General features: G+C 39.4%; 3 protein-coding genes and 1 long non-coding RNA gene across 4 annotated transcripts; 2 read left to right on the top strand and 2 right to left on the bottom strand.

Annotated features, from left to right (window-relative positions):
• The first annotated feature begins 16,128 nt into the window (after positions 1 to 16,128).
• LOC121763012 (GTP cyclohydrolase 1-like) lies at positions 16,129 to 18,685 on the top strand. Its single transcript, XM_042159054.1, has 2 exons — positions 16,129 to 16,654; positions 17,201 to 18,685. Exons 1-2 carry the CDS (start codon positions 16,468 to 16,470, stop codon positions 18,355 to 18,357), a joined length of 1,344 nt encoding a protein of 447 aa, XP_042014988.1. The 5' UTR covers positions 16,129 to 16,467; the 3' UTR covers positions 18,358 to 18,685.
• Positions 18,686 to 18,746: 61 nt separating this feature from the next.
• LOC121763020 (chloroplast envelope quinone oxidoreductase homolog) lies at positions 18,747 to 21,625 on the bottom strand. Its single transcript, XM_042159067.1, has 4 exons — positions 21,423 to 21,625; positions 20,605 to 20,749; positions 19,840 to 19,931; positions 18,747 to 19,660 (listed from the first exon to the last, which is right to left on the bottom strand). Exons 1-4 carry the CDS (start codon positions 21,486 to 21,488, stop codon positions 18,974 to 18,976), a joined length of 990 nt encoding a protein of 329 aa, XP_042015001.1. The 5' UTR covers positions 21,489 to 21,625; the 3' UTR covers positions 18,747 to 18,973.
• A 14,631-nt stretch (positions 21,626 to 36,256) lies between these two features.
• On the top strand, positions 36,257 to 38,529 carry LOC121763021 (chloroplast envelope quinone oxidoreductase homolog). Its single transcript, XM_042159068.1, has 4 exons — positions 36,257 to 36,406; positions 36,837 to 36,978; positions 37,497 to 37,588; positions 37,767 to 38,529. The coding sequence occupies exons 1-4, from the start codon at positions 36,341 to 36,343 to the stop codon at positions 38,451 to 38,453; spliced, it is 987 nt and encodes a 328-aa protein (XP_042015002.1). The 5' UTR covers positions 36,257 to 36,340; the 3' UTR covers positions 38,454 to 38,529.
• Positions 38,530 to 41,621: 3,092 nt separating this feature from the next.
• Positions 41,622 to 43,253, bottom strand: LOC121763047. The gene is made up of 2 exons (XR_006042335.1): positions 42,242 to 43,253; positions 41,622 to 42,075 (listed from the first exon to the last, which is right to left on the bottom strand). It is a non-coding gene; the product is annotated as an uncharacterized LOC121763047 (long non-coding RNA).
• Between the last annotated feature and the right edge of the window lie 28,836 nt (positions 43,254 to 72,089).

Genomic DNA, 72,089 nt, shown 5'->3' on the forward strand with positions numbered 1-72,089 from the left:
CAATGAAAACCGGCCGGCTTGAACAATCGAGCGCAACGAGAGTATGGTGCGCAACGCCATATACAGAGCCAACAAAGAAATCTAAAAGTTCCAGGGGTATTACCTCCAGGAAGAGCGGTCGGCGGGGAGCGGCCGGAGCGAGGTCGACATCATCAGTTCCGCTTTGTCGACCTACCAATCCATGAACTACAAGCCGTTCAAGTACCTCAACATTTGGCAGGAGACGGCGGTCGCATCCGAAGTATAGGGGAGGTGTAACATCCTCCCCTAACGGCTCCTCCAAACGGTCAAGGTCGGTATCCCTATCCAACGCCGGCTCCGAAGACGTGGCTAGCCAACTTGCCGGAGCTAACTTGAGTAGCCCCGACGCCGGCCCGAGCGGTTCCCAACGTCGACCGCAAGGAAGGAAGAAGGCGGCGGCCAACCGCCGTCGCGCCGCGACTCCATCCGCCCCCGATCCCGAACCCGCTCCCGCTCCCTATGTGCCACCTCAACCCCCCACCAACTCGTTGTGGGGGATTTTTGCCCAACTCAATTTGGCCGAAAGGTCAAATATGACCCCCGAGCAACTTCGATCGCATGTGGCGATGATACGGGGTCTCCAAAGATCGTTGGGGGTATTGTCGGATGATGACTAGTCTTCCCCGGATGTAATTTTTACGCTTAAATTATGTAATTTTTATTTTTAGTAGTTTAATTATGTAATTTTCATTTTTTAGGATTTTAATTATGTAATTTTTATTTTTTAGGATTTTAATTATGTAATTTTTATTTTTTAGGAATTTAATTATGTAATTTTTAGTTTTATTGTAATTTGTAATATTATTCCGGGTATTTTTAATGAATTTTAATTTTGTGGAAATATTTTTATTTAAATTGAATAGAATGGTGGGACCCTTGTGCTCGTCCTTGCGGAAGAGCACGGATGTGGGTGTTGTGCTCTTAGCTAAGAACAGGCAGAAAAAGGGGTCGGGCCCACATCCTTGCTCGTTGTCAAGAGCACGGATGTGGATACTCTTAAATTAATCTACAATCATGTGATCAGGGGCGGATGCAGAAAAAATTTTCTGTAAAGGCTCCACTGTATATAAATTTTGTATTATACTTATTATATTATAACTATGAAAAACAATAATCATGCAAAAAAAAAATCAATAACTATAAAAAGCATAAATATTTTATATCTGAAACTAAACCAATGCATAAATTAAAATATTACAACGCAATAGCTATAGACACAGATAAATAGCATGGAAAACAAATTCAAGCTATTTTAACTCAGAATGGTTCAAACTCAAAGTTCAGAAAACAAAAATTCTCCACTCCAAATAATCTTAAACTCAAATGAAGTAGGCAAAATTCAATTGTTATCGCAAAATCCTATATATATTAATTCAACAATACTAACTGTGTTTTGTTCATATTTCCAATTTCTCAACGCAACGAATTGTTAAAAAAATTAAGATTTTGCATTATTGAACCAAAAAGAAAAGAATAATAAGTAGCGAAAAACTTATCTTAGGCATTAATACGCTGCCAAATAGACCAAGTTATTGAGTTTTTTTTTAGAAAATTAAGTTATGAATTTAATCAATGCAATTCTATTTTGAAACAATAAAAGGGTCTTGGCACGCTTATTAAAGTACAAGTACTCCGCACTTTTGTGAGTATTTATAATATAATAATATTATGTTAGTAACATTTTCTAAGTCGTCTTCTTCCTGAGCAGCTTGACGACAGCCATGGTTTATTATTTGGGCAAATTTCCCGTAAAGTCATAAACTTCCAATATAGTTTGGTTTTTCCGGTAAACTTTAATTGTTGCATGAAAAGTCATGAACTCTTCCGAATTGTGTAAATTTTTCATCCGACCCGACCAGATAGATTTCCGACACAAACTTATCCTACGTGACGTGTCAGAGGCGTGACTTGGCAAATGACAAATTTAGAGTTCAATTCGAATTGTGGAATTAATGGTACTTTTATGCTGAATTCGATTTGTATGCTGAATTCGATTTGTATGTTTTCATTTGTTCTACTTGTATGTAGGGATGTCAATCGGGTCGGCTCGTCGGGTTATGGGTCAATCGGGAGCGGGCTAATCGGGTTGTGATTTCTTTCGGGTTATAAAAGTTCAACCCTAACCCTAAAAGGTCGGGTTTCGGGCTAGCTCATCGGGTTAATCGAGTTGCTACCGATAAGATTAACAAGTGATCAATGCAATAAATAATGATGAAACTTAGCTATATTCATAAAATGTAAAATATTTAATTATGATAAATTTGAGATATATGCTTAAACTCAATCATAAACATAATCAAATACTAATATTTGAGACATTTCGTGAAATTTTAATGCACGTTTTAGAAATTTAAATATTTTTTAGTGAATTTGAAGTTTATAATTTATTTATCAATTATTATATTTATAAAAATTCAATATATAATTTGTATATTCAATATAAAATTGATAGTTAATTTTTTAGATATCTATATTATAAAATTAATCAATGAAGTGTCGAATTAGGAGTAAAAAAATAGAATAATAGAAATTTTATCGGGTTTTCGGGCCAGCCCATCGGGTTTTCGGGTCTGGCCCTAACGGGTTGCGGGTTAATCGGGTGTAGGCTAATAGGGTTTTGATTTTATCGGGCTAGAAATTTCCGGCCCTAACCCTATAAATTTAGCGGGCTATTCCGGTAAAGTTCATGACTTCTCATGCATCATTTAAAGTTTACGGGAAAAACCAAACTATTTTAAAAGTTCATAACTTTACAAACAATTTACCCATATTATTTTGTTCTGTAACCTTTTTTAATTTCAGCCCCTCTATTCATTTAGTTTATAGTAATATGATCTTCAAAAGCACTGACATAATAAGGGCTTAAGACAATTTTTTAATTAAAAAAAATAGTAGTATAAAAAATAATAAATATCGTTTTTGGGTAATGGCTTAAGCCCTACCCTCTCCTTGTGTGTGTCCGCCTCTGCATGAGATGGTATATACAATTATTCTAAGTTAGAAAAGGTTAATATACAAAATTGGAAGGAAAAATTATACAAATGTCAGATGTATAATCATGTAAAAACTAAATAACAATTCACATAATCAGGATTCATAAATCGTAACTCTGGTCCATGTATATACTACTACCAATTTCTTGGTTATATCTGTCAACAGGGAAAGATTACAGAGAATCATCTACTCCGGGAAAGTAGCACAATTAGCATGTAATTGATATGTGATTGATTCTACTAGGAATAGATTAATTCTCTACCATATTTACATCATTCTCTCTACCTAAAAGAGAATGGACGTTCTGTACATTACATACACAGAAATAAAAAGTATGATACCTTCCTCCTAATATCTTCTCCTCTCTAAATCCCTTCATTTTGATATGGCATCAGAGCGGGTTCCATACTCCATGGGACTCAGAAACAAAGTCATCATCGCCCCTAACCATTCTCGGCCTTTAGCCTAATCTCCTCTAAACCAAAACCTGCAAATCAGCAACCCAAACCATGTCAGACTCAGAACCAAACACTCCAAAAAAACCCCAAACCGAGGGCAGCCAATCTGCTGCCTTTCCACCCGAATTCGCTGCACAACTTGCGGCTTTCATGAAACAAAATTTCAACATGCCACTAGAAACCAAACCACCGAAAATGACCCAACCAGGTCAACCAGACTATCCCGAGAATTTCAAGGAGGTCTCCGTGAAAACCAAACTGAACGAATATAATTATCCCCTATGGGTGACCCTCATGAAGCGAGCAATCAGGGGAAAAGGTTTGACTTCTCACATAATCGGAGTTTCAAACACCCCCGATTGAAGATCCCGGTTACGCAAAATGGCAACAACGGGATGATACAATGTTCAATTGGATTATCAACAACCTCGAGACAAGCCTGGTCAATGAGGTGTCCCGGTATGAAACAACAAGAGACTTATGGGACGGACTTGCCATCACATACGGGAGCGGCTCAGACCCCGTCCAGATATGGGATCTGCACCAACAAGCATACGACATGAGACAAGGTACAATGACATTGGAGCAATTATGGAACAAATTCCAGGATTTGTGGATCATGATTGACACCCGAGACCCAAATCCAATGAGTTATCCGACAGAGATCGAAAAGTACAATCAAAGAGAGCAAAGATTTTGGGTGTACCAATTCTTGCGACCCCTAGATCACAAGTATGATGCGGTAAAAAAGGAGATAATCAACAAAGATCCTCTTCCCACAGTAAAACAAGCATACGGAATAATTCGAAGGGAAGCTATCAATTCAGGAGTCCTCAAACCTGAAACAAACGAGTCAACGACGAGAGGCATCGGCGCTGGATTAGCCGCCATAAACCGGCCACCGCCGCCAGGCTACTCCTCAAACATAGCAAGCCGCAACCGAACAAGAGACGAGGACAAAAGCCGGCTCGTTTGCTCCTACTGTGGAGGGAAGAAACACACCAAGGAGGGGTGTTTTCTCCTAATCGGGTACCTCGAATGGTCGGACGAGATGAAAAAGGCCAGAGCAGCAAGGGCGGCTAACCGAAATCAAAATCGAAGCGGTGGCGGAAGAGCAGCGGTGGCGGTGACAGGAGGAGGCTGGCCGAATGCTACCATCACCGGACAACACCAAAATAATGGAGTACCGGCGGGCAGCAGCACCATGCAGACGGTCTCGGCGGGAGTGACGATCGGAAACGAAGCGCAGCAAGGGGAGGTCGGATCGGGACTGATGGCGGCTAGATTTCCAGGAGGTAAAGGGGGGTTTTGTTATCAAAACCCCTCAAAATTTCTTAACACCTATTATCCACCACAAAATTTCCCTTTAATTGAAAACCGACCCCAAACCTGTGCAGAATTAGGATTCCGACCCCCATACGTCATTTATGTGTCGATCTGACCCGGAATTCCTGAAAATTTGCAAAAGGGACCCCATAAACAATTACAACCGTGTTTTTCAGCCCCAAGTAATAAAAGTCCCTATACCGAGCCTAATATTGAGTGTAGAAATTGTTAGGGTTTTGTATACTAGAAATCACCTTTCGAGTGATTGGATACTGTAAAACTCTACTTGTTATTTTCCAATGAATAAAACAGATTATTTTTGTCATAATGTTGTTATGTTTTACATTTAATGGTTGTTTATTGCATATTTAAATGTATAAGAACGTAACACAGTCTAAGTCTTTGTTTTAGTAGACCGGTTGTAGGCGTCGTCCAATTTAAGGTAACACGGTCAGTTCTAAACAAAGAAAAATAAGAATTTCACAACCTAGATAGGCCTAGACTACCTATCGCGAAAGGTTGCAATGTTAGTCCGATTATTTCTAAGCCTTATTGAAATAAGATGACGTTGGTGTGGTATAGCACTGAATGGATCTAACAGGAAGACGAGTCTTTATGCTATCTACTGAAAGACGAGGTCTTGATAATTAATTTCTTAATCAATGTACGTTAGCATTGAGCATGCGATATTGAGTATCCACTACTTTGACTTACCAAAGGTGCGGGTTTTTCGTAACCCAGGTATATTGGGTAGTGGTGATCATTATCTAGAGGTGCTAGGATTGCTATTATGTTGAAATGTGCGCGAGGAGAGTCTCGTTTGATAACATCCACAAGAGGAGCTCGAAACAAGGTTTTATTATTCAGAACCTAGCTAGTTGGAGTTTAATTACTCTATGAATAATAAATAAGGGTTTCTTGCTAAGTCCACTCTTGGAGAATAAAATATGTTAATTAATTAAGTCCATAACAGACAATAATTAATTAATGGATGTTTCTATCTTAAGCTCCAACTAATAAATTGAACGCGAATAAAGGAAACTCGGAATACTTGTAATTTCAGATTTGGAAAGGCAGTGCAATATTACTTCTGTAGTGGCTGCTTGTAATATTCCAATATAAGCTTATATTAAATTGTGGGTTCAATTTAATTAGTAAAAAGCTAATTGGGTGAGGCCTGATCCAAATTCTTCCTTAGATCCCTAACTATGCCCAAAATGTGATTTATATAAATAGGAGAATAAAGGAGACAGAAAAAACACATTTTTCCACTCACAAATTTTCGTCCACTCCTTTGAGAGAGAGAAATCGAAAATTGCGGGACCCGATGAGCCACGACACCGAGACGGACTTAGCGGCTGGCCGAGAGCTGAGGCGCCTGTGCGCGTCTCGCTGGCTGAGAGCTGCCGAGACACCGACGCGCCGGTGGTCTAGCTAGGCGGCCGAGAGCATGTGCGCACTCGTGCGCTGCTGGCCGAGACGCTTCATGCGTCGTGATCCGACGACGAACTCGTCGGATTTTCGTTATTTCGTTCGTGCGAACCTCGTGCGATGAGATAACGATGAAGGATTATTTTAATGATTATTTGATTATTTTATTAAAAGATATCATTAAAATATTATTATTTAATGGAAATAAAATCTTTTTGGGAGATTTGTCTAGATTTTAGGAATATTTTTATTATTATCTATGTCTATGGAAATAAATAATATTATTTTATTCCTAGATGATATAGATGAGAATAATTTAATAGTTTCCTAATATTTATCTAGATTTAAGGAATATTTTTATTATTATCTATATCTATGGAAATAAATAATGATTATTTTATTCCTAGATGATATGGATGAGAATAATTTAATAGTTTCCTAAAATTTATATATCTAAGATCCTAATAAGGATAGATATGTATGAATACATTAAATAATAAAATATCTCTTCCTAATCTTGAACAAGGAAATAATTTGAATTTATTTTTCATGTCTTATTAAGGATTAAATAATTTATTTATTTTAGATATACCTTATAGTAGACATGAATGAGAATAAAATTCTAGATCAACAATTTCCTACAGGAAGATAACAACATTAATCTGAAGATTTAATTATCCAGTAGATTAAATACCAACAGAATTTAATTAAGCCTTAAACTGCCTCAAGGGTAAGGATAATTAAAGTAAAACCATAACCCAAAATATCTAAGCTATAATTACGAACTCAACGTTTGTATATGGTCTCCATCAATTGGTCTGCAATTTATGAAGCATTTTTCTAATATTATCGCCACCTGCTCTGTGGGGACAATAATACTAAGAAAATAGCAAGTTCATGAGGGCGGACTTCTCAAATATAAATAGTATGAACTAGAATGTAGTTTCCAATATTATCGCCACCTGCTCTGTGGGGACAATAATACTAAGAAACTGCGAGATTCAGAAGTTCACACAGGATTTATGAGATAGCTTGATCTTGTTAGCAGCACATGAGCATTGTTATGGGAGTGTGTTGTAGAAATGAGACTCTGTAATGCTAAAGAGATGGTCTTGCTTAGGAAACATTAGGCGGCCATGCCACTCTGTGGTCTCTGGACTATTCGTCGGTTTTGTGACCAGTAAAATTGTAAGATTTTAATGCGTACTTCCTCTGGAGGGTACAAAATTTTAATTTTACAGTTGTAAGATTTTGAAAAGTTTTATGGTTAATCTAATCAAACTTCTTACATAAGTTTATGACAATAGTAAAATACTCTGTTTTGTAGTGCAAATCAAATCGTCAATATGTCGTTTAATCCTCTTTACGCAATTCTCAAAGAAAATAAACTCGAGGGCCAAAATTACATAGAATGGAAATAAAATTTGGACATCGTTCTCACAGCAGATGAGTACATCTTTGTGCTCACCACCCCGTGACCTCCAGTGCCGCCGGCTAACGCTGCGGCAGGAGTCAGAGATGGCTAAGTGCAACATGTTGGCTTCTATGTCTTCGGTACTCAAGCATCAGCATTCAGCCATGGAAACAGCCGCCGAGATTATGCAGAATCTCAAAAATCTTTTTGGTACTCAGAATCGAACGGCTAAATCTCAAGCCTTTCGGAGTATCATGTTGAAGACAATGAAGGAAGGCTCATCTGTGAGGGATCACGTCCTCCAGATGATGGGCCACCTCAACCAAATTGAGGTCTTGGGAGGGACCATCGATCCCGAGTCCCATGTGACTATCATCCTTCAAAGTCTTCCCCCTAGCTTCCAACAGTTCAAGCTCAACTTCGAGATGAACAAAAGGAATTACACCTTGGCAGAGCTGTTGACTGAACTTCAGTCGGCAGAGGACCTTATGGTCCAGGCTAAGGCGGCCATGATGATTTCGGCGCCTCGTTCCTCTGGCTTAAAGCCTAGCAAAGGAAAAAGGCAGGCACCGAACTCAGGACCGGCCAAGATAGCTAAGGGAAAGAAGAAGAAGAGGGCTAACAAGAAGCCCACGGGGAAGTGTTTCAAGTGTGGAGAGAAAGGGCATTGGAAGCCAGACTGTCCTAAACGGGGCAAGGCTATAGGTATGCACCAAGCTCTAGTAGTCGAGTCTTGTTTGACTTCGACATCAATCTGCACTTGGGTTATTGACACAGGAGCCACTGATCATATTTGTTTTGATCCTGACTTAATGCAGGTGACAAGATGGCTACATGATCGCGAGATCGAAGTCCAGCTGGGCGACGCTACCAAAGTGGCAGCCGTTGCAGTGGGAGACATTTATTTGCATTTTAGTAGTGATAGATTTTTGATTTTGAAGAATGTTTTGTTGATACCTTCTTTTAGAAGAAATTTAATATCAGTTTCTAAATTGGTTTATGATGGATATTCGATTTCTTTTAATGACAACTGTGTTATTAAGAAAGATGGTTCTTATATTTGTCGTGGTATCATGGAAAACAATCTGTACACAATCACTTCTACACAGTTTAATAATCGCAAATCAGAACTCAATACAACATCGAAAATTTCAAAGAAACGAAAGGAACCTTCAAGTTCAATGAACGAAACGTACTTGTGGCACCTTAGACTTGGTCATGCCAATGAAAGGAGGATCCATTCTCTTGTTTAACAAGATCTTATCAAAGGTCTAGAGGAGGAACCTTTTCATAAGTGTGAGTCATGCTTAGAAGGCAAGATGACCAAGAGGCCTTTTAAGGCTAAGGGCAATAGGGCCAAGGAAGTACTTGAGCTCGTTCATTCCGATGTATGTGGACCAATGTCTACTGAGGCAAGAGGTGGTTTTCGATACTGCATCACATTTATTGATGACTTCTCGAAAATTGGATATGTCTATTTGATGCGTCACCAGTCAGAGTCTTTTGACAAGTTTAAAGACTTTAAGACTCTTGTGGAGAAGTATCATGGAAAGAATATCAAATGCCTACGATCTGATCGTGGAGGCGAATACCTCAGTGCCGAATTTTTGGACTACTTATCAGAGTCGGGAATTGAATCCCAACTGACTGCGCCGGGCACGCCCTAGCAAAACGGCGTGGCTGAAAGAAGGAATAGGACCTTGTTAAACATGGTCCGTTCGATGATGAGTTTTGCACGGTTACCTATTTCGTTTTGGGGACATGCCTTGCTTTCTGCAAGTCACATTTTAGACAATTTACCATCAAAATCCGTACCTAAAACGCCATATGAGTTGTGGACTGGGCGTAAGCCCAATCTAGCACATCTCAAGGTTTGGGGTTGCCCGGCTCATGTATTGGAAAAGGATCCAACTAAGCTAGGATCAAGGACGGAGGTATGTTTGTTTATAGGGTAACCTAGAGGGACGAAAGGCTATGAATTCTTTAGCCTCCGAGACAAGAAAGTCATTGTGAGTACTCACGCGACATTCTTAGAGGAAGACTAATGAATCATAAACCCAGCAGTGAAGTGGCTCTCGATGAGCTGACTTCTGTCACAAGTTGCATTAACCAAGAAAAAGTACCAAGTGTACAATCAATTCCCGAAACTTCAACTTCTACTTAAAATATTGTACTAGACCTGATATTTGCTTTGCTGTTGGCATAGTGGCAAGATATCAATCGAATCCGGGCCAAGGACATTGGACTGCCGTAAAGAACATACTCAAGTACCTTAAACGGACTATGGACTATGCTCTAGTTTACAATGCAGTCGAGCTCTGTCCTTTGGGATATACTGACTCAGACTTTCAAGCTGATCAGGACTCGAGAAAATCTAATTCAGGATATGTGTTCACCTTAGGAGGTGGAGCCGTAATTTGGAAAAGTGTGAAGCAGAAATGCATCGCTGACTCGACCATAGAAGCCGAGTATGTGGCCGCTTCGGAGGCTGCAAAAGAGGCAGTATGGTTCAAGAACTTCCTTATGGATTTAGGTGTGGTTTCGAATCTGCCCAAGAGCATCACCATTTATTGTGACAATTCTGGTGCTGTGGCAAACTCGAAAGAACCAAGAGCTCACAAAGCGAGCAAACACATAGAGCGGAAGTATCATATCATTAGAGATATAGTGCAGAGAGGAGACATACAAGTGGTCAAGATTGCGTCAGAGAACAACCTGGCAGATCCTTTTACAAAGGCTTTGGCGGTGAAACCGTTCGAATGCCATGTTGAAGGGATGAGAGTTCGACTCATTCAAGTCCTCAACTCGCTTTCAGTATAAGTGGGTGAAATTTAGACGTGTGCACTATTTTTTTGTATACTCAAAAGCTGTTTTGAGTATAAGTGGGAGATTGTTAGGGTTTTGTATACTAGAAATCACCTTTCGAGTGATTGGATACTGTAAAACTCTACTTGTTATTTTCCAATGAATAAAACAGATTATTTTTGTCATAATGTTGTTATGTTTTACATTTAATGGTTGTTTATTGCATATTTAAATGTATAAGAACGTAAAAAAGTCTAAGTCTTTGTTCTAGTAGATCAGTTGTGGGCGTCGTCCACTTTAAAGTAACACGATCAGTTCTGAACAAAGAAAAAGAAGAATTTCACAACCCAGATAGGCCTAGACTACCTATCGTGAAAGGTTGCAATGTCAGTCCGATTATTTCTAAGCCTTATTGAAATAAGATGATGTTGGTGTGGTATAGCACTGAATGGATCTAACAGTAAGACGAGTCTTTATGCTATCTACTGAAAGACGAGGTCTTGATAATAATTTCTTAATCAATGTACGTTAGCATTGAGTATACGATATTGAGTATCTACTACTTTGACTTACCAAAGGTGCGGGTTTTTCGTAACCAAACGATCCAGGTATATTGGGTAGTGGTGATCATTATTTAGCAGTGCTAGGATTGCTATTACGTTGAATCGTGCGTGAGGAGAGTCTCGTTTGATAACATCCACAAGAGGAGCTCGAAACAAGGTTTTATTATTCGGAACCTAGCTAGTTGGAGTTTGATTACTCTATGAATAATAAATAAGAGTTTCTTGCTAAGTCCACTCTTGGAGATTAAATATGTTGATTAATTAAGTCCATAGCAGACATTAATTAATTAATGGATGTTTCTATCTTAAGCGCGGGAAATGAATTGAACGCAAATAAAGGAACTCGGAATACTTGTAATTTCAGATTTGGAAAGGCAGTGCAATATAACTTCTGTAGTGGCTGCTTGTAATATTCCAATATAAGCTTATATTAAATTGTGGGTTCAATTTAATTAGTAAAAACCTAATTGGGTGAGGCCTGATCCAATTCTTCCTTAGATCCCTGACTGGGCCCAATTTGTGACTTAATATAAATAGGAGAATAAAGGAGACAGAAAACACTTTTTTTTTTCTACATAAAAATTTCGTCCCCCTAGAGAGAGAGTTAGAAATTTGTGCCTCCTCCGTGAGCAGTTTATGTCTTCCATTATTCGAGTCCTAGTACGTTGGTGAGATTTGCCCACACAAATATCAGCGTATAGTCCGGGACACCAGTCAGAAGATCTGAGGTCTTGTATTGAAGATCTTCACGTGGAGACGGAGCAAGCCATCATCGATTCTTGATTGAATCAACGAGGTAAATTGGCTAATTCCGTAGTAAGCATGTTTTAGGGATTTTATATGCTAAAGCATGTTTTAATTCAAGTTATGAGCATGATACATGTGATAATTGCGCTAATAGAATTTGTCTGAATAATCTGCTAAATAGATCAAATTCATGTGATCGAATTTTCACGCACGCTTCCGCTGCCAACCCCTTCAGAAATGCCTTCCAAGCATTAGCCGACCTGCCAAATATCCAAAATATTCCTGAAAATCAAGAAAAAATTAATCATTAGATATTTGATTGTGGATCTACCGATACCATGTCCTATGATGCCTCTGATTTTGCCAATATCTCCACCACAAAAAAAAAACCTATATACAGACTGCAAGTGGAGATTTAGCACACGTCCAAGGGGCTGGCTCAATTACTATTTCACCGGATTTAAAGCTGTCTAATTGCCTATATGTTCCTTCATTGTCTCACAAACTGATATCTGTTAGTCAAGTAACAAGAGAACTTAACTGCAACTTACTAATGCAACCACAATTTTGCATTTTACAGGATACGAAGACGAGGAGGATAATTAGGCGTGGCACTGAACACAAAGGACTATACTATGTAGACATGATGGCTAAACCCGGGGCTGCAATGTTGACTCACAAACTGACGGACAAGCAAACCTGGTTGTGGCATCGTCGGTTAGGGCATCCATCTCTAGGATATTTACGCCTACTTTTTCCGAAAATTTCTGCTTCTGATAGTTTAAATTGTGAGATTTGTTTTTTGGCCAAGAGCCACCGACACTCATTTAAGTTAAACAATACTCGTGTGAACAACCCTTTCTCTCTGATACACTCTGATATTTGGGGGCCTGCACCAGTCACTGGTGGGAATGGATTTAGATACTTCTTATTATTTGTGGATGACTGTACTAGAATGTCTTGGGTATATTTCTTGAAAAGCAAATCCGAAGTTTTTGAGAAATTTGTGATTTTTTACAACCTTATCCAAACACAATATAAGCAATGTATCCAAATCCTTAGATCCGACAATGGAAGGGAGTACATTAACACCAATATGCAAACCTTTTTTTCTGATAATGGTCTCGTTCACCAAACCACCTGTGCCTACACTCCTGAGCAGAATGGGGTAGCAGAACGAAAAAATAGGACTCTGGTTGAAATGACTAGGGCCCTCTTTATTGAGTCACGTACACCAAAATCTTTTTTGCCAGAAGCAATAGCCACCTCAGTCTATCTACAAAACCGACTTCCCACATACATCCTGAACTTCAAAACTCCTCTTGACACCCTATCCACCTTCTTGTCCCTCGAACCCAAAGTCTTTGGATGCACGGTCTTCGTCCACATTCCCAAACACGACCGATCAAAGTTTTTCCCATGTGCACTCAAATGTGTGTTCGTCGGGTACGGGGTCAACCAAAAAGGATACAGGTGTTATGACCCAAAAAACGCCATCTCTACACCACCATGAACTGTGACTTTGTTGAGGAAGAATACTTTTATCACCGACTTGAGAGTCAGGGGGAGACAGATACTAGCGACTCTCCAAGTTGCCTCAATCCCACTACTACTCCAAAGCCATCTCCATCCTCTGTTGTTCCCTTAATCAATCCATCAATAAACCCCCTGGACCCTGATAGTATCCCCGCCGAGGAGGACAGCAACACCATCGAGCCATCTGCAACGTCTCATAGTCAACAGCCCAATCTATCCTCACCGTCTTCCACTCCTGAGGTAAGTCCCAGTAATAATTCTCAAGTTAACGAGACTAACAGTGTGAGACAGGAAGATGGTGGAACTGAAAGTGAGGGGAGACCAGCGGAGGAAGTACAGATGAGGATCAAGCGGTGGATACAAACATAGGATTATACAAGCTGCCCTACAGACAGACGAGGGGAGTCCCACCCAAACAGTACTCTCCAGAATGACAGGGTCGTCGAAAGCCTAGATATCCTGCAGCCTATACTGTGACTGGGCAACTGACTGAGATGGCCAGGGCCTTTGAGGCAGCCCTGTATGAAGATAAGGACATACCGCGTTCGGTTGAAGAAGCTATGAGACACAAATACTGGAGAGCAGCAATGGAGAAGGAAATGGAAGCCCTGATAAAGAATCAGACATGGGAGAAACACGTCTTTCCTGAAGGGAAGAAACCGGTGGGATGTCGATGGGTGTTCACCATCAAGCGCAGGGCAGACGGATCGATCGAAAGATACAAAGCCAGATTGGTGGCTAAGGGATACACTCAGACGTATGGGATAGACTATGTTGAGACCTTCTCTCCGGTCGCCAAGATGAGTACTGTAAGGGTGCTGCTTTCCGTAGCCGCATGCAAGGACTGGCCACTGCATCAATTTGATGTGACCAACGCTTTCTTACATGGAGAACTGAAAAAAGATGAAGAAGTATACATGGAAGCTCCTCCGGGCTACTCTGGTCAAGAATGATGGTTTGGGAGGTTCTGTCAGGCCATGACTTTCGCTAGATTCAAACAGAGCAACTCTGACCACACATTGTTCTTAAAGAAGAGGGGGGATAAGATCACGTGCTTAATTATCTATGTTGATGATATGATTATCACCGGAGATGATAAGGAAGAAATCGAGAACCTGAAGAGAAGCCTGTTTCAAGAATTTGAGATGAAGGATCTAGGAGCAATGAAATACTTCCTAGGGATCGAAGTTTTGAGATCAAAGTATGACATTTTCCTTCGCCAGAAGAAGTACGTTCTAGACCTGTTGGCAGAGACTGGCCTACTTGAGTGTAAACCGGCAGAAACCCCAATCATACTAAATCATGGATTGAAGATTGAAGAAGGAGGCAAATTGACTGACAGGGGGAGATACCAGCGCCTGGTCGGAAAATTGATCTATCTTGCGCATACGATAGCCTATTCTGTTAGGGTAGTAAGCCAGTTCATGCATCAACCCCAAGAAAGTCACATGGAGGTAGCATTGAGGATTGTGCGCTATTTGAAGGGCACGACGGGATATGGGATCCTACTTGGAAAAAGAGAATATTTGGAGATCGACGGATACACAGATGACGATTGGGCAAGCAACCCAAAATGATAGAAGGTCCACAGCAGGGTACTTCACCTTCCTTGGAGGTAACTTGGTGACATGGAGAAGTAAAAAGCAGAAAGTGGTAGCTTTGTCAAGTGCGGAGGCCGAATTTCGTGGAGTAAAGAGCGGCATAACGGAAATCCTGTGGCTGCGAAGACTACTGTCAGAAATGAACTTTCCACCTGTACAAAGCAGCCGACTATACTGCGACAACAAGGCGGCAATCAGTATCTCCGAAAATCCAGTTCAACACGATCGAACCAACATATAGAGATCGATCGTCACTTCATCAAGGAGAAGCTCGATGAGGGAGTTATTGAGCTCCCGTTTGTCAAGTCAGAACATCAGCTGGCAGACATCTTGACCAAAGCAGTCAACACCAAACTCTTCAAGGAAGTTCTAGACAAGTTGAACATCGGAGATGCCGTTGCTCAACTTGAGGGGGAGTGTCAACAAGGAAAGATTACAGAGAATCATCTACTCGGGGGAAGTAGCATAATTAGCATGTAATTGATATATGATTGATTCTACTAGGAATAGATTAATTCTCTACCATATTTACATCCTTCTCTCTACCTATAAGAGAATGGACGTTCTGTACATTACATACATAGAAATAAAAAGTATGATACCTTCCTCCTAATATCTTCTCCTCTCTAAATCCCTTCATTTTGATAATATCCTACTACTATGTGAAAACACAATTACAATTTTGAAAAAAATACTAAACGCTAACAATTTCGTAATCAATCCTAAATTTAAACTATAATAGTAATAATTTTTGGTGGATTATCTTCTTCGAACAACAATCTTTCCCAAATCATAAAGAAATTTATTTAAAATTTTGAGTAAATATCAATTTTAGTGCTAAACATATGACCAAAATACGATTTTAGTAAAAAACATTTATTTTTTGAAAAAGGTCCTAACAAATGGAATCTTTGTCATAGTGGTCCTTTTTAAGGTTCCGTTAAAAAAAATTAACGGTTATGCTACTATGCAATTAATATTGACCGTTAGTTTTTTTATGGGACCGTCAAAAAAAAATTACTTCGGCGACATTTTCATTTGTTATGAATCCGTTTTTCAAAAAATGAATGTTTTAGACTAAATTAATATTTCGATCATATGTTAGAGGACAAAAATTGACTTTTCTGATCTAAAGATAAAATGTCATTCTTTTTTGTGTTAATGGGACAAAATTTTGTACTTATACTCTTAATTGAATCTTCTTCAATCAAGATCTGTAATTATGTGGAAACAACAATAACGAATTTTGGTGGATAATCTTCCCATTTTCCATACAAGCCATATAAACACTATAATTTCTTATCTCTACAACAGCCCTTCGTTTCTCCCTCTCTCTCATCATGGATTTATTGATAACGAGGTTTTAACACTTCGATATATTTGGTGTGGTCGCTTTTAACCTAAAAAAGTTTGGAACTTTTCCATTGGGAGGCAAAATGATTTGATGCCCGAATCCATACCATTGGTGGGTTCTGAATATCGTAGCATTAATTAGTGATTTGAATCTCCAAAAAGGCACCAAAAAAAACGAAAAGCAAAGAGAAAAAAAAGGTGATTTGATTTTGTTGTCGATGGGCGCTATAGATGGAGTGAATGCTAGGGGTTGTGTTGAGCTAGGGTTTGAGGAAGAGCCTGAGATTTTGGCAATTGAAGAAGCCGTGAGAGTTTTGTTGCAGGGCGTGTGTGATGATTCAAATCGTGAAGGTGTGAGGAAAACTCCTCTGCGCGTGGCTAAGGCTCTCAGGGAAGGGACTCGAGGTGATTTCCTTAATTCATTAGTTTTTGATGAAATGGAGTTAGTGTGATTTGATCAATTTGTGGTGTGTTTGGAGGTGGTGATATTTGATTAGGTTTCGATGTTGTTGAATCAAGAATAAAATGTTGTTTTCCAGTGCGAATATGCTTTTGAATTGATCAGCCTTGTGTTTCTTTGTGCTTTTAATTGTGCAACATTAGTTTGAAGAAGCTTAGGAATGCCGAGAAGAAGATAATAGGGACAGTTCACTGCACAAACAAGATGTTCACTTGTTTCATGTTGAGGATTATACGAGGGTGTTTTGTACACAAACATATGGATACCGTTGCGGTTGAGGAAAATTAGTTTTATTCGTCTTTTGAATTTGGCTGGATATACTCCCTACATTGTGTATGGCATTTTTCATTCAGTGTAGTCCGTTGCTAGCATTTGTTTCCGGTGTGTATGAAAGTTTTAGAACACTTGTGTTGGTTGTGTTTGTTGATTAAGGAAGAGGAATTGTAGCTTTATGCTCGTCATAACATTTTGATCCGTTGATGTTCGTCCAGGTTATAAGCAAAAGGTGAAGGACATTGTGAGTGGCGCGTTATTTCCTGAAGCCGGGTTGGAAAATAGGGCCGGTCATGCTGGTGGAACGGGTGGGCTTGTAGTAGTTCGAGATCTTGATCTCTTCTCACGTTGTGAGTCTTGCTTGCTTCCATTTCAGATCAAGTGTCATGTAGGCTATGTCCCATCTGGTCATAGAGTCGTAGGCCTTAGCAAGCTGTCTCGAGTTGCTGAAGTCTTTGCTAAACGCCTTCAAGATCCACAGCGATTAGCCAACGAGATTTGTGAGGCATTGCAGCATGGCTTCGGACCAACGGGAGTCGCTGTTGTCCTCCAATGTTCCCACATCAATTTTCCCAGTTCTGAGTCAGCCCTGTCCGATCCAAACCACAAGGGGTGGGTTAAAATGTTGGCCAAGTCGGGCACAGGAGTCTTTCACGATGATATGACGGATGTTTGGACTGATTTCCTCAGTCTTCTGAGATTCCGAGGGATAAACGTTGAGGATGCTCATTCAAGTGGATCAGACAACAAATCTTGGTGCCCGTCTCATGCTTGTTCCAAGACGGTGGTGCCTGATTCAGCAATGCTTTGTTCAGTAGCTTCGATTCTTTGTTCACTGGGCGAGGACGTCCCTCTAAGGAAAGAACTTCAAGAAACTCCTGCTCGCTTTGTCAAGTGGCTGATGAGCTTCAAAGATTCTCGTTTGGACTTGAAACTGAATGGATTCATCCAAAACAAGAGGGACTTCAGGTGCAACAGCGAGCACCTCCGTTGTGAGCTGAATCTCTCATTCTGGTCACAGTGTGAGCACCATCTGCTTCCCTTCCATGGCATTGTGCACGTAGGTTATTACAGCTCGAACGAGCTCAACCCTGTCCAGAGATCTGTCCTGCAATCGATAGTACATTTCCACGGGTTCAAGCTTCAGGTGCAGGAGAGGCTAACGAGGCAGATAGCAGAAACAGTTTCTTCGTTCTTGGGGGAAGATGTGATGGTAGTCGTGGAAGCTAGTCATACTTGTATGATTTCTCGAGGGATCGAGAAGTGTGGAAGCAGCACTGCCACCGTTGCTGTTCTTGGTCGATTCTCCATGGATGCCTCAGCAAGAGGCAAGTTTCTGGAGATCATCCCCGACACCGGGACTGGTGAAGGTTGATCTTTACTCCGGTGGTGAATGTTCCTTCCTGTCTGTGGTGAAGATGCTATTGAAGTTGCAATAAGAAGTGAGACTTTGTTGGGGCTAAATATTATCATGTCAAGTCTTTCATATTCATTTCATTGTCTTATTAGAAAGAGTTGGGGAAAGGGGAGCAGTGAGGATTAAACTGGAAACCTCTTCATTTTATATAGAAAAAAGTTGTAATAGTATTTCATTTCACTAAGGTGATAATAATTTCTTGTTTTGTATACAAGCTTGGGTTTAAATATATGTCTACTCTCTTGTGTTTATAGAAGATTGAATTGAGTGGAACAGCACTTGGGTATATAGATGTTTGTTGGATTAATGAGAGAGAGAAGTATATGATCATTGATTCCTCTATGAAATTTATTTTAAAATAAAGATGATAATAATATTGTATGAAAAGAGAGAGTACAGTCGTTTACAGATAAAAGATGACATTGATGAGCAAAAACTACAGCTAACATATTACAGAATATGTAGAACTGTACACAACAAATCACTATAGCAAACCTTACACACACACACATTCTTCAAGCAACAGATCGTTTACTTATTACCTTTGTCACAACACTGAGGATCACCTTCATCTCTACGGCTCGACGACGATCTTTCCAGTAGCGTGGCCTTCGATGCACTTCGCCCAGGCAGCTCCAGCGTCGCTCAATGGGTGCTTGCAGTCGATCACCACCTTCAGCCTCCCCTGCTTTACTAACTCCGCGAGGAACACCAAGTTCTCCCCCTTGACGGAAGCGAAGAATGGCACAAGTTTTTTCTTCGACATCGTGATCTTCTTCACGGCAAAGGTCCACATGGCGCTCGCCCCAGGCGAGAGGTCGAGAACCTTCCCGGTCCGGCTCAGGTTCGGCTCAAACACCGACCAGGGGACGGGAGGCGCGCATTGAATCACAGCGTCGTACTTCTTGCCCGACGGGCTCTTGAGGGCAGCACCCTCTGGGGTCTTGTAGTCGAGCACCTCGTCCGCCCCGAGGCTCCTCACAAAGTCGAGGTTGCGGGCTCCGCACGTGGCGGTGACGTGCGCGTTCGCCAGTTTCGCCAGCTGGACAGCCAAGTGGCCGACGCCACCGGAGGCGGCAGTGATGAGGATATTCTTCTGGGGGCCACTGCCGTCGAACTTGAGCCCTGCCGCTATGAGGATCCCGTGTGCAGTCGTGCCGGCAGCAGGGAGGCATGCTCCTTCAGCAGCTGATACTTCGGCAGGCCTAAGAACTGTTACATCCGCCTTAGCCACACAATATTCTGCTAAACCACCTCCCATCTGTTTTATCAAGATTCACAACCACAGTCAAAGAAAAAATCCAGAGAAAAAGATGCAAGATAGAACAACAATCACCTCCATAAATCTGCTAATTCTAGGTAGCTGTATATCTAAATGAAATTTGATCTCTGACTAGAAGGCTGAAGATCAAATGTAAGAGAAAAAACTCAAACACTTACACCGACATTCAAGCCAGCGATGACTTTATCACCAGGTTTGAAGTTTTCTACTCCGGGGCCGACCTCCACAACTTCTCCAGCTACATCGTTAGCTGTTTCGAGAAAAAAAATGAAGAAAGATTTGGAAACAGATATTATAACAAACAGCATACACAACGCAAGGTTGAGTGAATGGCCCAAAGCAAAGGTTCTAATAGCTTTTAAAAAAATACGTGTACATGGACTCTATATCTCCTATTCTCCTTGACCACGGTGTTAAATAATATTCTCTTGGGTCCCCATTAACCTTGGTCAATTATTTACGACCATAATCCAGCACACACAGAAGTAAATCTCCCATCAACAACTCAAATATGTTTTTTAGGTGCACAGCAGAGTTTGGAAAATCAACATTTCAAACAATCAAAGAAAAAGACTTAACATATCATTGAGGAACAACCGAACAATGATTTACATGCATGGGAAAGAGGGTCCGCAAACACAAGATGCAATTACTCCTCTACTAATTGGCTGAAATTTGTTAAGAACAAGTGAAACCTATAGCATGTTTTCCATTAGTAGCCATCCTTGGTTTTTTCACCCAACTTAATATTATCTGTCATTTAGATTACCGCAACAAATACTTATTGGAAGCTAATCCCAGCTAATGCAGCTCATGTTTAAGAGACGACTAATTATCGAGAAGATTGCGCAAGTCATAGTTAAAGCCAATTTTATACGTATCAGAACTCAACAAGGTGGAATTCGAACATGTAGTAAGCTTACCAGGAATAAAAGGAAACTTCTTAGGCATAAAGGGACGAAGCACGCCTTTCTGAATTTTCCAATCAAATGGATTTAATGCTGTGGCTTCCACCTTCAGCACGACTTCACCCTTACTCGGGCGGCTAGGAACTGGAACTTCAACTTGCTGCAATAACATAACCATTATGAATCAAGCTCAATTGGCATAGCCACAAAATTTACTTTCTATTAAATGTCTCTTTCTATTTTCAGGCATCAATAAAAAGTCTACTACTTAGTATAAAGGAGCAGGGTTCCAGCCTTATTAAATGGAGTATATTCTGGTCCAAACTTGTTCCTTAATACAAAAAGTAGATCAACATAAATTTACTTTCTATAAGTATTAAATGTCTATTTATGGAGATCTTATACAATTATGATTCCACTGGTCCAAACTTGTTCACAAAATAAATTTTGATCCTCCTAAATATTTCCCCAATTTCGAGCCTTAATAAATAAGTATATATTCTAGATCATCCAACCTTGGAAAGAGGCAACAACTCGATCATCAAATTAGTTAGCTTATTCATTTATTTCTATCATTTGGTTAATATTTATCTAAACAAGTGAACAGACTAGCTCTAAAGATATACGCAGAACCCCCAAAAATCAAGGAAAAAAGGCAAATCTACACAAACAACTGCGATCACGGATACAGAAATGAAAACTCAAAACTAATCACGGCCAATAAAACTATAAAAAAAACCTCCGTCAACGAAAATTGAGCTTCTCTAACTCCGAATGGAATCATAGTAGAAACGAGAGACACTAAAAAAAAAGAGGCGATCGGATGGAGTTACCTTCAAAGCAGCAGTTCCGCCGCCGTAACCGTTGTACTGGACCGCGCGCATGAGCTTTCCCGCCATACTTATTTTACAACGCACCGGAATTGGTGATGAAAATTTCTATTGAAATCTAATCTTCACCTCTCTGTGAGATATAAGTAGAATAATTTGACGATGGTTACTGATAGGAGCCAGATTTTTAAAATGTTTTTTTTTTGTTTTATTTGAAAACATCACTCTCCCCCTTATATAAATAAATGAAACTCTAGTTGACTATTATTGCAGTATTCGATAAACCTCTCATTATTTTAATGTTTATATTATTATGTGTCCTCTCTTTCTTCTTAATCAACATATTTTTTTCTCTTCAGTATTTTTTTTGTGACAAAAAGCTAATTTAGTCCTGGTACAAAGTAGATTTAAATTAAACTTATTATTTTAAAGTTGATTGTTAAATATTTTAGAGTAAAAAATGATAATTATCACAAATACTATTAATTGATTGCAATAAATTAATTAACTACGTTATGGCCGCTACTTTTGACGATTGAAAAGTAGGGTCGAATTCTCAATGAGATTTTTAGGATTTGATCGAAGTATCTAGAAGACAACAATATATAAAAGGATATTCTCCCTCCTTCCAAAAACAATGACTATTTTCTTAGGCAATATAAGCTTTTATATAATTTTATTTTATATATTTAATGAAAAAAACAAAACAAGATAGATGAATATAATATAAAAATAAAAATGTTTTCATTTTAAATATTTTTATTGAGACAAACTAAATACTCCTTCTGTTCCATAGTAATAGAGGTATTTTTTTTCCAGTACGTAGATTAAGAAAAAAATTGTGTAATGTATTAAATAATAAAATAATAAAGTAGGAGAGTTGAAAAAGTAGAAAAAATAAGAGATAAAGAAAAATAAGTGAGAAGAAATATATTGACTTTTACTAAAAAAATGACTCCATTATTATAAAACGTACTAAAATGATAAAATGGCTCCACTATTAATAAACCGGAGAGTAACTTTTAACTTTGTTAAATGCTACAGTTCCGGAAAGGATGATTTAGGAATAAATGGTTCTGTAAGGCCATCCACAATAGGAATAGCCCAGCAATAGCCCAGCCATAGCCTAGCCACTGCCACATCATCAGCACTAAAAATCCTCCTGTCACATCATCAAAACAAGCAAATAGCCCAGCCATAGCCTAGCCACATAATATCCACATCACTATTAACAAATATATACAAAATGAAATAATTAACAATCACACAATATACGAAATTTAATTTACGAGACATATACGGGAAAAATTTAATAATACTATTAAAATTTTAAAAAGTACAATAATTTAAAAAAATACATTAATTTAAAAAAATACAATAATAAAAAGGAGTGCCAATTCACTCCTCGTCTCCGTCGTCGCCGCCTCCGTCGCTGTCGCCACCATCGCCGCCGCCACCACTGCCGCCGCCGGTCTCCCTCCGTGCCGCCTCCAACTCGTCCTGCAGGCTCATGAGCAAGGTTTGAAGCCCGCTCTTCTCCACGGGATCCGTCGCCACCCGCCATTCGGCCATCGTCTTTATCAACTGAGAGCGCGTTTGGGCGCGAGCGAAGAATTTGAGATCCTCGGTGGATTGGCCAAGGGGGGATGCCGACTGGACCTCCTGGGAAGCCCCGGCGTTCCCCCTCGCCTCCCGCTGAGCGCGCTTGCGCCCAATCGGGCGAGGTCAGCCACCGACCGAACGCGGCGTGGGGAACTCCTGCGTCGTCTGTGGGAGGTCGTGGGAACCACCCCTGCTGCCGCTGAAATCGCCGGTGTAGTTCAGTCGTTGCTTCTTCGGCCAGCCAGAGTCGACACCTACTCGGAACTTCTCGGACTCGTTCAGCACAAGATAGCAGTTCCAGTAGGTGAAGTCCTTGTATACCCCCTTCAGTGGGAAGGCTTTCTCCGCTATTCTCCTGCAGTCCTCCTCTGTTTGGCCACTGCTCATTATGCGGAGTGCGTTGGTGTACAAACCCGAAAATCGGGAGACCGCAGCCCTGATTCGGTTCCAGGCCTTCCGGCAATCCTCCCCGTTGCGTGGCCTCCCCTCCGGGCAAAATCTCTTGTAGGCTGCTGCTATCTTGCCCCACATGTTGACGATCCTCTGCTCGTTCGAAACGAGAGGATCGTCGCAAACACTCACCCACGCCTTGTAGAGCGCGACGCTCTCCTCGTCCGTCCACCTCCTCCGTACCTCCTCCTCACCCGGCTGCGCCGACCCGCCGACCTTCTTCTTGCCCTTCTTCTTTGGGGCGCCACGCCCCCGCTCTGCCCCCCCTTGAACGAGAGTTTCCGGAGCTCCGATAGTATCAAACACCAAGTCATCTAAGGAGAAACTATCAAACCCCAAGGGCGTTTGGGTCGATGTGTGCGAAGAACCAGTCGAAAAATCAAAACTGGGGCAATAGACATCCCCCGTCGTCGCCGGGGACCCCCCAGAAGTCCACTGTGTAGCCGGTACGACCCCCGGATTCCCCTGTGTCGGCGGTACCCCCCCGGGCATCATCTGCATCCCGGGTGCCCATCCCGTTGGTGCCCACCCCGGTATCGCCGGAAACCCCCCCGGCGGACTCCCCCCGTTGGCATCCCGGAAAACATCTGCTGCCACGGGTACATGTTGTAGTACCCGGGCATCTGACCCCATCCACTTCCAACGGGGATCGACGGAGTTTGTGACCCGCTACTCCCGGAACTAGGCTCGTTGTTGAGATCCATTTCTCGTTGTTGATCTTTTACAGAAATTAAGATAGAGAGAGTACTCGTTAAAACAAGTTGTGCGAATGAAAATGACGAGCAAAGCGCGTATATATAGTGTTTATGAAAAAAAAAAAAAAATTCGCGCTAGGCAGTGCGCTGGGCGATCCGGGCGCTGCAATAGCGCCGAGCGGATCGCCCAGCGCACCGCCCAGCGCTGCACGGTTTCTCTCTCCATTCGTCCGCTGGGCGACTGCAATAGACCGCCCAGCGAACCGCCCAGCACCGGCGCTCGGCTGGGCGGTCGGCTGGGCGCTATTGTGGATGGTCTAAAGTCCTACATTCTAGAAAGACTAGCATGAATTAACAAAGACTAAGATTTATATTTCCTTATTTTTTATTCAATTTCGTCAAACATGTAGTACTATATTTTTGTACTACTATTGATTATTGATTGACATATCAATACTGATTCACCATCTTCGATGTTTTTCATCAGTCTTATATGTTTTACAAATATACACAATCGTTGGATTCTTACAAAAATCATACAGACGCGCATTCAACTCGTTCCAACATAAAAGGTAATTTCAATTTCTTAATAAATATCATTATTTTACATATGCCGAAGAATATTATTTAGTCATCTAAAAATCTCTATCTTCAATCATTTACACTAAATTCAAATTTATTTGTGTGAATGTCATATTAAATGGAGGATATGATTTTATTTTAATTATTAACACTAAATTCAAACTTAAAGAATATTTTTTATATTATGTTTTTGTAATAGTAAAATTTTGTTTTGTAGTGTAAATCTAAAAAATAAATATCTTTTACTGAAAAAATAAAAAAAAAAGATTGAAGCTAATTACTTATCTCATTTTAAATTGTAACGTAGCATTAAGATGGTCTTACCATATAAGAATACGGCCGCCCATTAATTTTGGGAAATTTTGAATTGAGTTGAATACCCTTTTCATATTTGAGGACTTTTTTGTTTTGCCGTAAAGATTTTTAATAGATGTATTGATGATTCTATTCATGCGTGCATACCAAGATCAATATAGTTGATGAACCAAATTCTCAATTCTTGTATTCAATTCTTATGTGCACGCATATGTAATTAATGACAGAGACCCTTTATATTTTCATTTATTTTCATATCTTCATTTATATTTGTATTTGTGTATGATTTCTAAGTATATTGGGTTTAAAATTATTTGATAAAATAATTACTCATATATTACCAATAAAGCCTACTGTTATGGAAAAAGTTTGAATGAACTTTTCTCTTTTCTTTGAAAGATATACTATATGACAAGTTAAGATAGGTTTAAGTTTTATAATTACTTTTAGAGCATATATACACCCTCTTTGTGTTCCAAGGTAACTGGGACATTCCTTTTAGGCAAGGAATTTAAGAAATTGATGTGTTAAATATTAAAGTCGAGAGAGTAAAGTAAGTGAGATAATAAAGTAAGTGAGATAAAAAAGAGTAAGAGTGTCCACAATGGAACAGCCACGCTTCAGCCACAAAAAAAAAAAACTTATCCGCTTGTTCATCACAGCCATGCCTCAGCAACATAAAACTTGTCCAGCCACGTCCAGCCATGTCTCACATTTTTATAATTGTTGATATATTTTTATTAGACTAGAACAAACTTAATTCTATAAAAATAAATAGAAAAAATATAATTCATTAAAAAAAAATTAAAACCAAATCTTCGTTTTATTATAAATTTTGGAAAATTAAACAACGAGAATTACATATAAAACACCGGCGGCTCACTCGGTGTCATCCCTACAATCTGCCTCAACACCTACATCCCCAACAGCCTCCACCTCGTCGTCGAAGATGGGCAACCCCAGCTGGCCCTTCAACTAATTTATGAGAGCCTCGTACGTCCGCCAGATCCTCGGGTTGGTTTCGTTGCTTAAACGTCCACAAACTTCGATCAGCTGCTTCTGCCGCTGAAGCATCAAGTTACCGGATAGCACCCTCCACCTGGGCAGACATTCCCACGCGGGATCCAGAAGCAGATATTTTCCATTCTCTCTATGTATCTCGTACGACAGAGCCTTTATGTCGGCGTCGCTGCGGCCGCTTTCTGCTAGGCGGAGATTGTTCGTGTGGATGCCCGAGGACCTGCTGACGGTGTTTTGAATCCTTTTCCATTTTTTACGGAGCTGGTCCTCATTCCGGTCCGCCATGCCTCGCGGCTTGAACTCATCTTAGGCGGTGACGACGCGGGCCAAGAAACCGGTTTCCGTCTGATCCGTTCCAACAGCTGAATCCTCCGAGATTGAGTGCCACGCCTCTGCCAAAACAATGGACTCCTGCACTGAGTAGTATGAAGACCCCAACCGACTCTGGCTTGGCGCCGGCGTCTCCATGCGTCCATGTACCGGTGCCGATGACGGGGGCGGTACAACTCTCCCACCGCATTGGACTGATACCCATCTGCTCGAATGTCAACGAATCAAAATCAGCGATGGATTAGGGGGTGGGGCAGAGGGAGTAGTGGTATCAATCACTGGATTGTTCACCGCGTCCATGTTGAGCCGGTAGTCCCCAAATGCCAATTTGGGTCGTCCCAAAGCCCTCTGGTTGGAGGGAGGACTCCACATCTGGGGTGGAGGGGCACCCTGATGGAACGATGGACTAGAGGGACCCCACATCTGGGGTGGAGGGGCACCCTGACACCCCGACGCCCCATATCCGGCTAAGTTGCCAACGTTGACGGCAGTGCTGGTGCTGCTGCCGGTAGTCGGGACTTGAGTCCCGCTGCTTAGATACTAGCTCCCGCTGCTTGGATACTGGCTCCCGCTACTTGGGTAGTGCGATTCTCCGGTGCCGGGGGAATCACTGTCATGGCTTTGCATTATGCAAACTCTAGAGAGATGAAAAAATATGGTTGTGGATTTATAGTGTGGATGTGTGAAGTAAAAAATGAGGAAGAGGTTTAATTTATATAAATAAATTAAGAAAAAAAAGGATATTACCGTCGCGGCGCAGCCGTCTCAACCGCAGCATGCCACTCGCCTCCGTCGGGTATAGGACTGTCCCCGACCCCCTCGGTGCCCATCCGGCACACAATAGACTGCTGCGGCGCAGCCGCGCAACACGGCGGCTGCCGCGGAGGTCCTATTGTGGACAATCTAAGTATGAGATTATATTTTTTTGCCAAAAAAAAGAAATGACTCAACTTCCTTGGGATATGGCGCCATCCAGGAGGTCCTGAGTTCGAATCCTGGATGGCGCAACTTGGGATTAATTTCCCTGTGGGCCCAAGGCTTGTTGCCTTGGGACTTTGCAAGCATACGGGCCTGGACCAGCCTGAGGGTGGTCCGCTTACTCTCACTGGACCCGCCTGAGGGTGGTCCGCTTACTCTCACGGGACCCGTCTGAGGGTGGTGCAGCAGCTAGTTCGTGGGACCACGAGGGAAAGGGAGAGGCCGGTGCTTGGCCTGGACCCGTCTGAGGGTGGTGCAGCAGCTAGTTCGTGGGACCACGAGGCTAGTTCGAGGGACCACGAGGGGCTGGAAAAGGCTGGTTCGCTTGCCAATGTATCTCGAACTCCAATGTGTGTGTGTGTAGGTGTGTGTGTCCGATTTGTGTGTCCGATGTGTGTGTGTGTAAAAAAAAAAAACCCAGGAATACGACTAGTGACGAAACCAAAATTTTAACGGTGGAGGAGGGCATACTACTATTAAAATTTGTTGATTGTGTTTAGTGCTCACAATGCAGAAACAATTCGAACGTGAACAATATAAAAAGCTGTGCATGAAAAATGGATGATGAGAAAATTAATCAGTGAATAGATTTTTTAGAGCATAGCACATATTTTCTTACTAATATTTTATGATATACTTTTATAGTATTTATTAGATCAAAGAATTATTATACTATATTATAGAGTTTTTATAATACATGGCGTCATATTAAAATTATTTTATTAATATCATGTACTCCATGCGTTTCATACCGGAGTCACATTTGGTGTTGACGCGAGTTTTAAGAAAATAAAGAATAGAAGATTGGAAAAGTTAGTGGAATATGTGTATATTGGTTTTATAATAGAATGTGTTTGAAGAAATGAATGTGGGTCCGGATTCACTTTTATTCATTTTTTACTCCCTCCTCTTTGGTAAGAGCACAATACCCACATCCACGCTCTTCCGCAAGGACATGCTCAAGGATCCCACCATTCTATTATTCAATTTAAATAAAAACATTTCCACAATATTAAAATGCATTAAACCCAAAATACTATTACTAATTACTAAAAAATTAAAAATTACATAATTAAAATCCTAAAAATTAAAAATTTCATAATTAAAGTCCTAAAAATTAAAAATTACATAATTTAAATCCTAAAAATTAAAAATTACATAATTAAATTCATAAAATTAAAAAAACTCACTACTCGTGGTCGAATTTCGCCCAAATGGATGATGAATGTGTGTATATATAGATGATTTTGGGATAAAAGTTTTTTCAAAAAATTCAAAAAAATTTCAAAAAAACAGTAATAAAACGGCTATATTTTTTGCAATCTGATTTTTTTAAATTTTTGGTATTATTTTCTATTTAAAAAAAAAGAAAAAAGAAAATACCAACGACCAATAGAAACGCGCCACGTCGCCCTGCTCAGCGGCACGGAGGTGCTTGATGCATCGAGCAGAGCCTTGCCGTCGGCAAGAGCACAACGGCGGACAGGGGCGTGCCGTACCGACGGCCCGGACGCCGTCCTTTCCCACAAGCACCGATGCGGATGCTCTTACCAAACCAGTCAAAATATAGTTTTTATAATTTCCGATTTTTATAATTTAAAATTAAGGGTTATTTGCCTACAAATACACGAACTTCCAACATTTTATAGTTCTTTCCCTAAACTTTTATTTTTGAATGTAAAAATATGAATTTTGAATTTTTCTGATTTTTCCTCTACAACAAATTCTGGCCAAATTAAAGCTTATGTGTACACTAAGCATAGTACCATCTACGTGGCGAAAGGTGGCAAATCAATATAACATGTTATTAGCATGTAAATACACGAACTTTCAACATTTTATGATTTTTTCTTTAAACTTTCATTTTCTAATTTAAATACATGAACAATGAGAATTTTTAATATACCGTCGAGTGTCTTGAAACATTTAACAAATTTTAAAAAATGTTGTGATTTAAGATATTTGCGATTTTTATTTTTCAAATTGTATGTGGTTAGAATGATGACGGTTTTCATTTTTATATACTAATACTTTATATTCACGATTTAAGTGATTATGTTTATTTGATTATTTTTAAATGGTGTAATTTTAAAAATGTTAATGAAATATTATAAAAAATACTCTCCATATGTCTAAATTTTTAAAGTGCTGGACATTAAATTATTTAGAAAAAAAATCTATTTGAAGAAACGTTTAAGGGAATCAAAAGGAGGTAATTCTCATTGATTGATTCAATATGTGCTAGGGTTACATGTTTATAGAATATACAAATGCTACATATGGTAACTAGATCATTGGTGATTCTATTCTAGTTAAGGAATGTAATCAATTTGGAATCAATCACATTGATTGTGTGATTTCTTTCCAACACTCCCCCTCAAGTTAAGTAACGGGGTTTCCGATACTCAACTTGCTTAATACTTCCTTGAATGATCTGGAACTTACTGCATTGGTCAGAATGTCGGCCAACTGATCTTCCGACTTCACATATGGAAATTCAACAATCTGGGCTTCAATCTTCTCTTTGATGAAGTGTCTATCTACTTCCACATGTTTAGTTCTATCGTGCTGAACTGGATTTTTGGAGATGCTAATCGCAGCCTTGTTGTCGCAGAACAGTCTACACGGTCTTGGTACATATAGGTCAAGTTCTATCATGAGTTTCCTTAGCCACAGTATCTCAGTGAGGCCACTTTTGATTCCACGGAATTCAGCTTCTGCACTTGAGAGTGCGACCACTTTTTGCTTCTTGCTCCTCCAAGTGACCAGATTTCCTCCTACCAACGTAAAGTACCCTGCCGTGGATTTTCTGTCATTTGGGTTTCCTGCCCAATCTGCATCAGTGAAGCCGTTGATTTCCAAGTGCCCATGTTTCTCGAATAATACTCCATGCTCCGCAGTACCCTTCAAGTATCGCACAATTCGGATAGCTGTCTCCCAATGATCTTCTTGTGGTGAGTACATGAACTGGCTTACTACTCCCACAGCATATGCTATGTCAGGTCTAGTGTGAGACAGGTAAATAAGCTTCCCTACCAGCCTCTGATATCTCCCCCTGTCTGTGAGCTTTGCTCCTTCCACTATCTGTAGTCCGTGATTCTGTACCATTGGAGTGTCTGCCGGTCTACAGTCTACCATTCCTATTTCTGCTAAAAGATCGAGGATATACTTTCTCTGATTAATGAAGATCCCCCTTTTTGACCTCAGAACTTCAATCCCCAAAAAATACTTAAGAGGACCTAAATCCTTCATCTCAAATTCTTTGAACAAGTTCTTCCTCAATTCACCGATCTCCTCTTCATCGTCTCCTGTGATGATCATGTCGTCAACATATACGATGAGACACGTGATTTTCCCATTCTTCTTCTTGATGAATAATGTGTGATCTGAGTTGGTCTGCTTGTAGTCATATTTCTTCATCACCTCGGTGAATCGACTAAACCAAGCCCTTGGAGATTGCTTGAGTCCATACAACGTCTTCTGGAGCTTGCACACTTCTCCAGGCTGAAATTCATTTCCGAATCCTGGGGGAGGAATCATGAAGATTGGTTTAGGCAGTTCACCATGTAGAAAAGCGTTCGTCACGTCGAACTGGTGGAGTGGCCAGTCTCTGTTTGCCGCGATTGAGAATAGTACCCTGACTGTGTTGATCTTTGCTACTGGGGAGAAAGTCTCGGCGTAATCAACTCCGTATGTTTGAGTGTATCCCTTTGCTACCAGTCGTGCCTTATACCTCTCGACTGAACCATCTGGTCTTCGCTTGATAGTGAACACCCATCTGCACCCTACGGCCTTGACTCCTTCTGGCAGTTTTCCTTTCACCCATGTGTTGTTTTTCATCAATGCCTTCATCTCTGTAAACATGGCCTCTCTCCAGTGCCTGTGTCTCATTGCCTCTTCGGCAGTTTGGGGAATTTCCTCTTCCTCATATAGCGCCGCTTCAAATGCACGTGCCATCTTACTCAAATTTCCTTGAACAAAATTTGCAACTCCATATCTGCTTTTTGTACCGATCTTCTCGGGAGAGTATCGTTTTGGAGGTATGCCACGAGTACTCCGATTGGGAAGGACATACTTCCCAGTGTCACTATCAATAGTATTATCTTCTTCCTCCTCCTCTTCTTCTTCTGCGGTGTTAGTATCAACTACAGTTTTTCCTTCAGACATTGGTATAGGAGATACCTGGGATATCGGTTGAGGTTGATCTTGAGGTGGTTGAGGAGACCCTGGTGAAGAGGCGTGCTCGACGGCAGCGACCGCTATAGTCTCTGGTGGTTCCGCAATTGAAGGACTTGGAGGTGACACAAACCAACTTAGGCAGTCCCCATGATTAGTTTCAGGATTTTGCTCCCCCTGGCTGCCAAGGTGGTGAGGGTAGAATAACTCATTTTCCGAGAAGGTACAGTTTATAGTGGTGATAATCTTTTTGGTGCTTGGGTCAAAGCATCGGTAACCTTTCTGGTTTATCCCATATCCCACAAAAATACATTTAGTAGCACACGGAGAAAATTTTGTTCTTTCATGCTTGGGAATATGGACATAGTCTGTACATCCGAACACTTTAGGTAACATGCTATGAGATTCGGGTATTTTGGCTTGTTGGGAGAGGATATCAAGGGGTGTTCTTTTGTTGAGGATTTTTGTGGGCAATCTGTTTATGAGATAGATGGAGGTTGCCACGGCTTCTGGCTAAAGAAAGGTTGGGATCTTGGAGCCAATCATAATGGCCCGGGTTACTTCTAGGATTGTTCTATTCTTTCTCTCAGCGACCCCATTTTGTTCGGGTGTATAGGCACACGAGGTTTGGTGAATTAGACCATTTTTCTTAAAAAATTCTGACATATCACTATTGACAAATTCCCTCCCATTATCTGACCGAAGGACTTTTATGGTGGTGTGGAACTGGGTTTGAATCATTTGGAAGAAAAGGGCAAATTTATCGGCAACTTCAGATTTGTGTTTCAAAAAATAAACCCAAGTCATCCTAGTGCAGTCATCAATGAAAGTAACAAAATATCTAAATCCCTTTCCCCCAATAACGGGCGCAGGACCCCACACATCAGCATGCACAAGTTCAAACATAAATTTCACACGGGTATTGGAAGGTTTAAAAGATTGTCGTGGCTCTTGGCCAAAACGCATGTCTCACAAGAAAAATCTTTAGGAATTTTAAAGATTGTCTGTGGCTCTTGGCCAAAACGCATGTCTACCCCATCCACGTAGTAGAGTCCTTGGTTCTCAGTGCCACGCCCAACGATCTTCCTCGTCCGAATATCCTGTAGAACACAACAATTTGGGTGCATCAGGAGAGTACAATTTAGTTCTCGTGTGACATGGCTAACTGACATCAATCTTTGAGACAGGCTTGGTACAAATAAACAGTTTGATAATCGAAGGGTTGGAGAAATTTCTATGGTTCCCGCCCCTGCTACTTTAATTAATTCCCCATTTGCAGTTCTAATATAGGTTTTGGTGACTTCACTAAAATCACTAAAATCTGTCCGTTCGGGAGTCATGGTATCTGTGGCTCCACAATAAAAAATCCACCCCCTTTTATCAATTCTATCACTATTTTGCACGTTTAATGCAGCGCAAATATTTATCAGAGGTGCAAAACGGTTTTTAGTATCAATTGGGTCAACTTTTGGGGTCAAACTGCAATTTCTAACAGGTATGGGCGGCATTTTAAAATATGAGGAGTCTGGGGTTCCTTTTTTAATAGCATGGGGTATTTTATGATATTTCGGGAAAGTTAGAGGGTTAAAATGCAAGGTGAAGGGTTTGTTAGGGTTTGATCGAAATCGACCAAACCCTTTACCTCCTGTAATGGCGCCGCTGTTCCATGGTTGACCCTCCGTCGTCGCTCCAGTCCGCTCCACGAAATTCCCGATTCGGATGCCCCCTCCGCCGCCGCCACCACTACCACCGTTGATTTCCGGCTGGGAAGGGTAGTTGGTGTGATTCCCTCCTCCAATTGCCCCGTCTCTGTTCTGGTTCGATGGGTTCTGTCGCGGATTGTTCTCCGCAATTCCGACCGCGGCGAGCTTTCCCTGCGCTCGTGCCTTTTGTTTCTCGTCCCACCATTCCGGGAACCCTACTCGGAGGAAACACATCTCCCTTGTATGCTTGTTCTTCCCGCAGTGGGAGCACCACAACTTGCTTTTGTCCGTTCTCCCTCCGGTTCCGACGGTCTGGTATGTGTTTCTGGCTGGTGGCGGGGGTTGTTGGCTTCCCCGATGGTTCGGTCGGTCCCTCTGTGCTCCAAATCCGTAGCCTATCTCCCCCGATGATGCATTGGCGCTTCCTACGCCAGAGGAGTCTCCGGTGGGTGGAGAGGATGCCGATGGCATGATCTTCTGTCGAGCCGCCTCCTTCTTCACCCATCCGTAGGCTTCTTCGACTGAGGGGTATGGCTGTTCTTTAAGGATTTCCCGTCGGATGTGGTCGTACTCCTGGTTCAGACCTGTGAGAAACTTGATAAGCCGCTTGTCACTCGCGTGCTGTCGGTACTGCCCGACTCCCTTGTCACAACACGTGACCGGTTGCTTCTGAGTTTGATCGATATTCACCCACAATCTGTGGAGACGACGGTAATATGTTTCAAGGTCGAGACTTCCCTGTTTCATGTACATTATTTTGTCTTCCAGGTCATAAATCAGGTATGGATCGGCTTTTCCTTCGAAAGTGATCGCAAGGTTGTCCCACAATGCCTTGGACGTTTGATGGTGAGCGAAGTCGGAGAGAATATCGTGCTCGATATTGTCTATTATCCACGAAAAGACTACGAGATCAGTCTCCTCCCATTCTCGGTATCCTTTACTGCCTGGTTCGGGGGGTGTGTCTTGGATATGCGAATATCCCTTCCTGCTTCCTATCGCGACCTTCATCAATCGCGACCACAACGGGTAGTTCTTCCCGTTTAATTTGAACGCCACTGTGACGCTCTTGCTTGTCCTCAATTTTGAGGATTCGATTGTTGGTTTTTCCTCGTCTGTGTCTGACATTTTCGATGAGATTTGGGTTTTGGTTTTAGGTAAAGGCCGAGAAGGGTATTACACGGCTATGATGAATTTTTTTCTGAGCCAAAGGATCATCCTGCTCTTGATGCCATGAAGAAACGTTTAAGGGAATCAAAAGGAGGTAATTCTCATTGATTGATTCAATATGTGCTAGGGTTACATGTTTATAGAATATACAAATGCTACATATGGTAACTAGATCATTGGTGATTCTATTCTAGTTAAGGAATGTAATCAATTTGGAATCAATCACATTGATTGTGTGATTTCTTTCCAACACTATTGTTGGGAAAAAATCAGAAAAATTCGAATGTTTGGGGAAAAATCTAAAAATTCTCAATGTTCAAGGGATATTCTATAAAATCTCAGAAGTTCATGTATTTTTCAGCTTCAATACTTGCCGCTTTTTGCCATGTTGGCACTTCCGACGTACACGTCAGCTTCAATTTAAAGAAAAATTATTTTTTGGGGAAGAAGCAGAAAAATTGAAAGTTCATGCATTTAGATTTAAAAATAAAGTTAGTGGAAAAACCAGAAAATATTGAAAGTTTGTGTATTTACAGGCAAATAACCCTAAAATTAAATAGTTATTTGTTTTGCAATAAGAATTAGTTACTAAATGATTATATCTCTACTCTCAATTCACGGGGGATTGCCCCCAAAATTCAGAGTCCCGTTTGGATTTCCTTCTTGATTAATCACAACTATAGCATTATTATCGTATGAACAATTACTACAGGTACGAACAATTACAACTCTGACTATTTCTGATTTTTCTAAGGGCATATTTGGTACTGCTTATTTGATTACAACAACAATAACGTCACCAATATGAGCTTATCGGCAATTACTAGCTCTTATTCTATATATGATGAAGATGATTCATTTTAAAACTATGTTTGAAGTTAGAATACAAAACCACCTCACTTCACAAATACATTAATATTAATTAACATTATAATCTTCACTCAATATCAGTTTATTATGTCTTCCTAATTCAATATAAGAAACTTATAATATTTTATAATATCAACGAATATGGTCACAGAATTACTATATAATTTTCAATTTTCAGAATTCTAATCTTAATAAAATTCTCAAAGAACCATTCCGATTCCTATACAATATATCAGTTAGTTTAAGTTATATTTCTATATATTATCTTCTAGATACTTCAACCAAATTCTACAATTCCCATTACAAGTTCAAATATCAGTACTTTGATTAAGTTGTTTTATATATTATCTTCTATACACATTAATCAAATTTAATTATTCTCATTCCAAGTTCTTCGACACTTCTTTTCAATAGTAAAATATGGCGGCCATAAATAAATCGTACCACTAGTATATATTTTAATCTTAAATAGTTTACAGCCACGCCATTCATATAGAGTTTGTATACATACAATATACTCCATACATATACAACTTTATTTAATTTCAATAATATCTTTATATTTATATAATTAATGTAATGTAATCAACTAATATAGCCGTTATTACTTGTGATGAATATCATTTTTTACTTCAAAATATTTGCTGATCAACTCTTATTCAACGTCTTTCTTAAATGTACTAAATTTTATCTGACCTATTTATGAAATATTATAGATTAAATGTTTCTTATAGTATTTGTTAATTTGCTTTTCAAGTCTAATCATATCGTCAACTAGACTTTCATTTAATATTTAAGGGTGAGTGATGTTTAATCTTATTGATTATGAATTTATGATATATTGTCATCATTTAATTATAATATAAATAAAATAAAATAAAATAAAATAAATCAAAAGAAAAATAAAAGTAAGGATGAATCATACTATAAAACAAACACGTGGTCTCGTAATCATACTGCCTACATATATCTCACAAGAGAAAATTTTCTTCACCAATTTAGGCATTTAAGTGGGTGTGTAAAATAACTAAGTATGGCAGGAAAGCTCATGCGCGCGGTCCAGTACTTCAGTTACGGCGGCGGAACTGCTGTTTTGAAGGTTAACTCCATCCGATTGCCTCTCTTTTTTTTAATATCTATCGTTTCTATGATTTAATTAAGCTCAATTTTCGCTGCCGTGATTAGATTTGAGTTTTCATTTTTGTTCACTTGTTTGGATATAAAAATAAATGGATAAACTAACAAATTTGATGATCGAGATGTTGCCTCTCTCCAACACCTCCAAGGTCGGATGATCTAGAATATACTCCACTTATTAAGGCTCGAAATTGGGGATATATTTTGGAGGTACTAGTTTTTTTGTGTAGGAGCACGGACGGATCTAGCAGATCAAATTTTATTTTTGTAGTATTATTAAGGAACAATTTTGGACCAGTGGAATCAGAATTGTATATGATCTCCATAAACAGATATTTAATAGTTTAGAAAGTAAATTTTGTAGTTGAGGTTGATTGATAGTGGTATTGCAGGAAGTAGAAGTTCCAGTTGGTAGGGCGAGTAAGGGTGAAGTCGTGGTGAAAGTGGAAGCCACAACCTTAAATCCTATTGATTGGAAACTTCAGAAAGGCGCGCTTCGTCCCTTCATGCCTAAGAAGTTTCCTTATATTCCTGGTAAGACTTTCGGAATAGAATGGCAAAGTATACTACAATATGCTCTGCATCATCAAATCTTATCTTTTTGACTGGAAGATCCCTTGATTGTTTGCATTGCCATTGCTTGATTTTCCAAATTCTTTAGAAAGCATAATGAGTTGATCAAAGGGAGATTTGCTCTGTGTGTGCTGGATTGTAGTTCTGACAAAGGTTAATATGGATCCAGGAGAGTATTAGTTAACACCCTGGTTAAGGAGATATCGAGTTCGTGCACACGTATTTGTTAAAAGTTAACTTGTTGATTTGTCGAATATACTACACCTGTTTGTTTATTGAAATTATTCGTTAGTTCAAGCTTGTTGTAATTAATCTTATTTGAGGGGGCATGGCATGACTCTGGAAAATCTGTTAGAATCTTTGCTTTGGGCCATTCACTCAACCTTGCATTGTGTATGTTGTTTGTTACTACTTCCTGCAACTTAATAGTTTATAATTTCTGTTCCTAATATTTTCTTCATTTTTTTTTCTCGAAACAGCTATTGAAGTAGCTGGAGGAGTTGTGGAGGTCGGCCCCGGAGTAGAAAACTTCAAACCTGGAGATAAAGTCATTGCTGGCTTAGATGTCGGTGTAAGTGTTTTGAGTTGTTTCTCTTACATTTGATCTTCGGCCTTCTAGTCGGGGATCGAATTTTATTTGGATATACATCTCTCTAGAATTTGCAGATTTATGGAGGTGATTGTTGTTCTATCTTGCATATTCTTCTAAGGATTTTCTTTGATTGTGGTTGTGAATCTTGATAAAACAGACAGGAGGTGGTTTAGCAGAATATTGTGTGGCTAAGGCAGATGTAACAGTTCTTAAGCCTGCTGAAGTATCAGCTGCTGAAGGAGCATGCCTCCCTGCCGCCGGCTTGACTGCTCACGGGGCCCTCACATCGGCAGGGCTCAAGTTCGACTGCAGTGGCCCCCGGAAGAACATCCTCGTCACTGCAGCCTCCGGTGGCGTTGGCCACTTGGCCGTCCAGCTGGCGAAACTGGGGAACACGCACGTCACCGCCACGTGTGGAGCCCGCAACCTCGACCTTGTGAGGAGCCTCGGGGCGGACGAGGTGCTCGACTACAAGACCCCAGAGGGTGCAGCCCTCAAGAGCCCGTCGGGCAAGAAGTACGACGCGGTGATCCAATGCGCACCGCCCATCCCGTGGTCGGTGTTCGAGCCGAACCTGAGCCCGACTGGGAAGGTGATCGAGCTCTCGCCTGGAGCGAGCACCATGTGGACCTTCGCCGTGAAGAAGCTCACGTTGTCAAAGAAAAAACTGGTGCCATTCTTCAGCTCCGTCAAGGCGGAGAACCTGGTGTTCCTCGCGGAGTTGGTGAAGCAGGGGAAGCTGAAGGTGGTGATCGACTGCAAGCACCCATTGAGCGACGCCAGAGCTGCCTGGGCAAAGTGCATCGACGGACACGCTACCGGAAAGATCATCGTCGAGCCGTAGATAGAGGTGATCCTCAGTGTTGTGACAATGGTGATAAGAAAACAATCTCTTGTTTGAAAAATGTCTTATTTCGTCATTTCAGGATATTTCATTTACTTGCATTATATTTTAGATAAGTAGAACTCATTATTCAACTAAATTACTCCCTCCGTTCCGGACTACTCGCACATTTCCTTTTCGGCACGGAGATTAAGGATTGAGTGTATAGCAAAGTCAACAATTGCGGCTGTAGGTGATAATTTTTACTAAAAATAGAAAGAGTGCAAATAACTTGGGACGCTCAGAAAGAAAATAAGTGCAAGTAGTCCGGGACGGAGGGAGTATTAAATTAACATTCTATCAAGACATCTACAATAAGACCCCAAAAATCAGTCCCACTCCACTTTTCCCTTATCACGTCAGCATTTTTAGTTTCAAGCTCATTACCTACAACAAGCTAGCCCCTAGCCCCAATATCAACCTGAAAATCAACCACAACTTATTTCACAATAATCATTTGGAAAAAAAAGAAAACTAATTCATATTACTTCAAAATTAATTATTACATTAAACTAAATTTAAATATACTTCTCCATCCCAAGGAAGATAACCACTTCCTTGAGCGACACAAGATTTTATATAGTTTTATTTTGTGTTATAGGTGGAGAGAACAAAGTAAAAGAGAATGACTACGGTAGAAATAAATGTGTTTCTATTTTAAATAATGAGTTATTTTGGTTGAGACTAACAAAAAAATGAGTCATCTTTGATGGACGGAAGAAATAAATTTTAACTTTTAATTTTTTCTGGAGCTTCTCAATCATCTTGGTCAAGTAGAGGTGCTCAACCATGGATAAAGCCAAAATGGGAGGCGTCGTCAAATCTATCCTCGACACAATTCAAGTTTCTGGATTGTACGGATCCTATCCCATTGTGTGCGTATACCCCAAGGTTATAATTGGAATTTCTCAATTATCTTATACACCAATTTTGATTTCAACAAAACAACACAAAGCCCACTGTCAAAGGCCCATTTTTACAACCAAACATTGAAGATTGGAAAACATCCAATCTCAAATTGCATGAAAATCTAAAAACATGTTATGCTTAATTCGATTCCATTAACGGCGATGCCAATAAAATTAAGTAGAATTCAGTCTATATAGAGTAAAAATAAAAATATAAACTTAATTTAGAGTCGTCTTCATTAACCCCAGAATTATGAGTATTTTGGGTTAGGAGGTTAAGTACTTTGGACACCCAAATTGTGCAAGAAATTGAAATGCAAAACCAGTGGGCCACTACTGTATTGAATACAGACAATGGGCCATTTCCCTCTCTCTTCTTGGGATACCAGCTAGACTGTTGATTGTTTTTCATGGGCTGCGACTTTATTTAATTCAATTTCTCACATTGACAGCCCATTCTTATTTATTTCTTCCACCCACTTCCAATCCAAGCCCCATGGGCTTTAAATCTCATCTAATCTTCATAAATCCTTTCCATATATTGTTGTAAACTTGTAATGGTTCTTTGTTTTTTGGTGGGGTGGGGGGTAATTTCTGACATCCACATCTTGGATTTTTAAGTGTTTGTTATAGTTCTTGATAAAAAAGGTGTTTATTATAGTTGTGTTGATTAAGGGGCTTCTTGATATAATGGAACAGAATGAGGAGGGAATGGAATGGAGATGGCAATAGAATGAAGGGGGGAATGGAATGGGATTCCATTCCATTCTTGTGTTTGGTAAGCACAAGGAATGCAAAAGGAATGGAATTGTTATTCCTTGATTGATTTCATTCCTATATTTGATAACTACAAATTAATATAGAAATTGGAATGGAATGAAATATGAATAATTAATATGTTGATTTTACCAAAAAAAAAAATTTAAGGTTGCGTTCGATACCATAGAATTGAGGGTTTGGAATTGTATATGAATAATTATATCCACAAAACACACTTTACATACTACACACACTACACACATTCCACACACTACACACGCTTTACACACCACACACTTCACACACTACACACAGTTCACACATTTCACACACTTTACATACTATACACACTACACACATTCCACACACTACACACGCTTTACACACCACACACTTCACACACTACACACACTACACACAGTTCACACATTTCACACACTTCACAAACTACACACACTACACACAGTTCACACACTACATACACTACACATTTCACACACTACACACACTACACATATTACAAACACTATACACATTTCACACACTACACACATTTCATGCACAACACATTTAACAAACTACATATTTTACACACTACACAATTCACACACTACAAACACTACTCAGATTTCACACATTTTAAGCATCCTATTTTTGATTTTTTTTTAAGCTTTTAGATTTTTTTTCGATCCAAATCAACGAACCAAATAGAAAAACTGAAAATTTTCAAAAGTTTAATCTGAATCAAACCGAAAAACTGAACTAAATTTGAAATTTTAGTTAGTGTGAAGTGTGTATTTCGTGTAAAATTTGTAAGTGTGAGTAATGTGTGTACAATGTGTATATTTTGTTAATAGTGTATGTAGTGTGTTTATTTTGTGTGCAATGTTTGTATTTTGTGTGTATAGTGTGTGAAGTGCGTGTAGTGTGTGAAGTGTGTGAATTGTGTGTAGTGTGTGTAGTGTGTGAACTGTGTGTAGTGTGTGAAGTGTGTGTAGTGTGTGTAGTATGTGAAATGTGTGAAGTGTGTGTAGTGTGTAGTGTATGAAATGTAGTGTGTGAAGTGTGTGAAGAGTGTGTGTTGTGAAGTGTGTGAAATGTGTGTAGTGTGTGAAGTGTGTGTAGTGTGTGAACTGTGTGTAATGTGTGTAGTGTGTGTAGTGTATGTAGTGTGTTGTAACAACCCGAGTTTTCGTCCACCTATTTTGGGGCAATAAAAAAAAATATTGAACGAAGAGACGATTGGATTTAATCTTAAGTGAAGGAGTTAAGGTTTGTTTGGTTGTTTTGCCTCATGGAATAAAAGTTCAAGGGATTTCAAATTTATGAGCTTGGAAAATAGAAATTTCAAGTAATCAAACAGAGTACTACACATGTGCTACAAGCATACAAGTCATATATATACATGAGAAGTGGACAAGTGGTTATTGGAATTTATCCAAAAGAAGAAAAGTTGGAGGTATACTTTACAATGTAGGAAAACTACCTTTCATGGAAAAGAATACATGGATCTTAGAACAAGTAGAGAAAATATGTCTACCTTACACAAGAATTTTTACTACAGAGCTAAAAGGAGTAAAGAAAACAAAAGTGGGGTCCTCATTTACAAGATTACGAAATAGAGCTACTCTATAAGAGCTCAAGTAAAGCATAGTCAACATTTGGACACAAATAGTCTACACTTGGGAATGCATAGAAGGGTACGCCTACTATGCATATACATATTTTGCTTACATCATGAGTGCTAAATTATGGAATAGAACACTTCCACTTTAATTGCCCCAAAGATCTAGGGCATGGATAGTAGCTAAATTAGGATTTTGGTCAAGAAAGCTACAACACAAATCTTCTATTCTCCTTCCCCAAGCTTTCTCGATTTTTGAAGTAGCCACAAAACTCCAAGTGACAACCATTACCTGCAAAGAAGGATTTCCAAAAGTAGGTTAGAAATGATTCTAGCCAAGTCCAAGAAAAAGTGTTTGCAAACAAGTGGAAGGAATCAAATAATCCTTGAAGAAATGCCTCTAAAATGTATCTTCCAAATCCAAATAGGAACAAAGTGGCATAGGATGATGAGCTCACTTTGTAGGCTCAAAATGGTGATTCATATCCTCACTTTAGGAACCAAACAACATGTAGTATCAGCCAAATGCACCATCCCCAAAAATCTTCACTAGTTTGGCATGAGGAGCCTTGTGAGTAAGCACAAAAGTAAGGAGAAGCTCTAGCTCAAAATAGAAGGTGTGAACCCCAAGGGGCTGCCACAAGAAGCCAAGGTTAGTGGCTATATAAAGGACCATCACCCTTCTTCTCCCACCACACTCCAACACCCTCTAAGTTTCGAAAGTCAGCAAGAAGTGGAGAGGGGAGCAGTGGCAGCAAGAGAGCAGCCCCAAAGTATCACCCAAGCTAAGGTGAACTCCACAACACCACCCTTTGCATCACGTTAGAAATCCCACTTATAGCTTGAAAACTTAGAACCGTAGATGATCAAGAACACATGAATTTTAGAGTTCAATACCATAACTTTCAAATGGAACCGAAACCAAATAATGCACCACTGTGAACTAGCCGAACCACCAAGTAATAACATCACATAGCTACTGCCCAAACATCGAACATAATTATGATAAGTAGCAAACTGGATAGAGGGCGTAGCTTAGCATAAGGGGATGTCCGGCGAGGGTCGAGTTACGACGGGGCTCCGGAGAGCCGACAGGAGCAGCGGCGCTGCTGGAGCAGTAGCGCGAGGCAGCGGCAGCTGGTGCCGGCGCCGCCGAGTGAAGATAGAGAGAAGGACAATGGCGTCGCGCCTTCCGGGTAGCTCGACGGAGAGAGAGGGAGCCGACACAGTGAGAGTGTCGGCAGAGATGACCGGTGGAGATGGGCAGTTGACGGCGATTTTGCCGGAGAGGAGAAGAGAAGAAGAGGGGCACCGTTCTCACTTGGAATTAGGGATTTGAAAAAAAGAAATGAATTTAGTTTGGGAAGTTAAGAATTCATTCTTACCGATAAGAGAGAAAGGAGAGGCAGATTGGGCTAGAGGAATGAATTAAATAAAGTGCGCCTCTTTACATAAAATTAAAGAAATATGGGCCAGTGAGTAGTCAAAGTATTGGGGCCTTTATTTAAGTACAGTTGGGCTGAAATTAAATAAGGAGTGAGCTTCCTGGATTTAATTTAGTTCGGGCTACGGAATTTGAATTGGAGTTTTGGGCCAGATTAAATTGCTTATGATTGGGCTGGAAATTATGGATTTGATTTGGGAGCCCGGTTAATTGTTTATTTAGTTTCCGAAGATGGAAAATGTTAAAGTTGGAGAAGCGAAGGGCCGACCGGCATCGCCCCGTGACGCCTCAGGCAGCCGCTAAGGAAAGAGAGAGACGACGTTCTCGAGTCACGAAAATAATCAAGTTTAAGAAAGAAGTGCTATTAATTAATTTTTTTATTTAATTAATATGCAAGTTTCGAACATCTCTTAGAAGTGAATGAGGATTAAAAGAAATTAATTAGGGCATGCATTCCTATAAGTATATGAATTTCTCGAGTCTTATTAGAACGTTTTTTGCTTTCAAAAGGCTATCTCCGCGAGTTAAGGGTGGAGTCAGGAAAATTCAAGTTAAAGAGTTTTAAGCAAGCTAGGTGGACTTTCTAGTTACGAGCTTTCTATTGTGATATATGATTGTGGGCTTTCGAACTAAAGTATTTTAGTGAGATTTCAGTTTAAAGTTTGTTTACAGTTTTTATGTGAAGTATATTTTGTGGGCTTTTTATTGAAGATACGATTGTTGCCTTTATGTTTAAAGTACAGTTTTTATGAAAAGTGCAAATGTGATATGAAAAGTACAGTATAAGATTACAGTTTTATGAACAATATTTTATGATGAGTGCTATTTACACCAAGTGAAAGTGATGTTATTTAGTTATGTGACATTATGTTTTGCTTTACGGGTGCTTACGAACTGTCAGCCTTTGTTGATATTGTTTTCGGCTTTGACTGATAGAAAAATGAGTTCTGGTCGAAAATGTTTATGAGGAAAGGAAGTTTTGAAAGTTATGTCAAGCCATGTTTTGTTTTTTGAACTTTGCCTATCTGTTTGTCTAGCGAGGCCGATGTACCTACTAGACTAGGAGTTAGTAAATTTCGTTTCACCAGGAGTTTAGTGAATTTCGGTTCACCAGGAGTTTCGTGAATTCGTTCACCAGGAGTGTAGTGAATTTCAGTTCACCAGGAGTTTCGTGAATTTCGATTCGCTAGGACTTTCGTGAATTTCGGTTCACCAGGAGTTTCGTGAATTCGTTTCACCAGGAGTTTCGTGAATTCATTTCACCAGGAGTTTTGTGAATTCGTTTCATCAGGAGTTTTGTGAATTTATTTCACCAGGAGTTAGTTCAGATAAGGCATATGTTCCAGGAAAATAGATCGGCAGATCGTTTTTAATAAAGGAAAAGGAAAATGATTTAGTGTTCTCTGATCTTTTAATTAAAACCCCGAGTTTACTCAGGAGTGACTTGACAAAATCAGTTTTTAGTAAAAATATATTTTGGCACGTGTCCACTGAGTACACCAAGTACTCAGCCCTGCATATATTCTAAAAATGTGCAGGTTGAGCAGTGAAGACGGCGGGCGATGCTGAGCACAGACAAATGAAGATCCTTCGATAGAATAGTACTTGGATGCGTCGTGTCTCCATACACGATGTCATCTTCTCTTGACTCTTCTGCTGCAACGTAATAGTCGAGTTTACATTCCTTGTATCATGCACTCTGATATATATATATATATATATATATATATATATATATATATATATATATATATATATATATATATATATATATATATATATATATATAGGGGAGCGTTATTCTCCTTTTCACATCTTAGATCCTTTTTCCTTCTTAATATTACGCGTTATATCTAAGGCATCAACGGATCAGATTGATTCTATAAAACTGGTTCCGTGTTGCATTATAGAAGGTGGTTGTATGCATTACAGGGTTATTATTGACATTTGACGGAAAAGTAACTGCCACATTTTGGTATCTGCGAATAATGCACCACATGGTCACGAGTAATGCATATAATTGACTATATAATGCACAATATGTGAACTGCAATGCATACGAATAAGATGTACCATGTTATGATGTTTGGACACACGTTTCTTGTTTCCCCTAAGGGTTTAATAAGCTTAGGGGCTAGGGTATAGTACGTAGACACGTATGTAATCTTCACATGGTAACGAGTAATGGATATAATTGACTATATAATGCACAATTTGTGAACTGCAATGCATACGAACAAGATGTGCTGTGTTATGATGTTTGACACACGTTTCTTGTTTTCCCTAAGGTTTAATAAGCTTAGGGGCTAGGGTATAGTACGTACGCATTAATAACAAATTATAAAACGATACGAATAATTCACCAAATTGTCACGAGTAATGGATGTTATTAACTATATAATGCACAATATGTGAACTGCAATGCATACGAATAAGATGTACCATGTTATGATGTTTGACACACGTTTCTTGTTTCCCCTAAGGGTTTAATAAGCTTAGGGGCTAGGGTATAGTACGTAGACATTACTAACAAATTGTTGTTATTGGAATATACATATGTGCATTATTTGGTTTAGGTAGTGCATTATGTAGCTGTTAATTGTCATTATGTCAGTATATTATGCATTATTAGAGGTATTGTGTATATGGGTTAATCAACGGATTGAAGATTACATACGTGCATTTAGTAATGTCTACGTACTATACCCTAGCCCCTAAGCTTATTAAACCCTTAGGGGAAACAAGAAACGTGTGTCAAACATCATAACATGGTACATCTTATTCGTATGCATTGCAGTTCACATATTATGCATTATATAGTTAATAACATCCATTACTCGTGACAATTTGGTGAATTATTCGTATCGTTTTATAATTTGTTATTAATGCGTACGTACTATACCCTAGCCCCTAAGCTTATTAAACCCTTAGGGGAAACAAGAAACGTGTGTCAAACATCATAACACAGCACATCTTGTTCGTATGCATTGCAGTTCTCAAATTGTGCATTATATAGTCAATTATATCCATTACTCGTTACCATGTGAAGATTACATACATGTCTACGTACTATACCCTAGCCCCTAAGCTTATTAAACCCTTAGGGAAACAAGAAACGTGTGTCAAACATCATAACACATCACATCTTGTTCGTATGCATTGCAGTTCACATATTGTGCATTATATAGGCAATTATATGCATTACTCGTGACCATGTGGTGCATTATTCGTAGCGGTTTTCAGCCATTATTAGATCACTATTGTACCCTCATAATGCACAAAATAGGACAAATAATGCAACACGGGATTAATTACCCAATGTTGATCTTGACCGTCCATTTCTCTAATCTAATGGCTGATATTAAGAAGGAAAAAGGAGGAAATATAGGAAAAGGAAATGAATACATCCTATATATATATATATATATATATATATATATATATAGAGGAGCACTATTCTCCTTTTCCACTCTAAGATCCTTTTCTCTTCTTACTAATAACCGTTAGATCCTTTCAATCAACGGTCGTCCGCGCTCTCAAGCATCACAGGATGCTTTTCCACTCTGATTATCAGTGGTAGACATTGTGTTGGGTTAACCGCGACTCGATTCAGGTCTCTTATATTTTTTGGTTTATGCCAGATCCAATATGCCAAAAAGAGGTCGTCCGCGCTCTCAAGCATCACAGGATGCGGGTATATTTTCATCGTTGCTTGTGCTTTTCAACATCGTATTTGTTGATTGTGAGGAATGCTACTTGCATGTCTATTTGTTGCTCATTATACATTGTAAAAAGGGGATAACTGGACCACGTTATGTAATTGTGTTGAGGTCAGTTGCTTCGTTACAAATCTGTTTGTGTTTTTACTTTTTATGAATATGCAGAGCATTATTTAGATGTCTAGTTTCATGACTTGCAGTAAAGAATGCATTTTAGGGGTATTGTTTGTAGTGCTTAGGTTATGGAGTCAAGAGTACATACATATATTGTTTGTTCTGATTAGTGCATTATGTATATGTTTGGAGATTCATTGTGTGTTTTAAATTGTGCAGTATATAGAGTAGTGAGTGTGCTGCAGAATACACTATGTAAGAATTCTGTGTGCATTTTTTAGGCCAGACAGTGCATTATGTATCATGATGTATGCATTATGTTGCTTTTAACATTGGGCATTGATTTTATTGGTTTGTTGCCTCTGTTACAGAGTAATCTTTTTGATGATTAAATATAAAATGATTAAACGTGCATTTACAATGATCATTATACATTGTAAGATTTCTGTATGCATTTTTAAGGTCAGACTGTGCATTATGGACCATGATGTATGCATTATGTTGCTTTTAACAGTGGGTATTGTTTGTATTGGTTTGTTGCCTCAGATTGTTACAGAGGATTCAGTTTGATGATTAGATAGAAAATGTTTAAATGTGAATTAACAATGATCATTATTTGCTTTAGCTTATGCATTATGGGTAAGGTTTTATGCATTAATTGTTCTTACTGCATCATGTTTTTCTTGCGGTGCGTATTTATCCCCATTTATATCATCTCATGTTGTCTTTTGAATATGCAGTGCATTATATCAAAGTATAATAGCATACTTTGCAGTGCATTTATGTGCATTATTTTACTTAGACTTTGCATTATTTGATAAACATTATGAGTTAAGTTTAATTCATTATTTGTTATGACTTAAGCATCATATGTTGTGATATATGTATTAACCCTTAACTAAACTCAGTTCATGATGTGTTGTTTGGTCCATTTCAGATAAGCAACCTATAGTCAACATAGACGATGCTGTCAACGACATTATTCCCGTGGCGCTTGCAAAAATATTGATGCAGAGGTTGGCCGAGATACCCCCTGGTACTTCTGGTAGTCATGGTGAGCCTAAATCACCGACCGGGCGAAAACAAGATCGACTGTACTCCCGCCGAACGCCTTCTGAATTCATTGACTGCTTGAAGCAGCTGAATCCCCGACAGAAAAGAGGAAATGTGCATTATGTGCTTTGTCTTACGCATTATGAGTCAAGTTTATGTGCATTATTTGTTATGACTTAAGCATTATTTGTTTTGAAATATGCATTAATCCTTATGAAGCTCATATCGTGTTGTCTTTTGATTTAGTGATAATTTTCTGACGTGTTATGTTGTTTGGTCCATATCAGAGAAGCAGCTTAGAGTCGACATAGACGATGCCCTCGACGACGTTATTCTCGTTGCTCTGGCAAAAAAATTAAGCGCTAGGTTGGCCAAGATAGGCCCTAGTACGTCTGGAAATAAGGGAGAGCCGAAACACCAATAAGGGATAACGGATCTGTTGTTTACTTAACTGCTTGAAGCAGTTGAATCCACGATAAAAAAATGGATAACGGATATGTTGTTTTTTTTTTTGTTAATTTCGTAATTTGGAGATTAACCAACACTTTGCATATTTATGTTCTGTGATACATTGTTTGTCAAAAGTGGATGAAGCTAAGGGATATGGACATGTGCATTATTTCAATTAAACCTTTGCATTATTCATCGAGAAATTATCATTATTCAGCAATATAAAATGTGCATTACTTTTTGTAAGTTGTGCATTATGTGTTATTAAATTGTCATTATGTGCAATATACTATGCATTTTTAGAATTATGGTGTATATGAGTGAATTGGTTTGATATAAATTATCATGCGTGTGTGTTATTGTTTCTTAAGTACATTTGTAATTAGGCGATTAAAGTATTTAACTACCACTGTGATCATCATATATGTGCATTTTTTGATTAAAACGTTACATTATTTATCGAGAAATTGTCATTATTTTGATTGTTGTAGGGAATACGAACTATCAACGGGCTGATGAGTACTTCAATGAGTTCACCTCACAGTTATTAGAGTAATTCAGTGTTATAGAATCCAATAACGAACAAAAAATATAGTGCATTATTCGTATCAGTTTAAACGTTGTTATTAATGGGTACGTACTATACCCTAGCCCCTAGACTTATTAAACCCTTAGGGGTAACAAGAAATGTGTGGCAAACATCGAAACAAGACACATCTTATTCGTATACATTGCAGTTCAAATATGCTGCATTATATAGTCAATAAAATGCATTATTCGTTTACATTCGGTGCATTATTCGTATCAGTTCGTTTCCATTGGGTGCATTATTCGTATCGGTTTAAACGTTGTTATTAATGAGTACGTACTGTACCCTACCCCTAAGCTTATTAAACCCTAAGGGGAAACAAGAAACGTGTGCCAAACATCGAAACACGACACATCTTATTCGTATACATTGCAGTTCACATATGGTGCATTATATAGTCCACAATAACCATTATTCGTTACCATTCGGTGCATTATTCGTTTCTGTTTAAACATTGTTATTAATGAGTACGTACTATACCCTAGCCCCTAGGCTTATTAAACCCTTAGGGGAAACAAGAAACGTGTGTCAATCATCGAAACACGATACATATTATTCATATACATTGCAGTTCACATATGGTGCGTTATATAGGCAATAATATCCATTATTCGTAACCATTCGGTGCATTATTCGTATCAGTTTAAACGTTGTTATTTATGTGTACGTATTATACCCTAGCCCCTAGACTTATTAAACCATTAGGGGAAATAAGAAACGTGTGCCAAACATCGAAACACGGCACATCTTGTTCGTATACATTGCAGTTCACATATAGTGCATTATATAGTCAATAATATCCATTAATCGTTTCCATTCGGTGCATTATTCGTATCAATTTAAACGTTGTTATTAATGAGTGCGTACTACACCCTAGCCCCTAGACTTATTAAACCCTTATGGGAAACAAGAAACGTGTGGCAAACATCGAAACACGGCACATCTTATTCGTATACATTGCCGTTCAAATATGGTGCATTATATAGTCAATAATATCCTTTATTCGTTCACATTCGGTGCATTATTCGTATAAGTTTAAACGTTGTTATTAATCACAAAACAATACATGTTAAGCTTAATATGCATTATATGACATACGGTGCGCATTACCCTTCAGACATAGTGCATTACATCTTCATAGTTATATATTACATGGTTTTGTCTCTCACCCTATACTAAATCAACAAGCCCCCACAATTGGACAACCACAAGCCATAACAAGAACCCTAATGGACAATAATTGAAACCTGGCCAAATTTGTTTTTACAATATATCGCAACACACGAAATACGTGCTCAATAAGTATCGGGATAACAAATCGGATCTGACTTGGTATTGATACCTCCGATACATAAACAAATACACGCCTACGTGACAAGATAGATTGCAACGACCCAAATAACGCCGGCGTGAGTGCGTCTGGAACGCTTGAAAACTAAGAATTAGTCAATAAACAAATACACGCCTTCTTCCATTAATGATAAAAAAATAGATTGCAACAACGCCGTCGTGACAAGATAGAAAAACCAAAACTCCAGCTGCCGAGAGACGAAAATTACAACGACCCAAATACTAAAATAAGAATTGCAAAGATGAAAGACTGAAAAAATTGCGTCTGGAACGCTTGAAAAAAAAGCAAAAAACGGCAGATCTTCAAGGGAGGATTTCATGGAAATTTCCATAACCACCAAGATATTGTTTCCCTATTCTGCCCTTCCACGATTAAAATTGGATTAAAATGTAATATTTAAGTTCAATATTTTCGGCCTTAGGATGTAGAAAATAAACGGTTGAGATCAAGATGGAAAAATGAGGAAATATGAGAAAAAGAAATGAATACATCCCTCTATATATATATATATATATATATATATATATACATATATATATATATATATATATATATGGGAGCGTTATTCTCCTTTTCACATCTTAGATCATTTTTCCTTCTTAATATTACGCGTTAGATCTAAGGTATCAACGGATCAGATTGATTCTATAAAACTGGTTCCGTGTTGCATTATAGAAGGTGGTTGTATGCATTACAGGGTTATTATTGACATTTGACGGAAAAGTAACTGCCACATTTTGGTATCTGCGAATAATGCACCACATGGTCACGAGTAATGCATATAATTGACTATATAATGCACAATATGTGAACTGCAATGCATACGAATAAGATGTACCATGTTATGATGTTTGGACACACGTTTCTTGTTTCCCCTAAGGGTTTAATAAGCTTAGGGACTAGGGTATAGTACGTAGACACGTATGTAATCTTCACATGGTAACGAGTAATGGATATAATTGACTATATAATGCACAATTTGTGAACTGCAATGCATACGAACAAGATGTGCTGTGTTATGATGTTTGACACACGTTTCTTATTTCCACTAAGGGTTTAATAAGCTTAGGGGCTAGGGTATAGTACGTACGCATTAATAACAAATTATAAAACGATACGAATAATTCACCAAATTGTCACGAGTAATGGATGTTATTAACTATATAATGCACAATATGTGAACTGCAATGCATACAAATAAGATGTACCATGTTATGATGTTTGACACACGTTTCTTGTTTCCCCTAAGGGTTTAATAAGCTTAGGGGCTAGGGTATAGTACGTAGACATTACTAACAAATTGTTGTTATTGGAATATACGTATGTGCATTATTTGGTTTAGGTAGTGCATTATGTAGCTGTTAATTGTCATTATCTCAGTATATTATGCATTATTAGAGGTATTGTGTATATGGGTTAATCAACGGATTGAAGATTACATACGTGCATTTAGTAATGTCTACGTACTATACCCTAGCCCCTAAGCTTATTAAACCCTTAGGGGAAACAAGAAACGTGTGTCAAACATCATAACATGGTACATCTTATTCGTATGCATTGCAGTTCACATATTGTGCATTATATAGTTAATAACATCCATTACTCGTGACAATTTGGTGAATTATTCGTATCGTTTTATAATTTGTTATTAATGCGTACGTACTATACCCTAGCCCCTAAGCTTATTAAACCCTTAGGGGAAACAAGAAACGTGTGTCAAACATCATAACATGGTACATCTTATTCGTATGCATTGCAGTTCACATATTGTGCATTATATAGTCAAATATATTCATTACTCGTTACCATGTGAAGATTACATACATGTCTACGTACTATACCCTAGCCCCTAAGCTTATTAAACCCTTAGGGGAAACAAGAAACCTGTGTCAAACATCATAACACAACACATCTTGTTCGTATGCATTGCAGTTCACATATTGTGCATTATATAGGCAATTATATGCATTACTCGTGACCATGTGGTGCATTATTCGTAGAGGTTTCCAGCCATTATTAGATTACTATTGTACCCTCATAATGCACAAAATAGGACAAATAATGCAACACGGGATTAATTACCCAATGTTGATCTTGACCGTCCATTTCTCTAATCTAATGGCTGATATTAAGAAGGAAAAAGGAGGAAATATAGGAAAAGGAAATGAATACATCCCTATATATATATATATCCTTAGTTGCAATTCATGTTCAGTTGTGCCACAGTTTTTCCATTTCTTCCCCGCTTCTTTAATCCTCCCCTAGTCGCGATCAACCGGGTTTTCTATCCTTAGAAAGTGCGGTCTTGACATGTGTGAACTGTGTGAACTGTGTGTAGTGTGTGAACTGTGTGTAGTGTGTGAACTGTGTGTATAGTGTATGAAGTGTGTGTAGTATGTGAAATGTGTGAAGTATGTGTAGTGTGTGTAGTGAGTGAAATGTGTGAAGTGTGTGTAGTGTGTGAAATATGTGCAATGTGTGTAGTGTGTATGTGTGGATTTTTCAATTATTAAAAATTTTAAAATTTTAATTTTATTGTAAAGTTGTGATGATATTAAATATAATATAAAATAATATTTATATAATTTTATTAAAATTTAAAATAGGAAAGAAAGGAATATGAAATGGAATGACCATTCCTTAGCTAAATGGATGAAATGGTGATTCCAAAGAGAATGGTCATTCCTAAGAGCAAAATATACGAAGTAAAGGAATGGAATGGAGGGAGGAATGTCTTCCATTCCCCCATTCCATTCCACCGTACCAGGTATGGCCTAAGAGTTTGTATATTCTAGCTGTGAAATTTAACCAAGTCAGTTGGATAGCCGCTCGCATGCAGTGGCGGATCCAAGAATTTCATATTGCGGGTGCGATAAATAATTTCACCAACATGAAGATTTAAAATTCAATTTATCCTCTTCTATTATTTCCATTATTTATTTTCTAGTGACTCGTTTTGTTGTGCATAGAAATATATTATTGTTTTATTTTACTTAAAAAAAATTCACTAATTGAGATAGAGGCTCTTCGATGTATATATAACTAAGAATTTATTTTAGTTTAAATAATTAAACAAATATAAAACGATCATATTTTTAAAATAATTGTATCAAATATGAGCATTAGAAACTATAAATAATAATAAAAATTATATCTAACCATACTTTTATTGTGAATAAAACAAACGAGAGAAGTACATAATAAATTATTATATGTAATCAAACCTTAGATAGAGACTGTAATCGTTAATCAAGACAGAATAGCGCGCAAATAAATTACTAATATATTTGTAATCAAACATTTAACATGACATTGTAATTAGAAACTATAAACAAATAATGAAGATAGAATATAGCGCAATTAATGAAGATGAAATAGCAAAAACTCCGCCTGCTAGAATTCGATCTCGTGTGGATGCTACAAAAGTTGAGCAGATTACCACTAGACTATTTACAGTTTTTGGGGACACTGCCGTCCCCAATTGTTGTTAATTGGATCCGCCGGTGCTCGCATGGTTAGTGTTCAATTAGTATTTTCACGCATTAAATATGAAACATTTGGTTTTCGGCACGAGGTTTTATGTAGTGTTGGTTTGTGATTTATAGAATAGAGAATAAAGTAAGAGATATGAAAAAATATAGATGACGTACATTGTTTCATTTTAGGAAATGTTTTATTTTTAGTGGAACATAAGAAGTATAGTTCAACAAGTCAGTGCAACAATGTAAAAGCAAGATCATTAAATTTCTAGTCAATTGCATTGCATGCTTGCATTCTTATTCAGCAGATTGATAGAGAGATTGGGATGATTACAAATTTTTACTAAAAGTAGTTGATTAAAGTGGTAATCAAGATGGTATAAAGAACAAAAAAATATGATGTAGTAGTGGTATACAAAAGGATTCTTATTTGTGTAACATCTAATGAATATCTATACATAATCCTGTATAAAATAGACATATTAAACACTTTGGTTGAATCTTACAAGCTTTAAACTAACGTCAGTAAATATTCTTGTTTCCAGAGTGATAAATAAATAAAGAAGCACCTGTGTTTTTTAGATGTTTTATAAGTTATTTTAAAAAAATTAGAAACTATACCAAATGACTTTATTTTGTCTCACTAAACATTGTGATCAATATCTAAAATTCCTTAATTTGTTAATTTATGTTTGCAATCAAACTTTGCATAATTGTTAAATGACACTAGAAAAGCGAAACTGTGAAATTCTGCGCAAACAGTTTGTTGTTATCAATAATAAGAGCATCCACATCCGTGCTCAAGAGCACGAATGTGGGCCCGGACCTACTTTTATTACTTTTTTACTCCTTGCTCTTAGGCAAGAGTACAACACCTACATCTGTATTCTTCCGCAAGGACAAGCTCAAGGGTCCCACCATTCTATTATTCAATTTAAATAAAAACATTTCCACAAAATTAAAATGCATTAAAAATACTCGGAATAATATTACAAATTACAAAAATATTAAAAATTACACAATTAAAATTCTAAAAATTACAAATTACATAATTAAAATCCTAAAAATAAAAAATTACATAATTAAGCACATAAAAAATAAAAATTGCATAATTAAACTCCTAAAAAATAAAAATTCCATAATTAAAGGCTAAAAATACCCCCGTGGAAGACTATTCATCCGGCTCTACCCCCAATATTGTTTTAAGACCCCGTATCATTGCCACATGCGATCGAAGTTGCTCGGGGGTCATAGTTGACCTATCGGCCAAATTGAGTTGGGCCAAAACCCCTCACAACGAGTTGGTGGGGGGTTGAGGTGGCACAAAGGGAGCAGGAGCGGGATCAGGGGCGGATGGAGTCGCAGTGCGACGACGGTTGGCCGTCGACTTCTTCCTTCCTTGCGGCCGGCGTTGGGAACTACTCGGGCCGGCGTCGGGGCTACCCAAGTTAGCTCCGGCGAGCTGGGTGGACACCTCATCGGAGCCGCCGTCGGATAGGGATACCAACCTCGACCGTTTTCCGGAGGAGCTAGATGAGGATGATACACCTCCCCTATACTTCGGATGCACACGCACCTCCTACCAAACATTGAGGTACTTGAACGGTTTGTAGTGTTGGATTGGTAGGTCGCCAACGCGGCACTGATGATGTCGGCCTCACTTCTGTCGCTCCCTGCCGACCGCTCTTCCTGGAGGTAATACCCCTGGAACTTTTGGATTTCTTCGTTGGCTCTGTATATGACATAGCGCACCATACTCTCGTTGCGCTCGATTGTTCCAGCCGGCCGGTTTTCATTGTACCGGCGACAGATGTGCCACCAAAAATGATTCCCGGATTGGTTAGTGCCAATCACCGGATCTTCGGAGTGTACGGGGTGCAGACACCACGAGTAGGGAGATGAGGAGTTTGAGAGCCGCCGCTCCCTCCCGCTCTAGGTACGGGTGGTTCGGGTGCCCACCCGTATTGCCCATCGGGGGGCATCTTGGTCGTCGATCGGGTAAGGCCGGTAGCCACCCGGTGCTTGCAAACTTTGGGTTTGTGCAGGGGCCGAAAATTCCATTTCCGGACTAGGAAATAGTTGTGAACTAAACCATTCGGGGTTCCAACCGTGGGAGCCGGAGGGTGATTGCCAGGGCCGGACATTTTTTTGTTGTAAGAGTGAAAGAAAGATTGAGAATTGTAAGAATGGAAATGAGAGAATTTAGATGAGAATTGTGTAGTGTGGTGTGAAATTTTTTGTGTGGAAGTGGGGGTATTTATAAATGAAATGTGTATTACTGGGGAAAAAAATTGAAAAATAAATTAAAAGTGGAGAGAAAACGGATATAATTTTTTGGGTAGTGGGAAAATAATTTTTTATTTTTATTCAGATTTTTAATTAAATTCTGATTTTTTTTAAAAAATAAATTTGAATTTGCCAACGGCATTGTCGTTGGCCAATCAGGAGCCGCCACGTCAGCTGCTCGCTGTCACGGACATGCTCTTAGCTAAGAGCAGCGTCGCGCCAGCGGCGAGCAGCGTTCCGCCGCGCCGCTGGCACGGACGGACAGACGCCGTGTCCGACCGCTGCGGATGCTCTAAAAGGGTACCTCCAAAAAATCTTACTCCCTCCATCCACAATTTAAAGAACCCTTTTGTCATTTTAGTTTGTCCACAATTTATGAAATCATTTACTTCATTCCACTTTTAGTATGCGGACCTCACATTCCACCTACTTTTTTTACTTATAATCTAAATAATGCTCCATTCGTCCCACGTTACTTGAGGAGTTTCTTTTCTGCACGAGATTTAAAAAAGTTGTGTTTAGTGTGTTAAATAAAGTAGAGGAGAGAAAAAAGTAAGAGAATAAAGTAAGAGAAAGAAGAAAGAGTAAAGTAAAAGAAAGTATAAAGGAGGTGTGAGTAGATGTTTTGTTTTTAGTAAAAAAAAAAGAAATTGTCACAACGGCTTAAGAAGCACAAGATGAAAGGAAGAAAAATATGTAATTAGTGGGTGATTGATACACAATTAATAGGTGATTGATACACAATTACATTGTCTAGGAATAGATTATTTCCTACCATACACACGGTTTGTAATGTCCTATATTAAGGCAAACCTAGTGATGCATCAAATACACTGAATCATATTACAATCATATCAATTTTCAATATGGTATCACGAGCGGGCGAGGACTCAGAAAATTATCATCATCATCCATAAACCTTTCCCGACCCTTTGTACCTGCAAAACCAGTGAAAATCATGTCAGGCACGAAGGAGTTCAACTCCGGCGACATCAAAATCCAAACCACTGAAACATCAACCTAAAATGTGATGGTATTTCCACCAGAATTAGCCGCACAATTCGCGGAATTCTTGAAACAGAGCAGCCTCGGATCTGCCTCTGCCTCACCAAAATCCAAAACAACACAACACCAACAAATCATCACCCAGAATCATTGGGCGATATCACAGTAAACCCAAAACTGAACAGAGAGAACTATCCTCTCTGGTCCAATCTGATGGATCGAGGAATCAGGGGAAAGGGGTTGACGTCTCACATAGGTGTTGTTTCAAGTCCCCCTCGCCCGATCTGATCCTTTGTTCCCAAAATGGCACCAGCGTGATCACTGTGTATTCAATTGGATCATCAACAACATCGAGACAAACCTGATTAATAAGGTTTCGCAATATGAAACAACATATGACCTATGGGAGGGTCTCGCCATCACATACGACAGCGGGGGTAACCCGCTCCAGATCTACGACCTACATCGTCAAACCAACACAGTCAGACAAGAAGGGATATCACTCGAAGCCATATGTAATAAGTTCCAAGGGCTGTGGATATCAATTGATCGACGAGAATTGAAGCCAATGGACAAACAAACACTATAGTTGTATCAGTTTCTCACCGCACTGGATGACAAATATGATGCAATAAAGAAGGAGATAGTTAGACGCGACCATTTACCAACGGTGCGCGAGGCTTACGAAATTGTTCGTCGCGAATCAAACAACGGCGCCATCCTTGATGATGGAACTGGAGGAACCGTGAAGGATGGAATCGACTCCGGCCTTGCTGTTATCGACCGTGGACGCTCCAATCAGCCGCCCAACACCGCCAATCGACCGTAGAATCGACGCTCCGACTATAATAAAAGTCGATTAACGTGTTCCCACCACGGTGGGAAGAAACACACCAAGGATGGGTGCTTTCACCTCATCGGATTTCCCGATTGGTGGGATGATATGAAGAAGGCAAGGGCGGCGCGTGCACTGAACAGAAACGGCGGAGGAAGAGAAGCACTTGCGATAACCGACCGGGCTGCCAACACCGGAACTCCGGTGGGTAGCATCGGCACAGCACGACGGGAGGCAGCCGACGGAGGAGCAGCCCACACGGGCGACAAACTAGCCAGGGCATGGACGGCTAAGGTTCGGGAAGGAGGTATCAATTTATCCCTTTTATACCGTGACTTTGCTGGAATTAAAAAACAACCCCAAAAATTCCGTAAAGCCAATAATGAACCTCACAACTTACATTATTCTCAGTTTGACCCCGAAAAAAATCCTTCTTCAAAAACCAACCACACATTTCTGAAAAATATTTAAATGAACCCATCCGTTTCTGTGGTTTTTCAATTATAACCCTAAATACCTCAAATTGGAAATTGCCCCCAATATCCCATGCCACAATAAATTCCAAGTCCTTGCACACTCATCAATAACTGAAAATCGACCTAAAGGCTATGAATGGATATTTGACTGTGGTGCTACTGATACTGTGTCTTATGAACCCACTGATTTTACTAATATTTTTGCTCCACATAAGAAGTATGTTCAGACAACAAATGAAAATATAATTCCAGTCCAGGGGGTAGGCACAATCAAGATCACTCCAACACTGCAGATCTTGAATTGCCTTTATGTGCCTTTATGAGCACACAAATTACTCTCAGTTAGTCATGTAACTAGAGAATTAAAGTGCACACTTCTAATGGAGCCAATTTTTTGTGTTCTACAGGATATCAAGACCGGGACGACAGTTGGGCATGACACTGAACAACGAGGACTGTATTATGTGGACAAGATGGCCCAACCCGGTGCTGCGATGCTGACTCATTGACCAACATAATCACAGGGTTGGCTTTGGCATCGCCGGTTAGGACATCCCTCCATAGGATACATGCGTATGCTTTTTCCCAATTTAGCCAGTACTCAGTTTTCTTTCAATTATGATACTTGTTTTTTTGCTAAGGGCCATAGGCACTCATATAAGCTCAACAACTCTCGTATGGACACTACTTTCTCTTTGATTCACTCTGACGTTTGGGGTCCAGCACTTGTTTTAGGTAGCCTTGGATTTAAGTATTTTTTGTTATTTGTCGATGATTGCACGCGTTTAACATGTGTATACTTTTGAAAATCCAAATCTGACGTTTTTGAGAAGTTTACTTTGTTCTACAATCTTGTGGACACTCAGTATAATAAGAAAATCAAAATCCTTAGGTAAGACAACGGGGGGAGGGGGGGGGGGGGGGGAGTTTGTTAACTAAAAAAATGCTACAGTTTTTTTTCTAAAAGGGTAACATCAAACTACGTGTCCACATACTCCTGAGCAAAATGGGGTCGTAGAGCGAAAATATAAGAAAATCCTAGAAATGACTCGAGCCATTCTAATCGACTCACACGTACCTAAAATCTTTTGGCCAGAAGTCGTAGCTACCTCAGTTTACCTACTCAATCGGTTACCCACCCATATCATAAACTTTAAAACTCCCTTCGATATCTTCTCTACACAAAACCAAATTCCACCACCACTTACACTCGACCCTAGAATTTTTGGGTGCTCTGTCTTTGTCCACATACCAAAACATGACTGGACCAAATTCTCTCCATGTTCAGTTAAGTGTGTCTTCGTAGGATATGAGAGGGATCAGAAAGGATATCGGTGCTACGATCCAAAAACCAAACGTCTGTACATTACTATGAATTGTGATTTTGTGGAAAATGAATATTTTTATGACCAACTTAGCAGTCAGGGGGAGGAAAAGGGTTCTGAACCCGTTAGTGACCCGCTAAGTTGGTCCCCGAGCCCAAGTCCGGACCACCCACTTCCTTGCCTACTGTCATTGCCAAGTCGTGTGACAGAAGACGGTCCAACAGACAATGTGAGCTGCGGTACTACCGGGCCGTCTTCATCCCATGACCAAGTATGGATACTCTCAAAGCCACTCAGACCACACTTTGTTCATAAAAAGAAAAGGTGACCAGATGGCCTGTTTAATCATCTATGTGGATGATATGATCATAACAGGGGATGATGAAGAAGAAATAGAGAACTTGAAGAGAAACTTGTTCCAGTAGTTTGAAACGAAAAATCTGGGAGCTCTCAAATATTTCTTAGGAATTGAAGCGCTTCGATCCAAAGAAGGAATATTCATGCAACAGAAGAGGTATGTGTTGGATCTCCTCGCAGAAACCGGGCTCCTAGACTGCAAACCAGCAGACATACCGCTTATGGTGAATCATGGACTGAAATTTGAAGATGGAGCAAAATTAGCCAATAAAGAAGAGTATCGGCGTCTTGTTGGCAAGCTAATATATCTCGCCCATACAAGGCCAGACATAGCCAATGCAGTGGGATTCATAAGCCAGTTCATGCACAAACCTCAGGAAAATCACATGGATGCAGCACTAAGGGTAGTTCGCTATTTGAAGGGGACAACAGGTTATGGAGTATTGCTAAGAAAGAATGATGATCTTGAAGTGGATGGATACACTGATGTTGACTGGGCAAGCAACCCGATAGACCGAAAGTCTACTGGAGGATACTTTACCTTCGTTGGGGGAAATTTGGTCACCTGGAAAAGTAAAAACAAAAGGTGGTAGCATTATCAGGTGCTGAGGCTGAATTTCGAGGAATCAAGAGTGGTCTAACAGAGATTATGTGGTTAAGGCGTTTACTCACTGAGATTGGTCTTCCTCCTAAAAATAGAAGTCAGTTATTCTGTGACAACAAGGTAGCTATCAGCATCTCCGAAAATCAGGTTCAGCATGACAGAACGAAGCACGTGGAAGTGGATTGTCACTTTATTAAAGAAAAGATCGAAGGAGGGATTATAGAATTTCCATTTGTCAGATCAGAAGATCAACTTGCAGACATTCTCACCAAGGTAGTAAACCCAAAAATGTTCAAGGAGGTCTTAAGCAAGTTAAGCATTGGAGATGTCGTTGCTCAACTTGAAGGGGAGTGCCACAAAGACTTACCAAAAGAAGCACAAGATGAAAGGAAGAAAAATATGTAATTAGTGGGTGATTGATATACAATTAATAGGTGATTGATACACAATTACATTGTCTAGGAATAGATTATTTCTTACCATACACACGGTTGTAATATGGCCTATATTAATGCAAACCTAGTGATGAATCAAATACACTGAAACATATTACAATCATATCAATTTTCAATAGAAATGACTCAAGTAACTTGGGACAATCCAAAATGAAATACGACTCAAGTAATTTGGAACGGAGGGAGTATAAAACTAATACTTTAAATGAGTCTCACATTCCACTCACTTTCTCCCTTTACTTTCGTTCACAAAGTTAAACAATTTCTTAAAGCCCGTATCGAGTAAAAATGGCTATTTAAATGGCAGACGGAGAAAGTATTTCGTATAAAAAATCGAATCTAAACTAAAATTTGGAACTTTGTGCAGTAAAAAAATTCGATAATAAAACAACGATAGATTGCATGATTATTCATTCATGACTTTAGAGCCTCATTTGTCAAAACTTTGGAGGCTTCCTTGTGTACATGGGGTACATACCAGGAGGATTTTTGTCTTTTATGTTTAGGCTAATAGTATAGGATTTAGGGTCCCAAAATGGGAGTTTTTTTGTTTATTTCCGGAATCGGTAATCCCGAGGTTGGGAACTCGACTTTATTTAAATTTAATGAATAGCAAAAAAATAATGGTATATTTGCGGAAGTGGGATTGAATCCCTGCTTCGCCAAATTCGACATTACCAAATCTGAAGATTAAACAATGTATGTAGGAGCCTAAATCCTATATTCGCTTACAAGAAGAAATTTTTGGATAAGGATTTGGTCCGGGAACCTTATCTTCTTGTCTACTTTAAAGAGCTCATATATTCCATTTTTATTGAAGCCATGTTATTTTATCATGAAAATAATGTTGTTGAGGTTATAATTCCTCTTTATTAATTTTTTTTCGTCTTTTATATTTTTCTACTTTTCTTATGAAAAATCATTGGGAACCAATGTTTGTCTCTCTACTCTCATGTATTCTCCCCATCACTTGAAATCCAGGGGCTTTAAATCTCATTTTTGTTCCAATCACTCTTCGTATTTTCTTTCTATTTCTTGCTCCTTGGATTTTAGTTTGTTAAGAATGATCAAATTTAAGTGTATTAAGCTTCATACATATCTTAAAAAATTAAAGCAACAATGAAAAAACAAGATCATTGCAGTTTTGGTCGATTGATTGCATTTTTATTAACATTTTTAGTTTGGTAAAAAAAATCATAAACAGAACGATTCTTATTTATACACCATTAAACAAAAATAAACTAATATATAGAGTGCATTATGGTGACACCATAGTTAAAATGAAACCTCGACAAGTAATCTGTAATATATAGGTCAACATCTTGACATATGGCTCCAAACAATCCGGGATACAAAATCAGAATACTATGGTGACACCATAGTTAAAATGATAGCCTAGGCAAGCAGATTGTGATACCAAACAACTCGGCATATGTTTCCAAGCAATCTACTTTACGAAATCAGAAATAATCAAGCAATTTGCGATATATAGGCAATCAAAACATGCCACATGGTAAGATAATGTTGAATCTATTTTTAAATCTAAGGGTCCTTATTAATAGTAGGTTATCATTTTAATTTGAATTGTCATTTAGTATAACCATGTATATACATGTACATGTATAACATATTTGACACATTGGTTGAATCTTATAAGTGATAAACGAAATAAAATAAAGTTGTCCTATGTTGTAAGTTACTATATCTTTTTAAGATATTTGAAAAACTTATAGTGTACACGTGACTTAATTTAGTATGATTGAGGGAAATTATCAAATTTTTGAGTGGAATGCATCTAATTGTCGCTCTCCAACTGCCCGCAGTTGTGTATTTACAGAAATGTTGCAGCCCACCAAAACTTACTGTAATACAGACCTTTCATTTTCGTGGGTTGTTTTAATTTTTAGTTTGGGAACACTTTTTATTAAATATTGTAAACCACTATCAAATTACTACTATTACTAAACAAAAAACTAACCTACATTTTTTATTGGTGATTTAATACCCCTAATTAAAATTGTAATTAAAGATTAATTATTAAGTTATGAATTATCTGTTGTGTTAAATAAACACAACTAGGTTGTCCATTCCCCATTAAAAATGGAATTATATTAATGGAGTATATGTTTAATACTATATTTTTTTGAAAAAATTATTTTCAATCGAAGACTATATAATGAAATTAAATTTAGTATAAATAAAAATGGTTATAATTTTTACAATGTTTTCGGTGCTAATTGTTTAAAGCATATTTTATTCTTTGAATACTAAAAGCCAATCTTTTTTAATGATTTCAGATATCATAATTTGATTATCTCATATATTAAAATCCATAATTCTTCCACACAAGAAGCAAGCAATAACGTAATGCAGGTAACGGCGGCGACGGAACCCGGGTTGGGTCCCAAATCAGCCATTAACCAAAACATCAATTATTGTTCAACAGAAAAGAAACAGAAACTTTAAGTTCCACATCGGTTGGTGTGGTATATAGAATAAATGGGCCCGAGTTCTCCGGTTTGGTCCCTATCAACATCTAGGGTAACAGCTCGGCGGACGTGGTTTTGGTGGAGGCTCACTTTCTACAACATATGCCGATGGTGGGAGCGGTAATGGTAAGCGGCTGGCAGCCAACATGTCGATGGGGATGTAGCCCAATGACCTCTTGTGAAGCATGAAACGGCCGACGGGGATGTAGCCGCGGCTGGAGAATCTGGCAATGGGGTTGTTGCCAAATGACCCTCTGGGGAGCATGAGGCCGTCTCCACCGGAGATATAGCTGTTTCCTCCCGGGGATCTGGCGATGGGATTGTTTCCCAATGACCCCCTGGGGGAGTCGCCGATCCTGGGGATGTATACGGGATTGTTCGTGGGGGGCGAGAAATGGATGCGGCCGTTTAGGATGGTGCGCACTGCAGCCGCCTTGGTGAATAGGGATGAGACGAGGATGATGTGAGAGAGAGAAGCGAGGATGAAGAAGGAAGATGTGGAACTCATATTTCTAACCGGTTTGAGACGCATGTCCTTATTTTATAGATAATCTCAACACCCAGATTAATATGCCTTTGGTTTCCTTTCATTTATTTTCTCTCATTTTTCAATCGCAAGCCTATTTAACTAATCTTTAGTTTTTCACCCATTTTGTCTTCTTCTCTTTGGTTTCCACTTTACTTTATCAGTTTGTTGCAAAAAAAGTGAATTCATTACATTAATACTCTAATTTGATGCAAACAAAATTTATTTCTTGTACATTCTAATAACTGTTGGTGGTAATGCTAGAATTACATGAGTTACACAAAACCGGACGTAATACAACCCAAGAAGGAAGAACTGAAAAAACTGAAAAATACAATGAAATCGAAACAGTAAATCAAACTTAGCTGAGTCGAGGAAAGCCCTCTTTCCGCAAGACGAGATAAGCCCCGGTAGTGCTCTCGGTTTGACGTGTCGTCCCCAAAGATAAAACGGCAACGTCTCTGGTGAAGCAGCACCGCTATCAGCAGAGCTCCGGCGAACTGGAAGAGGAGAGGGCAGAGCTTCGAGAAGAAAGACTATGCAGAGAGAGTATGATGCTTGTGTGTATGTTCTGATCGTATTTGATGCAAGGAATGACTAGCCTATTTATAGGCCTAGTCCACTGCAGGGGTTATCTCAACCTTGATGGCAATCATCATGGCTCATCATGGCGTGGTTGTAACCGCCAGCCGTTACGAATTTGAAAGCAGGAGTGGTCGACATTGAACCTGGACGCTGTACACGCCCAGTTCATCCGTCGCGTGTGGACTTCACTACGTGGCTTGATCAAGTTGCTGTCAACCCAGCTAATCAAGCCTCTGCATGCCGAGTTGATCAGCGTGCCAAGTTGTTCAATCTTCTGCATATGCAGGTTGACCAAGCGTTGGTCCAAAACATTAAGCTTGGGTCCAGGGACAAGCCCAAGCACCAAGCCCAAAGACCACCCAAAGACCAATTGCCAAGATCCAAGTCCAAGGGCACGGGCACGGGCGCGGCGCGGCTCGGCTCGGCGCCCGTGTGCGCGCGTGTGGGCTCTTAAACCCATCTTAGTCCACTATAATATTAAGTGTAGTAAGTCACTTAATAAATACACATTTAAAGATGTGTCTCACCTCCTATGTGGGATAATTAACACTAGTTAATTATTCCCTAGGCTTTCATTCCATAGCTTTATCAAAGTTACAATGTGACCAACTTTAACCCAATATTTCTCACTCACCGGGAATCGGATTTGAGAAAGTGAGTATACTACGGTCTCTACGCGGAACGTAGATCGACGCTATATTATTTAATTTCCTCGAATTAAATGTCTCGTCACATTTATTACCGGTCAAATTTCATTGACCGAATATCTTAAATACTCTTAAATTCAAGATTCCAATAATCCCCCACATGAGTAGAAATACCCAAATGCATATGCATGCAGACACAAGCTCAACCCTCACGAGGTATATAAGCATACAGATATGTAGTTTTTGGTTTTGAACCATCCATAGATAGCACCATCGGATACACAGGCGGACTAGTAGTGCGATGCTTTGAACTATTCCTCCACGGCGTGTACCGATACAATGATGTTAACACTTAAACACCTCAACCTCTTCCGTTCTTACGGTTTGTGTCCATTTCGGTCTTGGACACCACTTTGGATTCATAAGTGCGTTTTATGAAGCGACCACACTTCGCACTTACATAGGTGATTCTTAGTCAAGTACCTTGCCATACTTGGTCTATTTGAGAACTCCATCTCTTTGAGATCCTTAAGAACCATTAAAAGTCATAGACTTAGCCTTTACCACTTAGACAGGTTTTTCAACACTCTATTGCTCTTTAGGGAATAAATGTAGATGCGTGTTTCTCATGAACTCTCATAGCTTAGTTTTCCCATTGAACCAAGTTCTTGGGATCTCCAGTCATCATGGTTGGGTTACCACTATGATTATTCTTTTAGATTATGGATTTTAGACCCATTCCTTCTAGCAGTTTATTCATTTGATCACGATTTAACCCTTTGGTTAGCGGATCCGCTAGATTATCTATTGACTTTACATAGTCGATTATAATCACGCCAGTTGTGATCAAATGCCTCACGGTGTTGTGTCGTCGACGAATGTGTCGAGACTTACCATTATAGAAGCCATTATTTGCTCTTCTGATAGCTGTTTGGCTATCACAGTGAATTAACACTGGAGGCGCAGGCTTGGACCAATAAGGAATGTCCTCTAGGAAATTCTTAAGCCACTCAGCTTCTTCACCAGCTTTATCTAAAGCTATGAATTCAGATTCCATTGTTGATCGGGCTATACAAGTCTATTTTGTGGATTTCCACGAGACAGCACCACCCCCAATAGTAAAGACTTATCCACTTGTAGAAAGTGAATCTTTGTTATCGGATATCCAGTTTGCATCACAGTACCCTTCAAGTACCTGGGGATATCTCGTAAAGTGTAGCCCATGATTTTGAGTATATCTTAAATATCTTAAAACTAGGGATGTCAATTTAGCCCGTAACCCGTGGGCTGACCCGAATAGCCCGCCAAATTTATAGGGTTAGGGCTGAAAATTTCTAGCCCGATTAGCCCGCACCCGATTAACCCGCAACCCGTTAGGGCCAGACCCGAAAACCCGATGGGCTGGCCCGGAAACCCGATAAAATTTATATTGTTCTATTTGTTTGACTCTAATTCGACACTTCATTGATTATTTTATAATACAGATTACTGAAAAAATAACTTTCCATTTTATATATTAAATATATAAATTATATATTAAGTTTTTATTAATATAATAATAGATAAATGAATTAGAAACTTCAAATTCACTAAAAAAATATATTTAAATTCCTAAACATGCTTTAAAATTTCTTGATGTTTATGTTTTATGTTGCATAAATCTCAAATATTAGTATTTGATCATGTTAATATTTGAGTTTACGCATATATCTCAAATTTATCATAATTAAATATTTTACATTTTATAAATATAACTAATTTTCACCATTATTTATTGGATTGATCGCATGTTAATTTTATCGGTAGCAACCCGATTAACCCGATGGGCTAGCCCGAAACCCGAGCTTTTAGGGTTAGGGCTGAACTTTTATAACCCGAAAAAATAACAACCCGATTAGCCCGCACCCGATTGACCCGCAACCCGAATAGGGTTGGCCCGAAACCCGGTGGGCTGGCCCGATTGACATCCCTACTTAAAACCTTACAAGAGCAGTCCAATGCTCTTTATTTGGATTGCTCGTGTAGCGTGCTAATTTGTTCACAGCGCAAGCAATATCGGGCCAGGTGCAATTAGTCAGATACATAATGCACCCAATGACCTTCGCGTAGTCTTCTTGTGCGACAGGTTCGCCTTTGTTCTTGGTTAAATGAACATTTAGCTCTATAAGTGTCTTAGCCGGCGTGCTATCATAAGCGTTGAATCTTTTTAGTACTTTCTCAACATAATGAGATTGTGTTAAGGTGATTCCTTCGGATGTTCTTAGAATTTTCATTCCAAGAATTACATCGGCTAGACCCATGTCCTTCATGTCAAAGTTTCTCTTTAACATGGCTTTCGTGTCGGTAATCACTTGGGTGTTACTACCCATGATTAACATATCATCAACATAGAGACACACTATAACGTATCCATTATCAGTGTTCTTAATGTAGACACATTTGTCACACTCGTTGATTTTAAATCCATTTGATAACATCACGTTATCAAATTTCAAGTGCCATTAAATCCATTTGATAACATCACGTTATCAAATTTCAAGTGGCATTGCAACGGCGCTTGTTTCAATCCATAGAGGGAGTTAACCAGTTTGCATACATTTTTCTCTTGTCCAGGTACTTTCCATATAGATTTCATCTTCAAGGTCACCATTTAGAAACGCAGTCTTAACATCCATTTGATGAATCTCAAGATTGTGCACAACAACAATCGTGAGAAGCACTCGAATTGATATAATCCTCGTTACATGTAAGTAGGTATCGAAAAAACCGTACTCTTCCTTTTGTTTAAAGCCATTGACTACCAGTCGAGCTTTATACTCGTCCTCTGTTCCGTCGGCCTTAAACTTTCTTTTAAGGACCCATTTGCATCCTAAAGGTTTAGCACCTTCTGGTAGATCAACCAACAGCCACGTGTGGTTTAGCAAAATTGAATCAATTTCACTTTGAACAGCTTCTTTCCAATGCAACCCGCCTTGGTCAGCAAAGGCTACTTTTATCGATGTTGGTTCTTCATCCAACATGAATGCAATATAGTCAGGACCAAATGTCTTTGGTGTTCTGACCCTATTCCCACGTCTTAGTGCAACCTCATTTAGATCAGGCCTTGCACGTTTGTGTGAATCGGGCTCTATCTGCAATAATTTAGAGCTCGTGGTTTCATCCTCAATTCTCGTCTCAGAATTGGATGCTACGTTTTCCTTATTTCTACAAGGAAATGTATTTTCAAGAAATACAACGTTTCTTGATTCAATCGTTGTTCCCACAGTCACGGTTGAAATTTCAGACTTGTGGACCACAAATCTGTATGCACTACTATTAAATGCATATCCAATGAAGAGGCAATCAACCGTTTTAGGTCCGATTGTAACTTCTTTGGGCGAGGGGACCATTACCTTAGCCAAACACCCCCACACTTTGAGGTATTTGTAGGATGGTTTCCTCCCTTTCCACAGCTCATAAGGAGTAACATCTTTACCTTTGAGAGGGATTTTATTCAAGATATAGTTGGCTGTCAAAACAGCTTCCCCCCACATGTTATGTGGTAATCCTGAAGTCAGAAGCAGTGCATTCATCATCTCTTTTAGAGTTCGATTTTTGCGTTCTGCAACTCCATTAGATTGGGGTGAATAAGGAGCAATTGTTTGATGAATTATGCCACTTGCGTTGCACAGTTCTTCAAACGGAGCTACATATTCGCCTCTTCTATCACTTCGAATCATTTTGATTTTACAATCAAGTTGATTCTCAACTTCGTTCTTATAATTCTTGAACGCTTCTATTGCTTCATCTTTCCTTCTCAAAAGATAGATGTAACAATATCTTGTGCAATCATCTATAAAGGTGATAAAGTACTTTTTACCGCCTCTTGTTTGCACAAATTTTAAGTCACACACATCGGTAACTTTCAACTGAATGAAACGGTAACTTAGCTATTTTGGCTTCAAGACAAATCTCACATTTATCTTTACTATAAACTTTATTTGCCTTTAGTAAATCAAGATTTACTAATCTCTTAATGGCGTTTATATTTACATGTCCCAATCTACAATGCCACAAGTTTGAATATTCAATCAAGTAAGAGGAAGTAGACGCATTGTTATTGATAGCCAAAGGCTTGGGACCATGGCGCATAGCCACACTAAGCTTGAAAAGCCCATCGGTTACATAACCTTTTCCGAGGGATTTTCCAAACTTATACAATACGAACCTATCGAATTCAAATACAAGTTTAAAACCCTTATTAACTAGTATAGATCCAGAGACTAGGTTCTTTCGGATGTCGGGCACATGTAGCACATCCTTCAAGGTGATCGAGACGCCAGACGTCATCTTGAGGATCACATCTCCAGTTCCTTTCACTTTGGATGATGCTTGATTCCCCATGTTGATCTTCCTCCCATCAACAGGACTGTAAATTGAAAACTTACTCCTTTCGGCACAAACATGAGCAGTTGCTCCAATGTCGATGTACCAGCCTCCCTTGTTTTCAATCAAGTTGGTCTCTTCAGTGACCACAGCAATGAGGGCATTCTCGTCCCAGTCTTTAAACTCTTTTTCGATGACGTGGGCGGCAGGCTTCTTGCTCTTGCTTCAGAAATCCTTGACGTAGTGCCCAGGTTTGCCACATTTGTAGCAGTCGCCTTTCACAGGTTGCTTTGCCTTACCTTTGTCCTTTGACATTGGACGATTTGGGCGAGGTCGTTTGTTGGAGGGACCACCTCGCTCCAACAAGTTGGCCTTGGCTTTAAAGGGGCCATGGTCTCTAGCCTTTTGGTCGTTTTTGCGCACGTCAGATTCAATGCGCAATTTCACGATCATTTCTTCAAGGGTCATTTCCTTTCGCTTGTGCTTAAGGTAGCTCTTGAAGTCCTTCCAACTAGGTGGAAGCTTCTCAATTATCGTGCCAGAAGTAAAAGCTTCCGGCAAGTTCATCCACTCGGCGGCGAGGTCGTGGATGATAATTTGAAACTCTTGTACTTGGTCTATCACTGGTCTTGAATCGACCATTTTATAGTCCAAATACTTAGCTATTACAAATTTCCTACTACCGACATCATTGCTACGGTACTTCTTCTCTAGGTTCTCCCACATTTGTTTAGATATGGTTACATTAGAGTATACATTATAGAGGCTATCATCTAATGCACTTAAAATAAAGTTTTTACATAGATAATCCCCTTTGTGCCATGCGTCGTAGTCGGAGAAGACCTCCAGTCTTGTCTCTTGATCGCTTGGCGTGGGTGGCTCGTCTTCTTTGAGGAAGTGCACGACCCCCAATGTTGTCAAGTAGAACAATATTTTCTGTTGCCACCTCTTGAAGTCAGATCCTCCAAACTTGGAGGGCTTCTCAGCGGGCGGCATCATTCTCGGTATCAACGGCACCGAGCTTGGTCCATGATATGAACCATTCATGTTGGCTCCAGTTGAGCCTCCAAAGTTTGTGTTGAGCGTATTGCCCCCCACATATGTGTGGCCCATAGATGACCCCACATTCGTGTTGATCCCAATAGATCCAACACTAGTATTGAGCCCGGAGGCACCAACACTCGATCCATTAAAGGATCCAAAGGAACCACTAAAAGTGGAACCTATCGACCCACCAAAGGTGGATCCAGTGGACGCCCCAAAGGGGTTGTCCCATACCGAAGAGGTATTTGAGGCAGAAAAGGGAGTGCCTTGACCCATCAAGGTTGATGAGAAAACAACAGCAGTGCAGGCGGCGGTGGCCGGAACAGTTGAGGCGGCGGTGGCCGGAGTAGTGGCAGCGGAGGTGTTGGCGTTGGTCGACATCTCCAAGCAAAGGATTAGGTTTCGATAGTTTTAAGTTCAGTTAAGGTTCGATCCTTCAATGGCAAAAGAGTATCTCGTCTTGCGATTGTTGGTGGTAATGCTGGAATTACAAGAGATACATAAAACCGGGCGTAATACAACCCAAGAAAGAAGAACTGAAAAAACTGAAAAATACAATGAAATAGAAACAGTAAATCAAACTTAGCCTAGTCGAGGAAAGCCCTCTTTCCGCAAGACGAGATACGCCCCAGTAGTGCTCTCGGTTTGGCATGTCGTCCCCAAAGATAAAACGGCAACATCTCTGGTGAAGCAGCACCGCTATCAGCAGAGCTCCGGTGAACTGGAAGAGGAGAGGGCAGAGCTTCGAGAAGAAAGACTATGCAGAGAGAGTATGATGCTTGTGTGTATGTTCTGATCGTATTTGATGCAAGGAATGACTAGCCTATTTATCGGCCTAGTCCACTGCAGGGGTTATCTCAGTCTTGATGGCAATCATCATAGCTCATCATGGCGTGACTGTAACCGCCAGCCGTTACGAATTTAAAAGCAGGAGTGGTCGACATTGAACCTGGACGCTGTACACGCCCAGTTCATCCGTCGCGTGTGGACTTCACTACGTGGCTTGATCAAGTTGTTGTCAACCCAGCTGATCAAGCCGCTGCATGCCGAGTTGATCAAGTTGTCGATCTTCTGCATATGCTGGTTGACCAAGCGTTGGTCCAAAACA

This window comes from Salvia splendens, chromosome 13 (assembly GCF_004379255.2).
Source record: "Salvia splendens isolate huo1 chromosome 13, SspV2, whole genome shotgun sequence".
Taxonomy (NCBI): domain Eukaryota; kingdom Viridiplantae; phylum Streptophyta; class Magnoliopsida; order Lamiales; family Lamiaceae; genus Salvia; species Salvia splendens.

What these genes read in the sequence shown, in the direction of transcription:
- LOC121763012 (XM_042159054.1), top strand. Translation starts at nt 16,468, where the DNA reads ATGGGCGCTATAGATGGAGTGAATGCTAGGGGTTGTGTTGAGCTAGGG. An exon ending in TCTCAGGGAAGGGACTCGAG is followed by an intron (nt 16,655 to 17,200) that starts GTGATTTCCTTA and finishes ATGTTCGTCCAG; the next exon opens with GTTATAAGCAAAAGGTGAAG.
- LOC121763020 (XM_042159067.1), bottom strand. Translation starts at nt 21,488, where the DNA reads ATGGCGGGAAAGCTCATGCGCGCGGTCCAGTACAACGGTTACGGCGGC. An exon ending in GCGGAACTGCTGCTTTGAAG is followed by an intron (nt 20,750 to 21,422) that starts GTAACTCCATCC and finishes ATGTTATTGCAG; the next exon opens with CAAGTTGAAGTTCCAGTTCC. An exon ending in GAAGTTTCCTTTTATTCCTG is followed by an intron (nt 19,932 to 20,604) that starts GTAAGCTTACTA and finishes TTCTCGAAACAG; the next exon opens with CTAACGATGTAGCTGGAGAA.
- LOC121763021 (XM_042159068.1), top strand. Translation starts at nt 36,341, where the DNA reads ATGGCAGGAAAGCTCATGCGCGCGGTCCAGTACTTCAGTTACGGCGGC. An exon ending in GCGGAACTGCTGTTTTGAAG is followed by an intron (nt 36,407 to 36,836) that starts GTTAACTCCATC and finishes GTGGTATTGCAG; the next exon opens with GAAGTAGAAGTTCCAGTTGG. An exon ending in TTGCTGGCTTAGATGTCGGT is followed by an intron (nt 37,589 to 37,766) that starts GTAAGTGTTTTG and finishes TTGATAAAACAG; the next exon opens with ACAGGAGGTGGTTTAGCAGA.